General features: G+C 36.6%; 1 protein-coding gene and 2 long non-coding RNA genes across 5 annotated transcripts; 2 read left to right on the top strand and 1 right to left on the bottom strand.

Annotated features, from left to right (window-relative positions):
- Nucleotides 1–24,953: 24,953 nt before the first annotated feature.
- LOC114261433 (uncharacterized) lies at nucleotides 24,954–58,121 on the top strand. 3 transcript variants are annotated; one of them, XM_028201711.2, is made up of 15 exons: nucleotides 24,954–25,190; nucleotides 26,025–26,688; nucleotides 26,781–27,093; nucleotides 33,007–33,153; nucleotides 33,244–33,332; nucleotides 33,475–33,567; nucleotides 34,091–34,217; nucleotides 53,371–53,435; nucleotides 53,563–53,737; nucleotides 54,121–54,315; nucleotides 54,424–54,471; nucleotides 56,269–56,415; nucleotides 56,517–56,599; nucleotides 56,939–57,054; nucleotides 57,646–58,121. In XM_028201711.2, the coding sequence occupies exons 2-15, from the start codon at nucleotides 26,090–26,092 to the stop codon at nucleotides 57,762–57,764; spliced, it is 2,316 nt and encodes a 771-aa protein (XP_028057512.2). In that variant the 5' UTR covers nucleotides 24,954–25,190; nucleotides 26,025–26,089; the 3' UTR covers nucleotides 57,765–58,121. The 3 variants fall into 3 exon arrangements, 2 of the variants coding, with proteins under 2 accessions (XP_028057512.2, XP_082734404.1); XR_014335523.1 differs by having other exon boundaries at nucleotides 25,009–25,190; nucleotides 56,269–56,410; XM_082878278.1 differs by having other exon boundaries at nucleotides 25,029–25,190; nucleotides 25,645–26,688.
- Nucleotides 43,348–46,702, top strand: LOC145795173 (uncharacterized). Its single transcript, XR_014335525.1, has 2 exons — nucleotides 43,348–43,532; nucleotides 43,575–46,702. It is a non-coding gene; the product is annotated as an uncharacterized LOC145795173 (long non-coding RNA).
- A 2,309-nt stretch (nucleotides 58,122–60,430) lies between the features above and the next one.
- On the bottom strand, nucleotides 60,431–61,745 carry LOC114261448 (uncharacterized). Its single transcript, XR_003628948.2, has 2 exons — nucleotides 61,575–61,745; nucleotides 60,431–60,646 (listed from the first exon to the last, which is right to left on the bottom strand). It is a non-coding gene; the product is annotated as an uncharacterized LOC114261448 (long non-coding RNA).
- Between the last annotated feature and the right edge of the window lie 10,344 nt (nucleotides 61,746–72,089).

The raw sequence follows: 72,089 nt of genomic DNA, 5'->3' as shown, positions 1-72,089 counted from the left end.
CCTCCATTTGCAAATGATCAATCTTGCCAAGGGCATCATGCAGGCGGCGGCCTAGGTCCGCGATCCTGCCAACCGTCTGCAAAACAAGTTGGGATCGTCAGATACCTTAATGAAAACAAATTCAAGAGAATTTGAGATGGTCACTTACCAAGAGTGCCGACTGCCCAGATAGGGCTACAACCATAACATTCGGCACGGCGCGAAAGGCTGCGTTGTCAGCTGGCAAGGAAATTGAAGCTGCCAGGCTCAACGCCACGGCTGGATCCTCAATGGCTGAAGCGTCAGAAGAGATCGGCGCATCTTTGATCTTTGGCCAAACAATAAAAGAAGTAACCACGTCCGACTCTTCTAAACGAGGCCGTTTGGAAGAAGGGCTAATCTCCGACCCAGACTCTCCCTCGGCACTATGCTTTTTGCTCCGCTCCTCCGGAATTAGCCGTTCGTCAATGACCTGTTGTTCAACCTCTTTCCCCGCTTCGGCCGCAGCAACCTGAGCCGTCTCTTCAATAACGGGTACAAAAGTTTTAATCAAGGTGGGCTCAGAATGGGCGGCCTCGGCCTTCTTTCGAGCAGCCATTCGCTCGGTATTTTTCATTCGCGCCATCTGCGTAAGGTTTTCCCCAGCCATACCTTCCAAAAAATTGCCTGGTAGGTCTCCCAAATTTGCAAAAATATCTCTAGAAGAAAACTCTGCCCGACCCGAAATGGACGGTGAAGGCTGGTTAAGTCCGGCAGCCTCGAACGCCAAGCGTATCGCCTCGTCGACCTCTTCAGCCTCCTCAGCGACCTCTCTGATTGGTTCGGCAACTACCTCTACCACCGGCTCCGTGTCTTTCCCCGAATCCGAATCTTCGAGACCAATTTGCCTAAGGCTCTTGAAGTTGGGAAAGAGAAGAGCCGAAAGGTGTTGATCGTCGGATGGAATTAGAATGCAGTCCGCAGCCGAGAATGTAGTATAAGTAGGTTCGTATCGAAGGAATATGTGAGCGGCTCTCCCTTGCTTTTGTACGTTTGGACAACGGAAGTATCTGAGTGCAGACTTAATTTCCTCAAGGACTGCATCGTCGGTTGAGGGAAGAATCTTCTTCAATCTGTTACCTGCAAAGAACAAGGGGTGATTAAAGGAAGAAAGTCGAATAAAAGGAAGATCAACAAACACGAGGCGTTACATGGCAACCTAGATCAACCTTCCGTCTAGGAATAGGGTCTAGGCGGTCTTCGCCTTCACTGAACTCCCAATTACCTCGGACATTGACTATTACGTCGTCAACTCTCTTACCAGAACTGGCAAGCATAGTTATCAAGTGATGGTCAGTGTCCTTGGCCCTGAGAAAGTATCGCCCCAGCCGACCGGAAGATTTGGCCAAAGCGTAGCAGTGCCGAATCGCCGGAATGCCAAGGTTGATCCTAAGGCATCGGTTCAACTCTATCACCCCTATGATGATTTGAAAGAAATTTACGTTGGGTTGAGAAGGAATCAGACTCTAACAGCGAAGGACGGCCCTAAGCAATGGATGTAAGGGAAAACGGACTCCGCCCTCCGTTATGGATAAGAGAGGGAAGACGATCGAATTTTGATCCTCCGTCTCCATATCAAGAGTACTGTCCGTTACAAGAGATAAGTGGACATCGTCGGGAATGGAAAAGTGTCACCGAAATCCGAAAATACGATCCTCAGAAAGGAGGTCTTTCAAGTGTTTAGCCATTTTCGCGAGGATTCAAGGTTCCACCGAAACTGAAATGACAAATAGAAAATAGGATTGCAAAGAAGAGAGAAGAAGACTTACAAGGAGTAAACGGGGCAAGGATAGACGGAGAAGAATTGTAGAAAATGCGAGTCAGTGAAGAGATACCCACTGGCGGTCGAAGAGTCTCAAATACTTGACGAATTATGCATTCGAAAAGACTGAAGTTTCAAATCGTAATAAATGCAAGGGATGCACGAATGAGGCGGGAAAGTGTAATGATGACCGAAAAGGTGTGCGCATTCTGACATCTATATTGGGGTATGCGAAGCCGTCTGACCTATTTTGACTTTTCAAATTCAAAACCAAACATGCCGATTAACTACCGTCAATGGGGAGTTCGGGGGGCAATTGTGGGAGCCGAATAATGGCCAAGTCAAAAGGCGCGCATTATAGAAGGCTGATATTAATCGGCTGTATCCTGCGAGAATAGGGGGCCGAATATAATATATGGGCCAAATAAGAGAAAGGACAATGATTAAAAAGTAGTCCCTGGCCCCGAGGCCCAAAAGAAACAGGTATAAATACAGGAATAACAGATTTAGTATGGGGGTAACAATCGCTTTTTGCTTAACTTAGAAGACAAGCTATTTTGAGTACAAGAACTGACTTGTCCGTCGGAGTGCTAATTCCGGCACCTCTGACCGGGGTGTTTATGTTTTTTCAGGTGACTAGCTGAGGATCACTAGCGTCTCCCAGGATCTGAAGAGTATTTCCAAAACCACTTCTCCATGGCGAAGAAGAAGGATGGGTTATTGCGGTTGTGTATTGATTACCACAAGTTGAATAGAGTTACAGTTAAGAACAAGTATCCTCTACTCAGAATAGATGATTTGTTTGACCAACTTAGAGGGTCTCGTTGCTTCTCAAAAATAGACTTGAGGTTGGGGTACCATCAGTTGAGAGTCCGGGAGGAGAACATTCAGAAGACGGCCTTTTGTACTCGTTATGGCCACTATGAATTCCTTGTAATGCCTTTTGAGTTGACCAATGCACCGGCTTCCTTTATGGATTTGATGAACAGAATTTTTCGGGAATACTTGGACCATTTTGTGGTCGTCTTTGTGGACGACATCTTGATTTATTCAACCTCGGAAGAGGAACACGAGACTCACTTGCGGGTAGTGCTGGGTTTACTTAGTGAGCACAAATTGTATGCCAAATTTGAAAAATGCGAGTTTTGGTTAACGGAGGTGAAGTTTTTGGGGCATGTAGTGTCTAGAGATGGAGTGACTGTGGACTCCTCAAAGATAGATGGCGTACAGGATTGGGAACAACCCAAGAATGTTTTTGAAATCTGGAGTTTCTTGGGATTAGCGGGGTATAATCGACGTTTTGTAAGGGACTTCTCTAGACTAGCTGCACCTTTGACTAGGTTGACTAGAAAATGTATCAAATTTTTGTGGAGTGAGACTTGTGAAAAGTCATTCCAAGTGCTCAAGACTAGATTGACTGCTGCACCGGTTGTGATAATTTCGGAAAGGGGTTTGAATTACACTGTCTATGGTGATGCATCCGGGGATGGACTTGGTTGTGACCTGATGCAAGAGAGAAAAGTTATGGCCTATGGATCACGACAATTGAAAACTCACGAGAAGAATTACCCCACCCATGATTTAGAATTAGTGGCGGTGATTTTTGCCTTGAAAATTTGGAGGCATTACTTGTATGGTGAGAAGTTTGAGGTTTTCTCCGATCATAAGAGTCTAAAGTATTTGTTTTCTCAAAAAGACTTGAATTGACGACAACGAAGGTGAATGGAATTTATGGACGATTATGACTTTGAGTTACACTATCATCTAAGGAAAGCCAATGTGGTGGCTGATGCTTTGAGTCGAAAATCTGTAAGTACTTTGTCAAGAGTGGCCATTCGAGAATGGGATATGCTAGATGTTATTGGCAAGCTTGATTTACACTTGGGTGAGTCCGGAGAGAGTGCTACCTTGTTTACTTTGAATGCTCAACTTACCTTGGTTAGCAAGGTCATAGAGGCACAACGAGGAGACCGCGATGTGGAATCAATTCGTGTTAAGATTTCCAATGGGAAGGAAGAGAAAGGTTTGAACGTTCACTCGGATCTGAATGTATGTTACCTAGACCATTTGTTTGTACCAGAATCTTGTAGAGATGAAGTACTTCGGGAGTTCCATCAGTCACGCCTTGCGGTACACCCGGGAGGCACTAAAATGTATCATGATCTTAGTTGTCAGTTTTGGTGGAGGGGTATGAAATGAGATGTCGCTTTATTTGTGTTAGGTTTTATTTCTTGGCAATCCCGTTTGACAAAACTCCTTTCAGTTGTATTTATTTTCGCACATTTATTTCGGTGAGGCTATGAGTGTTTAGATGCGAATCCAACCCGAATTGTGCCATTCAGAGAAGTTTGTGATGCAAATATTTTCAAGATTGCCACTTCGCTGATTATTACGGGAGTCGAGCTGCCCGGTCAGCTCGCGGCCCGAAGCAAAATGCAAAAATGCATTCAAAGTTGCCTGTCCGAGCATGTTATATTTTTCCAGTTTTTCCAGTTTTGGCCTTCCCGCTCGAGCCGGGAAAGGGACGCTCGAGCGGGGATTGGAAGCTCTCAGCATCTCTGCAGTCACCTACAAAAGTACTGGATAGTGTGATTTGCCGCTCGAGCGGCAAAACCGACGCTCGAGCGTGGAGCCTGTATGAAATCACAGAATTTGAAGTCTCCGCTCGAGCGGGGAAAAGGGCGCTCGAGCGGACCGCGCGATCCCAGATTTCCAGATTTGATTAAGGAGTTGGTTTTCTTCTGAAACTAGGATTGCTTTGGTTTTCTATAAATAGTTGGTTTTCTCCCAACACTAGAAAGACTTCTCCAGATCTTATTTTTGGATCTTAAGGTTTATATCTGGAGAGATTTTGTTAGTTTTTTTGATGTTTTTATTGAGTATTCAACTCATGGTTTAAAAAGAGTACATCAAAGGTTTGGTTTGTTATACACAAAAGAGAGAAAGTTGTTCTTCGGTGGATTCTGAAGAATTCGAGCCTGAAGCTTTGGTGGAATCCAGAGTGGCTCATCAGAAAGACAATTCCGTGGTGAAGATGGGGTTGGAAAAGGCACATAAAGGTTGGTTCAATTAGGCGTTGTGGATTCGCTAGGTAATTGAGAGTATACCTGTGTAATTCCTTTAATTCTTCTTAGTGGATTGTCTTGTGGCTGTTGCCCGTGGTTTTTTGATCACAGTTGGAGGTGTCTAATTGTGGTTTTTTCCACGTTAAATCGTTGTGTCTCTTTGTCTTGATTGTTTGATTGTTTGATTGGGATTGTTTTATTCTGCTTAAAATTGATACATAATCACAAATCAACATCTAGGGGATTTCTAGATTTTTCAATTTGTATTGAAGTGCCTTACTTGTTAACAAGTGAAGGCCGAACACCAAAGACTAGCGGGTTTGTTACAACCCTTACCGATAGCCAAGTGGAAATGGAAGCGTGTTACCATGGATTTTGTAGTTGGGCTTCCTAGAACACAACGAGGCAATGATGCCATGTGGGTGATTGTTGATAAGTTGACTAAGTCTACTCATTTCATTCTGATGTGCACTAGCGACTCAGTTGAACGCTTGGTAGAGTTGTACATTAGAGAGATAGTTCGACTTCATGGAGTCCCTATGACTATTGTGTCGGATAGGGATTCTCGTTTTACTTTCTGGTTATGGCAAAGCCTTCAAGAGGCATTGGGAACTAAGTTGACTCTTAGCACTGCTTATCATCCTCAAACCGATGGACAGTCGAAATGTACCATTCAGATTTTGGAGGACATGCTCAGAGCTTGTGTCCTTGATTTTAAGGGGCCTTGGGAAAAACACTTACCATTGATTGAGTTTGCTTACAACAATAGTTACCAAGCTAGTATTGGGACGGCACCATTTGAGGCCTTGTATGAGCGACCTTGTAGATCATCGGTTTGTTAGGCCGAAGTGGGTGATGCACCGTTACTGGGTTCGAAAATTGTTAGAGAGACAACCAAGAAAGTTGTTCTCATTCGGAAGAGGTTAGCTACGGCCCAAAGCCGACAAAAGAGTTATGCCGATAAGAGAAGACGGCCTTTATCTTTTCAAGTTGGTGACCATGTGTTTCTAAAAATCTCACCAAGGCGGGGTTTGATGAGATTTGGTAAGAGTGGTAAATTATCTCCAAGGTTCATTGGGCCTTTTGAGACCTTAAAGCGAATTGGGGAAGTAGCATACCGGTTAGCTTTACCGCCACAACTTTTGGGAGTTCACAACGTATTTCATGTATCTATGCTTAGGAAGTATGAACTCGGCCCTTCTCATGTTCTTGTTTGGGTTGACTTGGAGGTAGATAAGGATATCTCTTACGAAGAATGACCGGTTCAAATATTAGATACCCAGGAGCAAGTGCTACGGGGCAAAACTATACCGTTGGTAAAGGTGTTGTGGAGACACCATGGGGTTGAAGAGGCGACGTGGGAACGGGAGGCGGAAGTCCGTTTCAAATATCTGGATTTGTTTGAAAATGCTTAAGTTACTTTTCTTTGTAATATTCCCTAGTGTTGAGGGAAACGTATTTAAAGTTGTTAACCACATGTTGATATGTGCGTTGTTGTTTTAAGCATAAGGTTGTTCAGAGTTGCCATTACTTTTTAGGAAATTTCATGTTTATGCATATTTGGGAGGTTTTTGTTAATGAGATAACCATGGTGGAAATGGTGAAATTTGGTTGAGAGTTAGTATTGTGATTTGAAAATGAAATAGCGTGGCTTTGATCATTAGAAACCCCTTTGTTTGGGTAGTTTGATTTGAAATTTTGGGGACGAAATTCTTTAAAGGAGGAAGGTTATAGCGATCCCGGTTTCGATCCTTCTTTCATGTTTTGCCACTTCAACTGGGCCGGTCAGGGATTGAGCGGCCCAGTTAGCTCGCGGGGGTCCGGGGGCAGCGCCCCTTTGGCGGGTCTGAGGGCAGCACCCTGGTGGGGTCGAACGGCCGTTTATGCGCTCGAGTGGAGAATGTTTGGTTCCAGAAGTTTGACCTATCTACAAAAGTACTGGGAAGATGTATTCGATGCTCGAGTGGGGCTTTTCACGCTCGAGCGGACCATGTTATATCAATTCGTGAATCTGATATTTCATATCACTTTTGTATATCTCTCTCTCTAAAAACATTTCCTCTCCCTTCTCTCTACTTTTTCCTACGCCAAATTGGATCAAAACCTTGATTTCTCAATATCCATTAGAGTTCTGCCATAAGTTCTTCATCAAAGTTGGTTAACTTCTCGAGGGTTTCGTTGTGTGCGGTGAAGGTCGAGTTTTGACACCATTGATTTTGGGGGTTTCATCGCATTTCTTCTTCAAAACTTGAGGTAGGGATTTTCTTAGAGTTATGTATATATTTTTGCAAGATCTAGATAATTTTCGAAATCATCCTTCGATAGCCTTGAAAATTGATTGTTAATTGAAGAAGTTGAGCGATTTTGAAAGTGGGTTTGTCTCTTGTTCTTTTAAAATGATCTTATGAGTTTTGATCTTTGTTGACTGAAGAAAAGATGAATTTGGAAAGTTTTCTTTCAAAAGATTTGAGTTGTATAGTTTTTGTGAGAAAACCTAAAATTTGGAGATTTTTTTAAAAGAGACTGAAAATCCATGAATGATATTGTTATATTTATTTTGTGTATCAAAATAAATGGATGTTTGGAAAATTTCTTATTTATATTTATATAAATGATGAATTTCAGGGAATATGAGAATTGTTGTTCATTTTGAAAATTATTGTTCAAAACGTTGAAATAGTCTTGAAATGACTAATTGTTGAAGATACTTGAGAAGAGAAAATTGTGTTATTCCTTGAATAATGAATTGGAATAAAAGTATTTATATTCATCTTGTGTTATTGGCATATCAATTCATTTGATTACATTAAACTTTGAAAGTTGATTTGAAAACTTGCATTGAGAAAAGAATGTTGAGAAACAAGTTTCCATGAATTGGTTTTAGGTAAAATACGGTGGTAAGTCATGACAAGTAGTGTAGATAAAATTGAATAGGTATCGAGCCTTCCAGTTAATACTAGTAAAAATGACAGATTATATGTGTCGAGCCTTCCAGTCAATGCTGGTAAAAATGACAAATTGGTAGTACTTGCATAGTCTACTTGCAGACACCAACCTAGGGATTACCAAAGTCGTATTTACCGCTCTTGAAATGAATTGTTAAGTTTTGAAGAATTGAAATTGCACGACATCATTGAGCATGACGGTTTTCAAAAATGAAGATGTGATTTTCTTTCAAAAGGACATAGCATGGGATGTGCATTTCATCTCTTGAGATTTGTATAAAATGTATATATTTTGTTAAGGATTTCCTACTGGGCTTTATGCTCACCCTATGGGATTTTTGTGCAGGAAAAGATATGGTGATGCCGCCTAACTGGAGGTAAGGAAATGTGTGTTGAGAGTAAGAGACTTTAATTTTGCTGTGACTCTGTGTGTAAGCCAAGGGCTGTATGTGTGTGGGTTTGAATAACCGTTTTGTGTAACCAGGCTCAAGTCCTGAAAACTTGTAAACCCCTTGGGGCTATTTATTTGTTTATTTACTTGTTATTGGATTGATGTATTGTTACATGAAGAACTATTATATCATGTAATGTAAGTTTGGAGATTTATATTCAGTTTTTCTTGAAAGAGTCATGATTGTTGTATTATCATTTGGGCTAGAAATTTGGCGCGTTACAGATATAAACTTGGCATTGCATGGTTTTGGAAAGAGATATAAAATATTTTGACATGAGCATTGTATATGCATCAATCTTATAACTCTGTTGAGATTTATACACTATGTTAGAGTATCTTTATTGGGCTTTGGCTTATCCTATGTGGAAAATCATTTTCAAGTGCTGATGACATGCCTCTGTCAAGGCCGTAGCTTGGGAGGACTTGGAGCCGAGAGCTTCTTGTTTTGTTTTTTCTTGTATTTATTTTGTACAAACCTAGGATTTTACTTGTATTGAGTTTCAAACTCACTTTTGTTGTAACCAAGCATCGACTTGGAAAGTTGTAGCCATTAAGGCATTCATTGAATCATATGAATGAAAGGATATTATGTTCGGAAATGTGTTGTTATTCAATAATTGTCTTGAGATAAATGATGGTTATTATTTATGTGACAACCCCCACCACTGTTTACTGATAATACCACTGATTAGTGCTAATCTATGATTAAGCATGTTAAGTGACTGATTGACTGAAACTCTGACTAATTGATTGAGTGTATTAGTTTAAATGCATTTCTATCTGTTTGTCATTGAATTATCTGTTCATGTTTTATGTTTCGAACCATAAATTGAAGGCCTTATCGGCGGCCTAATCCGGAATTGATTAGTGTTTTATGTTAATTAGAATTAATGTGATTTTATGGTATGTTTAGTTGAAATTTGATTTGGTATGATTAAATTAGATTAAATAAGCTAAATCACATTAGTTGCTTTAATTACCCTTTTGCCATTAGTGGGCCACTATCTACGACATTGTCTTGAAGCCTTTGATGCATCATTCTTGTTGATGCCTAGAGTCAAAACCGACTAGAGAGAAAGAGAGATAGGAGAAAATAGAGTTCTTCAAGATTTGCTTGGAAAATTAGAAGAATCGAAGAGAGGATTGCATATTTGAGCTTCTACATCTTGAATTGAGACCTAAGGTAGGAGAATCATCTTCTTGAATTTGTATTTAAGTTGTGTCTTGCATGATTCATGGAAATTTGGAGATTAATGTCAAGAATTGGTTTAAAATGTTAAATTAAGAGCTAGACCATGCATGCATGTACATATTCTTGCATTTTGAGATTGTTCTTCATGAATTTCCACATGCATGTCCATATCTTGACTATAGTTCATGAATTCATCATGTTTTTGAAAGTTTTGACTCATTTGATTATGTATTGGAAGCTTTGAATTCAATTGAATACATGCATGTTATGTTTGAGCTTGTTCTTGAAGTTTATTTAAAAATCGTGTTCAATTGAATTACCTTTGGGCTTTGATTTTGCAAATTGATCTTCAAAACATGTTATACTATGAATTTTACAGTGTTTTCCAGAAAATTAGCCCAAAAGGATCGGATTTGATGTTTTAAAAGCTGAGTTTGAGCTTGGAGGTTCAATCTGGAAATTCCAGATTTTGGACCCACGCTCGAGCGTACCCTCTGAGTTGTGCACTTCCGCTTGAGCGAGTAAAGTCGCGCACGAGCGTGAAATGCGTGTATCCAGTACTTTTCTTGTGTTTGCAGTCCGCTCGAGCGAGAGAGTTCACGCTCGAGCGAGGACCTGTGTCTCACGCTCAAGCGTGGATCGAGCGCCCATCGAGCGTGATTTTTGTGCATCCAGTACTTTTACTGTAGTTTACAGTCTGCTCGAGCGAAGGAAGTCACGCTCGAGCGGAGATCCTTAGTCTGCATGTTCGCTCGAGTGTGGAAAGCCACGCTCGAGTGAGACCCCTGTTTTCTGAAAATTTTGAAAAGTATTTTAAAGTACATCTTTGCATCCTCTTTCTATCCTAGGCATTCCTAGGCTATGTTTAAGGCATCTTAATGAGGATATTGATGTAGAACCACACCGAGTCAAGTTAGGGACTAAGTCATGGATTCCCAAGTGTGTAACTTAGTGTGTGTTCATTCTGTAACTGTAGGGTTGACATCCGAGGACGCTCTAGCCTATCTGTAGCCCAGTGCTCTGTGAGTAACAATGTTGTAAAGATATATTCAATCATGAATATTTTCTGAATGATCAACTGTACTGCTTTCTGAAATGATATTTCTTACTGAATGAATGCTTGTCCTATTTGCGAACTGTATTCGTGGCGTCCATAGCAATTTACTGTTACTGTACTGTACTGCTACTGTCACAGAGATCTCTGCCGGTTCCCATGTTTGGAACCACTACTGTTTACTGATATGATGGCCATCAATTGACTGTTCGATCTATTAAGACCTACTATACTGTTTGCTATTGGATGTAGCACTTATGACTGATATGATCGAATAACTAATATACTGTTCAAATGACTGTTTTAAATACTGAAAGGACATTCATTCCTAACCTCTTTAGGCATATGTTATTCACTGGGCTTTAGCTTACTGTTTATATATATATATATATGTAGGTGTCCAAGCACCGGATCGAAGTTAGGAGCGTTGGGTTAAACTCCCTTTTTGTCAAGCCAACCAACGTGCCTCACTGCGAGGTTCCAAGTGCTGCCAAGCTAAGGCTGCTTTGGGGTGTTTTAGATTCTCCCTTTCTGTTTTTGTTTTGTATAGACTGTGTGAGACTTGTACTGTACTGTTATGGTAGGGATTTGGTCCCTAACCTGAATGCCTGTATATGATGTATATATATACTGTTATGGTTTGAATGTGAATATGTTATGAAAGTCTTTTTGCATATAGACTGTCACAGCTCATTAGACATCTTTCATTTACTGTTTTGGCTTCCGCCAATCCCTGTACTCTGTATTACTATCTTTACTATTAAGCAGGCCTTCGGTAATCACGGATTACTGGCTGGTTACGGTGCTAAACCCATAGGGGTGGGTTTGGGTCATGACAATTTCGGGGGGTTACAACCTTAGTTCAAAAATATTTTTAAAAAGTTTAGAATGGATTCTTATAAACCCATGGAATCACCCATTTATAAGGGAATGAAATTTTCTAAGAAAATGACTCCAAAAATTGAAAAAGAATTTGAAGAAATGAAATCTAAACCGTATGCTTAAGTTGTTGGTTGCCATGTTGTGCACTAGACCGAATCTTAGTTATGTTGTTGGTTTGATTAGTAGATTACAAAGTAATCCATATTTACTACATTTGTTGGCTATGAAACACTTCTAATGCACATTAAATCTTTCTTTAACGTATCAAACTGATAATATAGATGTTAATGGCAATTGTGATGTAGATTTTGTTGGTGACATTGATGATAGAAAATCAACAACGGGTTATGTTTTCATTTTTTGTGGTGGTGCTATTTCATGGTATAGTAAAAAACAAGGTTGTATAACTAAAAGTACTATGGAAGTTGAATATATTGCTTACAGTATAATTATTTCTGAGCCTGTATAGGTAAAATGGCTTCTAAATGATTAAAAGATTGCCTATATAAATGATAGGTCTATTCACATTTTTTGTGATAATGAGGTTGTGATAAAAACCATTAAAAATAGGAAAATTGGGCCAAGAGGTAAATACATTGAGCTACATTATCACTACACAAATGATGTGATTAAAAAAAACATGTTATTATTGATTATATTTGTAGGCAAAGATATGATTACAGACCCATTGGTAAAGCCAATTGAAATTGAAGATTCTAAGCGACTAATTGGAACTCAAGTAGTGGAAAACCTAATCTAAGTGGATAACTACTACTTGGAGTTTGTTGCTTATTTGATTGTAGAGAGTTGAGGAAAAACTGGTGAGCATTTATATAATAACGTTGAATTAATTAAAGAGATAAAGTATGGAAGCAGTATATATATGACTCTCTATCTTGTATAAATCACCATGAAAGTTATACTTAATATTGAAAGAGCCTTTTGTGTTGTAATACCTAACTCTTCTACATTCATAATTAATAGAGCTTTTTAAACTTTGTCAGAGGCAAACTTGTTGGGAAAATATGGTTTTATGGTGACTTTAATATGAAATTAAAGTGCACCGGTTGATGTGAGATCAAATGGGTCTAGATTCTTTATAATAAGATCTTTACACTACAAAAAGAATGACCAAAAACCATTAAGAATTGAATGAGAAATTGTATTATAAAGTTGGCCTCATGAATGAGGTATTGGGAATGGTGTGTAACCATCTATCCCATATTGATTGTAAAGGAAAGCATTGATGAGTATTTAAATTCCAAGTTTTTTATAAGGGCGTGAACCTTTTGGGGCATCCAAATTTTTTGAAAGAATGGGGTCATGAATACTTCAAGAATGGGCTTAGACCAAAACTATGTTCCAAGTTGGTTATGCAAAAAATGCCACGCGCGCTCCCAGATCAGACTAGGCTGGGTCTGGGTTATGGATCTTGGATCTTAGGCTTGAGGCTTGAAGGAATAGGTTAGGTTTAGGCTGGGCCAGATTGGTGGCCCATCAATCTATTTTTTTTTTTTTTTTTTTTTTGGGACTGGGCCAGATTATTGTGGCTACTGATATGCACATTTGTATATATAAAGTGTATAACTTACACACTTATTTCCCATTACTTTTGGTGTATTTGGTTTTTTAGTTTTGCAGAATTGAAGTTTGCATTTGCTGCTAGAAGACTCCTCTCTCTCTTATGTGCATAAAAGGAGACCATCCTCTTTCGTTGGAGTACATAATTTTTTGCTCTCAAATTGTATAGTCAGTCTGCTCCTATCATATTCTTCCTGTGTGAGAGAGTGCTGCCATTGTCAGTTCGCCAAAATTAAACAGAAGGTGCTTCTAACTTAGTTGGTTCTAACCATCGTATCTTGGGAGACAAATGCCGACATACCTCTAGTACCTACGGTGAGGCGGTGAATCTATTTTAAAGAGACTGTGGTATCACACAAGCTTTGGTTTGCTTTCTTGTCTTATTTCAATATTTTATTTTGTTATATATTTATGTTCATCAAGTTGTAATCTTTAGTATGATTTAGTTTCATGATTTCTTATTCTGTAATTTAAATTTAATTAAATATGAATATGTTTATTTTTATTTAAATACACATTTTGGACAACAATCTTAAAACAGATTATATGTTTCTCCTAAAATTAGATAAATAGATTCATATGAAATTTGTAATAAATTAATTTTGTATATTGTAGTAGTTCATTGCTTCTGTTAATAAGTTTTATTGATTAAAAAAAAAAATTGCATGCTACTGTTTTGTTTTTCCGAAGCATCGAAATACCTGTAGGATACTCTTTCACCTACATAGAATTCATGATTAGAAATTCAATTGAAAAATACATTTCTCATGTGTTAGTATTATATGCAATGTTATTTTCTAATTTTCCAATTTAATAAGAATGATTTTTATTTCTAGATCTCTAGCATAATTTGTATGCTTATTTATTTCTAGTATAATCTTATTATATGAGCATGAATTCTAAGTTTCCTACCATGATTTGCTTACTTTTTAGTCTATAGCTTTTCTATAATAGCATGCTCATGATTTATAATTTTCTAGTATAATCAACATGCTTATTATTTTATAGTTTCTAGTTTAAATTGTATGTTATTGCTTCTAGTTTCTAGAATTATTTGCATGATGTTATTTCTAGATTTTTAGTTTAATTTGCATGTTAATTGCTTCTAGTTTTCTAGAATTATTTACATGTTAATTACCACTAGTTTTTTAGGATTATTGCATGTTCATTGCCCATCAATTTTAATTTAATTATTCGTTTTTTTTTTCCTAAACTTGTCTAGCATTTTAATTCTCTAGTTGATTGTGCAATTAAATTGATTTCTAGAAACGGAAAAAAAAAATATATATATATAGTTTATTGCATTGCATGGAATTTTACAGTTTCTTTAGATTATTTGTTTTGTATTATGTTGTGTTTTTCTGCTAACTTTCTTTACATGTATACCTATGCGAAAGGGAATGAAAAAATAAGTACAAAACCAAACAAATAGAATTTGGGACTGTAAAATCAAAAATTTGGACTACTAACTTTTTTATTAAACAGAAATACTTAAGCGTGGAAATGAGTTTTTTGGAATAAAAGAATCCTTATTTGGATTGGCTAATTTTTCTTATAGTTGAAACAATCTTTTGCTTGTGTTCTAGTAGTGGTTGGATTACCTAATATTTTGAAGCAAGTTTGTTTGCTTGTAATTTTTTGGTAGCATTTATATTTGCTTGTAAAGTTTTGGTAGCAATTTTGATTGCTTGTAATTTGGGTAGCAATTTTTAATTGCTTTTAAGTTTATTTGGAACTTGGTTTGTTTAACCTAGTTTAACCCCTAGAAAACTTAATTCTAAATTTGTTTTCCATGGACAATGAGTCAACATGCTCTTGAAAATTTTGTCTAAGGTTAGCTAGTTTTAAGTGGGACTGGTGTGACCTCTCCAGTCTTCCAAAAAACTTTCCTGACCATGTTTGATTTTGAAGTTAGTAGTGAGACTAATTTTGAATTAAATTTCAGACTTTGAGATTTTCTAGTACTAAGTTTAGTTTCTAGAAAAATAGAATAGTGAAATTCTGTTGTATTTTTCAAAAATGACAATTGTGATTGATGTTGCTGCTGCAGCAGTAGCAATTGTTGGTGGGGATTAGAACCCCGGGTTAATTGTCTTGACAACCCCTGCTGTGACCCCTGTAGTCAATCTTGTTGCTACTCATACGGTTCTGGGGAGACCGTTCAACCATCATGAGCACCCCAAAGAAATTTGTCGGTATGAATGTCAAGAGGTGGCAGCAAAAGATGCTGTTTTACCTGACAACTCTTAGCCTTGCGAGGTTTTTGAGTGAGGATCCACCAACCAAGAAAGAGAATGAACAAGACAAGCAGAAGCTCATGGCTCTAGATGTTTGGAAGCAGTCAGACTTCCTTTGCCGGAATTATGTTTTGAACGGCTTGGTAGATACACTATTCAATGTGTTTTATGCCAAGAAATTGGCGAAGAAGTTGTGTGATGCTTTGGACAAGAAATACAAAATCAAGGATGCTAAGGTAAAAAAATTTGTTGCTGGCCGATTTTTGGATTTCAAAATGGTGGACTCTAAAATCGTCATTAGCCAAGTCCATGATTTCTAAGTAATTCTGCATAAGATTCATGCAGAGGGAATGTTGCTAAGTGAATCATTTTAGGCAGGTGCTTTGAATGAGAAGTTGTCTAATGGCTGGAAAGACTTCAAGAACTATTTGAAGCATAAGCGAAATGAGATGACAGTCGAAGAGCTCATTGTCAGGCTCCCGATTGAGGAAGATAATAGGAAGAAAGGGAGTAGTACCTCCACTGTGAAAGCAAATATGGTTGAGCATGACCAATCCTTGGGGGTCAAGAGGAAGCCACCTACAAGCAAAAGCTTGAAGTTGGGGGCTAGAGGTGGTGTCTCCAAAAAGCTAGTCTACAAGTCGCAAGAACCTACTTATAGGTTCAATGAAAACTGTTTCAATTATGGAAGTGATGGGCACAGGGCAGTTGATTGTCGTAAGAAGAAGAAGCCTTACAAGAACCCTCCACAAAACAAAAGTGAGGCTCACATGACTAAAATGAAGGATCTATCCCAAGATACATATGGCATGCAAATGTCTGCTATTGTCTCTGAAATGAACATGGTGGGGTCCAATCCGAAGGAATAGTGAGTGGACACTAGGGCCATTCGCCATATCTGTGCTAAAAAGAAGATATTCACAACTTTCGAACTGGTTTCAAATAGTGAGAAGTTGTGCATGGGGAATTTTGTAACCCCAACTGTTGAAGGGAGAGGCAAGGCAGTCCTAAAGATGACTTTAGGAAAAGAGTTGACTCTGAACGATGTCCTATTTGTACCAGACATTCGTAAGAACCTTGTCTCGGGACTCTCCTAAGCAAGCATGGCTTCTGCATGGTTTTTGAATCCGACGTGTTAACCAAAAGCGCAGGCTATGTAGGTAAAGGGTATATGTTGGGTGATATGTTCAAATTCAATGTAATGACTATTATCTCAAAGAGTTATGAGAAAACTTTTTTTTCTGCTTATATGTTTGAGTCTCCTGAATTATGACATGGTAGACTTAAATTTAGAGAGAGAACCTCGAACCACGATCATAATCAATTATATGTTCTTCAAGTTCTTTGTTCTAGACTTCTTGACTTATATATTAGAGGGAGAACCTCGAACTTTTCATGAAGCTGTGACTTCACTTGAAAGTCCTTTGTGAAAAGAAGCGATTAAAAGTGAAATTGACTCCATCTTAAAAACCACACCTAGGAGTTAGTTGATCTACCCCTAGGCAGTAAGGCCTTGGAGAGTAAGTGGATCTTTAGAAGAAAGATGAAAGCAGATGGGTCAATTGATAAGTATAAAGCTAGGCTAGTTATCAAAGGATACATGCAATGAAAAGGCCTGAATTATTTTGATATGTATTCACCTGTGACTAGGATTACATCCATTCGCATGGTGATTGAGATAACAGCTTTACGTGGTTTCTAGATATATCAGATTGATGTAAAGACAACTTTCTTAAAATGGAGATTTAAATGAAGAAATCTATATAGAGTAACCCGAGGGATTTTCAACTCCAGGGCAAGGTAAGAAAGTTTGTAAGCTTTTCAAATCATTGTATGATTTGAAGCAAGCTCTTGAGCAATGTCATGAGAAGTTTGACAACATTATGTTGTCAAATGGGTTTAAAATCAATGAGTGTGGCAAATGTGTATACGTTAAAGACACTAACAAATGTTATGTTGATGACATACTCGTTGTTGGTAGTAATGATGAGATGATTAAAACTATCAAGAGATTGTTAAATTCTAAGTTTGACATAAAAGATATGGGTTTTGTAGATGTGATTTTGGGTATTAAGATTAGCAGAACTTCTGGTGGTATTGTACTTTCTCAATCTCACTATGTTGAAAAAATACTTGAGAAATTTGGTAAATCAGTACGAGTGTGTCAAGGACACCAGTAAACTTGAGTCTATATTTGATCAAGAATAATGGTGAGAGTGTCTCTCAGCTAGAATATTCTTGGGTCATTGGGAGTTTGATGTATCTGATGAGTTGTACTAGGCCAAATATAACCTACTTTATTAGCATGCTTAGTAGATACATGAGGAATCCTCATGCTACTCATTGAAAGGGCATTATGCAAGTGTTGGGTTACCTACGCTACACTAGGGATTATGGGTTGCATTATACCAGATACCAGTGGTACTAGAAGGGTATAGTGACGCAAATTGGACATTTGATATAAAGGACACAAAATCTACTAGTGGTTATGTGTTTACTCTCGGAAGGGCAGCCGTGTCTTGGAAATCTTCCAAGCAGCCGTGTATATCGAAATCAATGATGGAATCTGAGTTTATTGCTTCGGATAAAGCAACAGAAGAAGCTGAATGGCTATGCTAATTCGTTGAAGATATTCCATGTTGGCCAAAACTTATGCCCGCTATCTGTATTCATTGTGATAGCCAATCGGCGATTGGATGGGCACAGAGTAATATGTATAATGGAAAGTCTAGACATATCCATCGTGGACATAATTTCATACAACAACTACTCTCTAATAGAGTTGTCTCTCTAAATTATGTAAAGTCTAAGGACAACATTACGAATCTGCTAACCAAAAGGTTAACTAGAAAGTTAGTAGAAATGTCGTAAAGAGGATTGAGGTTAGACCTTTAGTAAATGTTACCGGAACAGAATACCCAACCTAGCTGATTAGAGATCCCAAGATCTGGTTCAAAGGGACAACCTAACTGCATGTAACGGGTGAGTCACTGAAGAAGTAAATCCTCTTGCCCATTCCTTTATACAGTGATACCCTATTGGGGTAGAATGTTAAGCTAATGCTTTTAATGACCTAAGTGATGTGAATAGTCAACAATGGTATAGTGAGATACCTTATATAGGTCGCCTATGTGAGTGCGAAGTGGGGCCGCTTCTTTAAGAATTGACAAGGCCGAATTCTTTAAGAACACTCACTAAACCAAGTAAGTGTTCCGAGGTCAAACTGGACACACCAGTGAGAACAAGAACACTGGTTGGAGTAACTCCTCTGTGAGGTCTATTGTCTCAGTTTACACAAATAGTAGAACAGTTCAAGACATCATATTCATTGATCGGCCAGTGAATTCGATAGGCTTTCACTACGAAAGGTTCAAGGCCAACAACTATCTTTACTGATGCAAGGTTAGTCTATGTGCGCTCTTTCTCAGAGTTTTTGTTGTTAAAAGTTGTATGTTTTTCTTTATTCGGTCAATTTTTATTCATGTGGTGGATTGATGGAAAAATATAGTTTTATGGTGGCTTTAATATGAAATTAAAGTGGGTACCAACCATCGGTTGATGTGGGATCAAATGGGTCAAGATTCTTTGTAATAAGATCTTTACACCACAAAAAGAATGACAAAAAATCATTGAGAATTGAATGAGAAATTGGCTTCATAAATGAGGTATTGAGAATGGTGTGTAATCACATATCTTACATTGATTGTAAAAGAAAGTATTGATAGGTATTCGGTCAATTTTTATTCATGTGGTGGATTGATGGAAAAATATAGTTTTATGGTGGCTTTAATATGAAATTAAAGTGGGTACCAACCATCGGTTGATGTGGGATCAAATGGGTCAAGATTCTTTGTAATAAGATCTTTACACCACAAAAAGAATGACAAAAAATCATTGAGAATTGAATGAGAAATTGGCTTCATAAATGAGGTATTGAGAATGGTGTGTAATCACATATCCTACATTGATTGTAAAAGAAAGTATTGATAGGTATTTAAATCCAAAATTTTGATAAGGGCATGAGCTCTTTGGGACATCCAAATTTTCCAAAGAAATGAGTTATGGATACTTCAACGATAGGCTTGGGCCAAAACTATGGTCTAAGTTGGTTATGCAAAAAATACCACGCGTGCATTGCTCGGCCACCCGGACTAAGCCGGGCTGGGGTTGTGGTTGGGTCCATGGTTCATGATCCATGGGTCGTAGATTCTGGATCTTGGATCTTGGGACTTGAGTTTGAGGCTTGAGGCTTGCTGGAATGTGTTAGGTTTAGGCTGGGCCAAATTTGTGACCCATCAATCTAATCTTTTTTTTTAGACTAGGTCAGATTATTATGGCTGCTGATATGCACACATATGTATATAAAGTGTGTAACTTACACACTTATTTCCCATTAGTTTTGGTGCATTTCGTTCTTCAGTTTTGCAGATTGAAGTATGCATTTGTTGCTGGAAGACTCATCATTTCTTCCCCATTGTGTATAAAGGAGACATCCTCTTTGTTTGGAGTACGAAATTTTTTGCCTCAAATTATATAGTGTCACAACCCAAACCCTATGGAGTGGGGTTGTTGCATATAGTCAGTTTGCTCCTATCATATTCTTCTTGTGAGAGAGAGTGCTGCCATTATCAGTTCGCCGGAGCTAAAAAGAAGGTGCTTCTGACTTAGTGGGTTCTAACCGTTGTATCTTGGGAGACAGCTGCCGGCATACCTCTAGCACCCACGGTGAGGCGGCAAATCTGTTTTAAGGAAACTGTGGTATCATACAGGTTTCGGTTGATTTCTTGTCTTATTTCAGTATTTTATTTTGTTGTATATTTATATTCATCAAGTTGTAATCTCTAGTATGATTTAGTTTAATGATTTCTTGTTATGTAATTTAAATTTAATTAAATATGAATTTGCTTATTTTTATTTAAATACACATTTTGGACAACAAAACTTTCAATTTATTGTTTTTTCTGTATTTATTTTTCTCTTCATTAACATTGTGACAAGTATCAATTTTATTGTTACAAATGTAGTTTAACATTTCTCGCATGAAATCCCAAGTTGTCTATGTCACATCTATGTTCCTATTTTTTGCTATTTGAGAACTCTGGAAGAAACACAATGATAGGAAATTCAAAAATGAAATATCCCAATGCTCATACTGAACTAAACTAGCGTCTGAAGCCTATGATAGTTTTAAAAATTTGAGAAAATTGGGTTGAGAATATGAGTCCTAAAGATATGACAATGTATTGCAATTTATAATAATATAGATTTAAGGGTCAAGTTGGTAATTTTTTTTACATCTCCCCTCGGGGAGCCCAGGTATCAAAAAGCTTCTATCTCCACACACCAAACCCTTGAAGTACACATCTCTTCTCAAGACATACACTTAATGATTTAGGAATATCAAGTTTTGCTCAATACACATAATTTCTTGTAAAAAATACCCCTAACTTCTCCAGTGGCCCTCCTCAATCTTACCCCACCTTCTCCCACTTCCTCCTTTTGCACCGCCACTCTTAACTAGCCTTGTTTGACACCCTCTCCTACAACCTTCACACTTGCAACACACCACCCCAACCCTCCTTACACTCCGACATCAACGATTGTGATAAAGAGACATTCACACACACACACACACACACACACATACACACACACACATAGAGAGAGAGAGAGATAGAGAGAGAGAGCAACTTGAGTTTCGAGATAGAGAGAGATCGAGGCAACTAGGGTTTCGTAGAGAAAGGGGTTGCGACAATGGTTTTGGCACGAGGAAGAGTGGTGGTCGCGAAGATGCCCAAGAGGGGCTATGGGTTGAGTTTTTAGTGGTGGGGAGCTCGTGCCAATAGGGATTTCACAGTGGAGGGTTACAACAAAGGTGATTTGTGGCAGTGGTGATGAAGGTGGCTAATGTTGGGGTTAAGAAGTGAGGCTTTTGGTAGAGAAGATAAGAACATTTTGGTAATTTTATAGGAGGATAAAATTGTAATAAAAAATTATATCATTAAGTGTGTGAACAAAAAGAAAATGAGACAGTAAAAATGGAACCTCCCCAAGTATCATATACACCCCAAAAATAAAGAGCCTTAAATATTAGAAGAAATAGCCATCAATAATATATGTGGGAATATTACCCTCCAACATGGCTGTTTTCTGTTTTGGTGACGGATTCATCATATATTTGATTATTTGCTTGCCTATCAATATTATCATTCTAGCATTTTGATGACAAAAAAGAAAAAAAAAGAAGCAATTTTTACAAAAATTGGTAGTTTTTTTTTGTTAAATTACTTTTCAACGTCTACAATTTGATTGAAATTTTTAGTTTCTATTGTTTTAAGTTGAACAATTTGTTCATTAAAGGTGGAGGTTAAAATTAACAATTCAAAGAAAAGAAAAAAAAAATTTGGATGGAGGACAAAATTGAAATTGAATTTAAAGTGTAGAGACTAAATTATTTAAATTAAAACAATTAGAACTAAAATAAATTTTAAATCAAACAATAGGAATAAAAAGTAGGGAGAATAATAAATTAGTGTAGATTTTGAATTTTTTTTTCCCCTTCAGATTAATGATAAACATTACAAACTTTAATTATAAAGAGTGCAAAATTTTTCATGTATATGTAATTATTTTTTAATATATAATTAATTTGTAATTTTTCTTAGAAAGTATAGCTTATCATAATTTTTTTTATTGATTCCCGAAACAAAAAATGAGTTGCCACTGCTCACACCACAAACAATCATCCTTCAGTCATACCAATTCAACGACATCAAACTGACAAAGGCACCTAGGCCACAACACTAGACAATCACTTCTGATTAGGGTGGACAAACATTGGAGGGGTTGTTTGGGATGTTTTAAATAAGTGTATTTTTTGATTTTTTAGATTAAAAAGTTGAGGAAAAAATAAATGATTGTTTGGGTTAGTTTTTCGACTTTTTATGGAAAAATATGTATTAAAAAATTGTATAAATTAGTGTGTAGGGAAAAATTAAGATTGAGAGTTGTGCAGCCATAATTTTTTACTTTTGATGAATAGTGATAACTTTTTAATTTTTTAAATAATTTTTTAACTTTTTAACTTTTTGATCATATGCCAAACTTGACCTTAGATAGATTAAGTAAGAATAAAATATGTAATTTTAATCCCGATTTAGTTAGACCTGATATCAGGTTTAACCTGGCTATCCCAAGTCGAATTCCAAAAAAAATTTACTCAGATCTATCCACTTATCCAAAAAATATGAGCTATTAATTTTAATTTTTTTTGGTCTTAAAATGCTATCAAATTTATTTAGACACTTTTAATAATATTTAAATTAAAAATAATAATAAAATTCAACTGTCAAATAAATATAAACTTAAAATACTCCCTCCGTCCCAAAATATTAGTCCCTTATTCCATTTTTCATTGTCCCAAAATATTAGTCCCTCTTCAAAAATCAAGTACAAAAATAATGTAAATTTCCTATTTTGCCCTTCTTTTAAATTAATAAACAATATAAAAAGTACAATTATGACATTGATATTCCCAAAAAATGTACTATCAAAAGGGTAATTTTGGAAAATCAACTTTTTTCAAATGCAATAATTATACTACCAAAAAAGGTTGGATTCCCCAAAAGGGACCATTATTTTGGGACGGAGGGAGTAAGTGTTTTAATTTAAACTCTACAAAGAAATATATTTATATATGTATTTTTTTTAATTCTTTATTATTTGTTTAGCTTATTTTATGATTAAATAATATAAAATTAATATTTTATAAGCATACGAGTCAATTTTTATTCTAAACTTTAGTCTAAACATTAGTTGGTTTGGTATGTGGGTTGGCTTTTTGACTTTTTAACTATTTTAGCTAGGGACTAAAAAATCTTATTTGGAAAAGATTTTTTGACTTTTTTGACTTTTGTAAGAGAAAAAATAAAATAATTATGGGTTTGATGTGATATTTTGTCTTATTGGGTTAAAAAGCCAATTTTATCTGTTTGTAACTAAAATAATCAAAAAACCTGACATATCAAATGAAAGCTCAATAAACTTAAACTTTCAATCTAATCTAGTTCTACAAACTAAATATTTTTTTTAAAGAGATTTTATTGCTTATGTTGGTTAGAAATTAGTTAAACTTTCAATCTAATCTAGTTCTACAAACTAAATATTTTTTTTAAAGAGATTTTATTGCTTATGTTGGTTAGAAATTAGTTAAACTTTCAATCTAATCTAGTTCTACAAACTAAATATTTTTTTTAAAGAGATTTTATTGCTTATGTTGGTTAGAAATTAGTTGTCGGCGTGGTTTGTAAGTTTTGTTTATGTAGTCTTTGCTTAGTTCGTGTATTTTCTCTCTCCTTCCCTATGTGGAGGACGTCTTGTCATTATTCTTCTTTTTGATTAATCAATAAAATTTTATTATTGATAAAAAAAACATTTTTTTTTAAAAAAAATCTTAAAAATATAGGCTGGGCTGCGCTGAGCGGGTTGGGGACCTTGACCATGGCCACCGTACTTCCGATGCTCCTCTCCGTTTGGATCATGGGGGAGGTGAGAAAAGAAAAGAAAATAAATAATTATGATTTCTCATCATTATGTTTAGATGAATAAAAGAGAAGAGAATGTGATTACCTTTGTTGTTTGGATAGAGTAAGTAATAGCAAGGAAAAGAAAATATTTTATTTCATTTTACTAAAATAATTTTCCATATTAATGAGCTATATTTTTTCACATGAGTAGTTTTGATATTTTAAATAAGTTTTAGTATAAATTATGTAAATGGTCCCTGTAATTTATATGATATGTCAATTTGATCCCTATTGTTTTAATTTGCTTAATTTTGCCCTTAATTTAACGGATCATGTTATATTGGTCCAATAAATATCGGCTGTTAAGTTTGGTGGACATAAAGTTGTCACGTGCTCAAACGATATGTCAATTTGATCATTATAATTTACACGATGTGTCAATTTAATCTCTATTATTTTAATTTGCTCAATTTTGACAGGGACTGAATTGAAACATCGTGTAAACTACAAAGATCAAATTGACACATCGTTTGAGTTTCCGTCCACAAAATCTAACAACTATTATTTATTGGACCAATATGACACAATTTGTTAAATTAAGGGACAAATTCGAACAAATTAAAACAACAAAGGCTAAATTGATACATTGTATAAATTATATAGACCATTTACATAATTTATGCTAAATTTTATTAAACTCATTTATTTTCTCACAAAATTCACTACTATTAATAAGAAACAAAACACAAATTTAATGAGAATTCATTTCTCACCATTTCTCATAATTTTAAAAAATGATAGAGGTTCTAAAAGTTTTACCAAAATTTTTATCAAATATCTTACATGTGTGTGGAATCTACATGGAACTCACGTGGTATGAGTCTCACATCCATATGAGATATTTAAGGTCTCTAGCATTACTCCATAATTTTTCACCATTTTTTTAGGGTAAATTACAAATACACCCCTAGAGGTTTGCTTAAAGTATAAATTGTCTCCTGTGATTTGAAAAATTACAAATACCTCATTGTTAGTATTTTTTATTTAGCAAAATTAATTAAAAAAATAAAATTCATAATTGCTCTCTTATATAATAATAAAATTACCTAAATTATTAATTAAAATATATTTCTAACATTATTAAAAATTTTATTTAACTTAATAATTTATTAATAAAAAAACTATTTATTATAAAATTAAAAACCTAAAAAAGGTGAAATGTAATTTTTAAAACAACAATAGCAATTCGCATTTCGCATTTCGCATTTTAATCAAAACTCAGACTGTATTTATAATATACCCTTTCTTTTATTTCCAAACAGTGTGTAAAATCTCAGCACTCTTTTTTATCGCGTAGACCGAGCGACCCTAAAACCTCTCATTCTCCCTTCCTCTTTCCGTTTTGGCATTTTGGCGATTGATTGATTGTTTTAAGTTGGTTAGTCCGACCATTGCCCCTGAGGTTCGCACAAACTGTGAGTGTGTTTACATTTTTTTTGAATTTCGTTAGTTCGAAGCAGTTTGGTTCTTTGTGGGATTAGAGTCGGTTTTCTTGGAGCACAAGCTTTTTTTTTAATCAATTCATCTTGTCAATGAGCAATCAAATCGTTATACGATTCATCATTTGCATGTTTATGAGTTGAGTGCAGACATATCAGATACCAGTGGCTTGAATTGCGAGACTTAGGTTCATAAATTGATTCTGGCAATTTCTTCTTCATTTTATTATTATTATTTTTTGCCTTTGCTGCAATCTTGATGAACTTGATTTCAGTTACATAATTAATTGTTTGTGCGAATTTTTAACTTTTCATTTTTGTTTGTGTTTGTGTGTTTTTAATTTTTAATTTTTTTTTTTAAAAATTTTTAGTTTGATTTTCTAAGTTGTTTAATTAATCATTGGAATAAGTTTTGTATGGGTGGAGCCAGGACTCCTCTACTGGGGGCTAGATGGAAGTTAAGTGGCAGATTTTGCTGGACAGATGATGGGTTGGGCCAAGTTTTAATATATTAAACAATTATTCACCTGGTTATTTTGTTTATGCATTTCTCTCTTCAAATTTTAATATCTTTTGGAGTGCAGATCGATCGCAAAGATGCAGTTCAGTTTGAGAAACATAATAATATATTTTTTGTTAGTTTTGTTGTACTGTGTTGTTATAGGCCAGATAATTGTTTTTGTTCTTGAATGTGCTATTGATTATGAAATATAAAAGTACCCTTGCTGGGTTGTAGTTTTGTTTGGTGGTAATTTTTTCTGGTTTAATCTCATTTGTCATGGATTAATTTTACCATGGTTTACTGACTAGTGTAAGCAAGTGGGTTCTTGTGAAATGCTACTGCGATTCTCTTTTGAAGAGACGAGGAATTGATAATGGCTTCTAGAGCAATCGTGAGGAGGAGGAGGCTTTTATCTGACTACTTGAATGTCTCTGTTTGCTCGGTTCAAAGTTTTCAAAATCTGGGTAATGGGCAATCTAGAAAGTGTATGGATGCTAGTGGTTTGAGCCCTGGTGCAAATAATTCTTCTCAAGGTTTTAATGGCATGAAGGATGGGGGTGCAATTTTAGCAGTGAATGACGATTTACTAAACTTGTCAGCATTGGGGCTCTTCAGGCGTAGATGCTATGGGATTACTGCATCTGGTTGTGCGATTGGAAGGTCACAATTTATTTCCTCAATGAGGGATAGGTTGATGCCACAATCCAGTCGCTATTCTTCTACATTTGCAGCGCATCAACCTGATTTGGGTAGTGATGATGAAAATAATGAAGATTTGGTTGCTAAAAAGAGAAAGGAAGCATCTCCCGAGGAATGTGATCAAGCTGTTGAAGGTCTTAGTACTGCAAAGGCCAAAGCTAAAGCCAAAGGATTGCAAGAATCTCAGAAGGGTTCTAAATCTGTTTTACAAAGAGTATGGGCAACAATTTTAGGGATTGGTCCAGCTTTGAGAGCTGTAGCTTCAATGAGCAGGTTAGAATTTTTTTCTGTTGTTTATTTGTTTATTACCGATCCAACATGGTTTTAGAGCCAATACTTTGTTGATATGCTTTTCTTTCTTTTAGGGAAGACTGGGCAAAGAAACTAACTCATTGGAAAGATGAAATTGTATCAACACTGCAACACTACTGGTTGGGTTTTAAGCTACTGTGGGCTGATGTGAGGATCAGTTCAAGATTGCTGTTAAAACTTGCTAGTGGAAAGACTCTCTCAAGGAGGCAGAGGCAACAGCTAACCCGAACCACAGCTGATATTTTTAGGCTAGTTCCTTTTGCAGTCTTCATCATTGTCCCATTCATGGAATTCTTGCTGCCAGTTTTCTTGAAGTTATTCCCCAATATGTTGCCATCAACCTTTCAAGATAAGATGAAAGAGCAGGTACTGATTCTGATACGGTCTGAAATCTTTTGTATTTTTATGCTAAATGAATTGCATGATATAGTTCCCATCTTTGTTCTCTTGTTGGTTCTTGTTGGTTATGATTCATGAACTATTTTAGTGTTGATGCTAAGTCATCATATGGTGTGTTTCCATCCCTTATGCATGAAGGTCTATCAAGACTTATATTCTTGGAATCTTAAATAGGGATGTAGCACACATTATGAAAACTTGCACTTCTGGCAATGGTCCTATCCTATTATAGACCTTGCTGATATTGGTGGAACAAAAATCTTTGTTATTGGAGTGCAATATTTTCTTTATTCTCTTCCCTTAACCACAATACAATTATTTTAGGTCTAGTTTTGGTAAAGATCATTACTCATGTTAAGGATTCTTTGCATGCTTATGTGCATACATGTGCTTAAACACATACCTGCAAAAGGTGTTTTTCAAATTAGGAACCAGATAGCTGGAAAGAATTCTGCAACCTTTGGTTGCTCGAGGACCAGAAATAAAGTTGTCAGCTTGATCAAATTTTTTGCGATGTTGATGACATTAAATTTATAAACATTTTTTAATTGCTTTTGAAAGTTTAGAAATTAGTTTGTTTTTATTTATCAAAAAAAATAGTTTGTTTTTAAATTGAGCTTCCTATTCTAGTTAGTCATTAATGCCCAAAACCTAGAGGGTCTTTTTAATCTTCTAGGCATAAAAAATGAATACGAGTGATTTTGTGTTTTAGTTGAGCTGTTTGATCTCTCTCAAACAAGAAGAATCTCACCTTTTGATTTAGGCTTTAGTTGAATCTTAACATAAAACAGGTGGTTTTTATTAATCTTCTTCCGTTCAATTGTATTTGATATAAAAAGTTAACAGCCCTTTTAGAATGCCTAACAAAAAAAGTTTCTTTGCAAGTAGGTTATTATTCACATTATGTTGTTACTATTATTAGTTGACAAAGGAGTTTAATATTTAAAATATTAATAATAATACTGAAGTAATTACTCAATTTATCAACCAAAAAAAAAAAAAAAAAAAAACTGAAGTAATTACTCTACTGGGGCTACGTGGAGATAAAGTAGGGGTGGATATGGGCCCAGCTTAGGCAGGGTTTGAATTATATGCTAAGGCATGGTATGTTGTCCCAAATTAGTTCTGGCCCAATGTCAGACCTAAGCTCATTAACCCAAGTACTACCATAAGGTTTAAGTTGTACCTGAGCTTTGTTTTGTCAGCCCATAGTAAAATTCAAATAAATAATTTACGTTAAAATTCTTAAGTTACCATTGTGCCTTATGCTCAAGTCTTTATTTATAATGTGGGGTTAAAGGGTTCAATTCTTGCAATGATCTCAACATATTTAGGTGCTTAATGATCTGGTCTGTCTATATAAAATAATATACATGGATTAATGAAGTGTTTGGTCTTGGTTTTAACTTTAGGGAGACTTATGTGTAGGTTCTAATAGGTGGACTTATTGTCCAATAGGTCTTGTGAGAATTAATGGCGTTTTTCATCCAACACTATTAAAAAACGTCACTAATTGTTAATTTTCAGTTACAGTTTGAAAATTTTATCATAAAAAATGTCAATAATTATAAGTTTTAGCAATCGTTTAAAAAAATCGTCACAAAAAAAGTCGTTAATTTTCAATTTTCAGCGATAGTTTGAAAAATTCATCACAGAAAAACTTCACTAATTGTAAGTTTTAGTAACAATCTATGAAGCACGTGTGCGGGTATGGATACGATATGGATATGCCGATATGGCAAATTCTTAAAAAAGTAAGGTATAGGTACGGCTAGGGTATGCCAAATTTTTAATTTTTTTTTTTATTTTAAAATTTATAACTAAACATCCAACATACAAATCAAAGTTTCAATATCAAAATTAAAAAGAGAACAACTTGTCTAAAAAGTTATACAATTTTTTCTTTTTCTTTTTTGATTGTCTAAAACAGGATGTAAAAGACAGCAAAACCATGACTCATGGGTAAAGGGTGTTGGACATAAATTACTTCATATTTTTAAAATTGAAGGAAGAATAATAAAGGCTGCAATAAATTCTAGCAGCTACAAAAAAAAAAAAAATCACCTCGTTATACCGGTGCCGTACCCACGACATACCCAAATATATTTGTCATACCCGGCATGTATTCGGCGTACCCGGCACGTGTACCGCTGTACCGGTACATGTACCCGCACTCGGTAAATACCCGGTACTCGTGTGACACCATTTTTGGAGTACCTGCGCTTCATAGGTGACAATTTATAAAAGCTGTGACAAAAAAAAGTCACTAATTATCAATTTTAGCGACATATGCAAAAAATGTCACAAAAAATTATTTGTAGCGATGATTTTACTAAGATTTATTTTCATTAGGACTTGCAACTATTAAGATCTATTGATAGTTTACCCTTAACTTTAAGCGCTTATTGCATGCTCGGCCTGAGAAAAAAATTCATGCCTTAAAACTTGGCCCAACTTGAATCTACGTGCCTAAACAAAAGTTCCAATCCCTATACTAATTGGGTGCGTTTGATTGGGCTAAGCCATAGGGATGGATCCAGAATTCTAACCATGGAGCATATGCAACCCCTAAGCCTAATTGAGAAAATTCGCTGATAACGTTTAAAGTAGAATATCAAGTTCTACCAACACAAAGAAGTAAACAATGTCACCATTAAGTAGACATCCCATGTCAACGTACTTAGGAACAAAACTATGATCATATGATTGAGCATATTCTTTCACCCCTTACAAAATTCAGTAACTATTTTTATATGCATCTATCTACTATCGTTAGGCATCTGAAGTTGTGCTCGATAATCCTTCATGGAATAAAATAACATCTATGATGGACTTGTCATCAAAATCTCGAGCAATGATTTTATTAATATATGTGATCAAGTAACTAGCAAGAAAATCATCTTCCATCCCATTGAGTAGTTTAGTCTTAATAAGTTTCATAGTTAAAAATGCACCTTCCAATGTAGTAGTTGAAATAGGTAAAGCTAATACAAGATGAATCAATTTATCAATAAGAGGATAACTCATCGACTTTCCTATTTTTACCAACACTTTGGCACAACTTAGAAATTGTAAATTTTTTTTTTGATTGGCAAAAGTCAGTTGTCAGTTGTTAGATTAGTACCTATGGGAGTTAACCTTCCCACCCTATGCAAAGCACCAAGTGCTTGCCCCCTTAATTCAACTCCCCCTAGGGAGAGTTCAACCCATGACCTCTCCCTAGGGACTAAGCCCTTGGGAAAGTCATGGTGGCCAACTAAGCTAGAAATTGTTGATAATTTTTAAAACTCGGAAAGTATGGAAACATCAAGCTTATAGTTTTCAAACTGGTATTTCAAATACAAATTTTCTTGCTTGGTGAAATCATTGGGATAAAATTTATTTGTGAACTTGCAAATATCCTTAATTTGAATGATCTGTAACCATCTGTAGTACTCAAAGCTGAGCTAAGAGCCAGTAATTCCATCCCACCTTCCTTAAACATGTTCGATTCTTCCATGTTAAAATCAATTGTAACCATAAAAATATCAACCCAAAAAAGATGTATCAACTTGCTTGGATTTGACTGTGGGAACTTCAAAAGGATGTTATTTGGGAGGAATTGAAGTTTCAACATTATGGGTGAAAGATTCCTTGGTTGTACAACCTTTAATATTTTGAAAACCACTTTTTTATTTTTTATTTTATTTTAAGAAAGAAATCAATTGATTTATTCATCATGATTAACCTAACTTTCAATTCAATGAAAACCTAAAAGAAATTAAATAATAAACACAGTTAAGTCTAGGTGGAAAATAATGTTGACAACTAATTAACATAGCATAGTTTTAACATAAATGTTTCTCTTGCTACGCTAATTCAAATTTGCGTATATGAACACATTCACACATTTACAAACTTTACACGATCTTACAAAGTTATTTATACAAGGCAGAGAATTATGAATTAGATATAACAAACATTCAATTCATATACTGTAGAATCTTTTAGCATATCTCCTATTGCAACAACAAAACTAATGGACTTGTAATGAAATGAGCTCAACAATACTCAATTCGTAGCACAAAATGGAGCAAAACTGAATAAGAGGAGAACCCGAGTTTGATAGAAGCATATTATTGAAATTGTGTTTGTCAAAGCATCTTCTGTGGGGGGTGGCGAACCCCTATAATTTCCAGATTATCTTACTAATGGGTTTTTATTCTAATTTTTTGGGGGTTCAGTTGCTCCCCATGCCTCCCTCAGGATCCTTCGTTATTGGGTGGACCATTGAATGGCCACCACTAAGACAAAGTATCATACATTCCTACTTGTTAGGAGGTATGAAAGAAATAAGCAAACCTTTGTGACTAGCTAATCAAAATGACAAGAATATGAATGACCTTTTCCTGCACCTAAGTGTATGTGTCCTAGTTTTCCTAGTTGGATGGTATTTGGTGATCACAATGGAAGTTGAAGGTTGTGGATTCAATACTTACTCGATGACAAAAAATGGAGTAAAAAACATGTGCGCCTCCAATGATAAGGATTGACTTCTTTCTTGTATTTTGGAGGTTCATTTATTTATTTATTTATTTTAATCTTATTTGATGCTGTTGTTCAAGTGAAAAAGCTAGGATTGATAGGAAATGGGCTAGAACCTTGCTGTCTGTTTCACTGCAGCCCCTAGTGAAAATTGCTCACACTTCTTGTAAAAAGAGGGTTATATCAAGTGGAACTAGATTACTATAGTAACTTTGTTTGGCTAGATCTTGTGACTTTCTAAGCACGCATAGAAGAATCGTTAAATTTTGTAGCTCTGTCAGCAAAATCTTACAAAGGCACGATCTGATTAACAGTTCAATTTGTGATGCATGCATAAACTGACATGAATCTATGGGTGAATTTATTTTGGGATAGAATCGATGGTGAATAGTATGATTTTTGTTGACTTTTTACGATTCATTCAATTATTAAAACTATCGTGTCTAATAGAATTTGACCCTTTCTAATATTTCTCTCTTTTTTTATTTTTTTTTTCCTTTAATGAAAATGACATAATAATATAACTTCTAACTTCTAAGAGTGTTTAGTATGAAAATAATCAATACACATGCATTATTTGTTATTATTTTGTGATCAAAAGGTTTTTAATAGGATTCAATTAGATCCAGTTAGATCCAGTATAATCTTAACTTCTTCTTTTTTTTTTCTTTTTTTTTTTTATCATTTTATTTTATTTATTTATTTATTTTTCTAAAAAAATGTCATAATACATCTTCTAAGGATGTTTGAGGCTAATTTAAATTTCACCAATGATATTTTTGACTCTTCTTAATGGTATGTTTCATCATCTTAAGTTTGTAATTTGTGTTGCTTGTGGGATTTAGACTACTGCTTAGGCCTTCATTTGAGTAGTTTTGATGGTTGGAATTTGTGGTAAGCGTTTACACAAGGTATAACTTTTTCAGATCTCCCATTTTCTGATGCACTGCCTTTTTGAGTTCAAATTTATATATTGAATCTCATTTTATTGACTTGTTCTTGCACGTGTCATCTCCATCTATATGCATCACCTGTGATGGATGTATTCTATTTCTCCCTGTTTTTCCTGTGATTAATTGATTATATAGTTTCATTTATTATGAAAGTTGATCTTGAGCCTATGATCTGTCATTGAGGTCTGAAAGTGAGTGTTTTGCTGGCATGACAAGGTGACATCAACCAGTTTATAACCTTGCTTTGCAAAGTTCTTTATCCCTCTTCTTTTTAGTGGAATGTTTATATGTCCACTTGCATGTGCACTCACAAGTGCACACTTTCACATGTACTTTTGCATGCACACAAAATTGTTGCCCTTTAATCTGGATGTTTGACCCGTGTCAAATGCTCAACTTGTAGGAAGCATTAAAAAGGAGGCTAAAGGCAAGAATAGAATATGCGAAATTTCTTCAGGACACTGTTAAAGAAATGGCAAAGGAAGTCCAAAACTCACGAAGTGGAGAAACTAAGAAAACAGCTGAAGATCTGGATGAGTTTTTGAACAAGGTCATTTACGGCTTTAACTGCCAACCCCTTGTATACAATGTGCCCTCTTGATATTTGTTTTGATTTATATGACCTGATAAGTTTATGTAGGTTAGAAGAGGTGCCGGTGTCTCTAATGAGGAAATTTTGGGCTTTGCTAAATTGTTCAATGATGAACTTACACTGGATAATATTAGCAGGTTGAATTTTTGTTTCACTGCTTGTGTATTTTATGCATCCTTGAAGTTTAGTGGATATTAATATCAGCGCTATTATTTGCTTACTGACTGAGACTACATGACACCCCCCCTTTCTTGTTTTGGACTCTTTTGCTGCTTTCAGGCCTCGATTAGTGAATATGTGCAAGTATATGGGAATCAGTCCTTTTGGAACAGATGCTTATTTGCGATTTATGCTTCGAAAAAGACTGAAATGGTGAGATATATCTGTTCTATGTTATGTAGCTTATGTGTGTAAAAGGTCTTGGCGAGCGTTTGACAGTTAAGATTGGGGTGATGGATCCAGCTAGGTAAAGGCTAGAAGTCTGTTTTGATCTTGACTTGAACTTTTTTACCTGCTTGTACTCTAAACTTACTGACATACTTTAAACTCTTCACCTTGATGTGCAAACCTAGAATAACGAGCTACAACAAAGATTAGATAAGCAGAAATAAAACAGGAAGGGGGGGGGGGGGGGGGGACGGGTGTGCTAGTCAAGATGCATGGGCACAACTCTATCATGTAAACTAATTTATCCTATTGTAGTGTTATTAGTGCTTAAGTTTCTCTCTTTGACAATTATCAGATGATAAGTTTCTTTAGTATTTTTGTTAAGAATAGTTTCAGAAAGTACACAAACCTACATACAGATGGTTTGACCTTTTGTGGGTGGACACACCTGAGGTTTACTTAATTGAACATATTAATAAAATGCTAGGTATCCTATTTTTTTTGTTAGGATAAAGAATGATGATAGATTGATACACGCGGAAGGTGTGGAATCTCTTTCAGAAGCTGAACTTCGTGAAGATTGTAGAGAGCGAGGCATGCTTGGACTACTTTCAGTTGAAGAAATGAGGCAACAGGTTTTTTTCTTGGAACTTCACCAAAAAAAAAAAGAAAAAAGAAAAAAAGAAGAAAGACTAGAAACAAAAACAATGCTCATGTGGATCCACATGTGCATTGATCCACATGAGCATTGTTTTTGTTTTGTCCTGCCAATCAAATCTGAATAAAAGCAAAAACAATAAAAAGCATTTGAATTATGTTTACTATATAAATGATTAGTTGTAGATCGAGGAAAACATCCAAGCCCAATGTTTAATATAGACATTATAGATTGCATATTTTTTTATTGGGTTAAATTCATTTGGGCAAACTTCACTTTATCCTCTTGTGGTTTGGGCCATGTGCGGTTTACCCCCTAACGTTTGGAAATGACCACATAACCTCCACATGGTTTGTGGACTTAAACGCACACTAACTTCTATTAACATAATTTGTGCATTGACCTTTATACCGTCTTCTTAGTCCTTTCTATCCTCATCTTCATCACCAATTTCCAAACCCACCTCCTCTGTCTTCCTTTTTCGTTCTCTCTCTTCTCCTCCTTTTCTCATCTTCTTAGCACCTCCATTGCTTGCAGCCTTTCCCCATGATCAAACCACTCCCACTGCATAATCACTTTACCACCCAACGACCCCACCCCACCCCACCCTCTCTTATTTTTTTCTTCTTCTCCTTCTTCTAGAGTTGCTGCTGCTGCTTTGTGGGTCTGCCATCTGTAACCACTCTCTGTAACCACTCTCTTTCCACTCTCTCCTTTATTTTAGTAACCCACTCTTCGCAGCCACAGTAGTCTGCTCTTGCTGCGTATAATCACAAAAAAGGTATGGATTTGTGACTGTTTCCCCACATTCTTCGTTGGCTGCATGAAGTGAGAATCTGATTCTCCTTTATTTTAGTAACCCACTTTTCTCAGCCACAGTAGTCTGCTCTTGCTGCGTATAATCACAAAAAAGGTATGGATTTGTGACTGTTTCCCCACATTCTTCGTTGGCTGCATGAAGTGAGAATCTGATTCTTCATTTTCAATGGGCTTTAAAGATGGGTTTCGTGGGATTCATTTTCAATTGGGTTTCATGTTTTATGATTTTTTAGTTTCTGAGTTTGAACATAAATTCAAATTAGCCAAAATTTGAGTTTTATGCTCCATGTTAGTCCAAGACAAGGTGTTTGAAAAAAAGTCCCGTGGATTTGAAGGAGATAACTTAAATGTTTATTTTACGGTTATTTTTTAAAGTTATTATTATTATTGTTTTTCACTGGGCTGTATCCAACGTGATTTGTTACTGTATATCTATACATATAAGAACCGCTTAATTGCTTGAGGTTCGTTTTTTCTTTCCGATTTTGTCCTTTCATTTTGAATAATTGACTAATGGTGGCCTATATGTTGAGTGAAGATTTTTTCGTAATTACGCAAACATTATTGGTCAATGATGCAATAGGTTTTTTCGTAATTACGCAAACATTCTTGGTCAATTATGAAACATAAATCTTTTATTTTTTTAACAAATTACAAATACACCCATAAGGTTTGTTTAAAATATGAAATGGTCCTGTAATACTAGAAATTACAACTATCGTTTGTTATAAATTTTAATTTAACACAATATTCAGAAGGGGGGGGGGGACTATTCTCCTATGCAATAATTAATTATCAAAATTGTTTATTGAAAAATATTGCTCATATCATTAAAAACTATTAATTGACTTAATGATATAATTGTTAACAAAATGGTTAACTAAAAAATGGTCAATGCTTGAGTTTTGTTTAAAAACTGTTAATTTTTTTATATTTATTTTTTTATTTTTTATAAATTCAGAAGAAATGTTAAAGATTTCTAAATTCACCCAAAATGATATGGTAATAGAATTGGAGTCTACATCATTGGGTGTATAACAAATCAAAAAATGTTACATATCATACCCACGTAATTCTATCATATAGCTAATGATTTATCTTATTCAATTTTATAGAACAATATTTTAAAACTTATCAAAATACAAAACTTAAATATACTGTAACACGGGCCTTTTTAAACTAGTATGTATATATATTAAAGTTATTTTTTTGGTAGTTAGAAGAGGAAGAAGAATGGCATGCTTTTGTAAATTTAAAGATGTGTAAGGGGTATTTTGGAAAATATAGCTTACTCTCTTCGTGGGAATGTGAACCTCATAGCAAGTGAACTTGGATGGAAAAGTGGACGGTGCACTTTGGTTCACAAACCGCATGGGAGTTATGTGGTCATTTCCAAACCTTAGTGGGTAAACCATACATGACCCAAATCACAGGGGTAAAGTGAAGTTTGCCCAATTCATTTTACCCCCTTGTGGTTTGGGATTAGAGCACTTTATCTCCATATGGTTCAAATATAGCAAGAAATCTCCCATGTAGTTTTGAACTAAAGTGCTATCGTTAGTTTTTCCATCCAAATTAACAGAATGTGTATTATACACACCATTTTTGAGAATAGGTTTTGTTTTCTGAAAAATTAAATGAAATTAATGCGATAAAAGGACAATTACCTTCATTTTTTCCAAACCTAAAATTAGATTAATATGTTAATTAAATTATAATTAAGAATTTATCTGAAATATAAAATATAATTAAGAATTTATTTAAAATATAATTAAATAAAATATAAAATAAACAATAGTTAAGAATTGATCTAAAATGTAATTAAGTTAAAATTAGATTAAAAAGTTAGTAATTACAATAAATAGTTAAATATTTAGGATTAATTGTGATCTAAAATATAATTAAATTAAAATTAGAATAAAAATTTAAGAATTACAATAAATAATTAAGAATTTATAATTAATTGTGATTTAATTAAATTTATACTAGACATTACAAATTATGTGTATGAGAGATAAGAGAGAAAGAAATAACAAAAAATTATAGGGTTTGAGGGTATTATAGTCATTTCACATCTATAGTTAACGGTGTTAATGATTACATTTTAGTCTAAAACCATGTGGGAGGCGTATGGCTATTTTTAAAAGACAAGGGAGTAAAGTGTTATCTTAGTTGCAGGAATCGTGGAACCAGGTGGCGATTCTGAGTAAGAATCGCGATTCCGCGCTTCCTAGAAAGAAACGCGTAAGAATCGCGTTTCTGTGAAGAGAGAAACGCGATCCAGTCCAAGATGGGATCGTAAGGGGGAGAGAGAGAGAGAGAGAGAGAGAGAGAAACCTGAACTCGCTGTTGCCTTCTCCTTCGACATCGATGCCGACCTTTGACATCGCTTGGACCTTCGATATCGACCTTCGACATCGCCTGGACCTTCGATCTGCTCTCGCCTCGCGATCTGCTCGCGCTCGCGATCGCTCTCGCCTTCGATCTTCTCGACATCGCCTTCGCCATCGCCCTTCTTCTACTTCGATCTGCTTCTTCTTCACCCTTCTTCTTCTTCGATTTGTTTACGAACAAATTATATTATTTATTCTTATATAACAATAATAGTATAGATAATAAATATAATAAATATAATAAATAATATAATTTGTTATATAAGAATAAATCTAATTAAATCAAATATAATAAAAAATATCAAATCAAATCTATAAAATAAATATCGAATTTTTAACTTTTATTTACTTTAACATATTTTATTATTCTTTATTTGTTATATTTTTTAATTATAATATACATCAATTAAAAATAAAAATAATTATATAAATAAATTAAAAATATTATCAATAAAAATAATACCAAGATAAAAATAATAAATATATTTAAAAATAACTATTTAACTCGCCTTTATATAATAAACATATTTTAAAAATAACTATTAAAAAATATATATATATATTACCGCTCCCCAAGGCGCTCCCAACCTAAGAAACTTCTATCGGCTCACGCTTCCCTGCTCCCACTCCCGCCCCCGCTCCCGCTCCCGCTCCCGCTTCGTGCAACTAAGAGTGTTATCAAGCCATACACAGGTAAAAAAATTTTTACCCTTTTTTATTTGTAGATAAAATGAAGGGAAGCTGTTTGAGATGGTAGACATAGAAATTGTCGACCAGTTAATGCACCTAAGGATGTGTGGTTTGATCCATGTGGAAGGTGGTCAAAGAAATAAGAAAAGACTAAGGAGAACATGCAATGAAGTGATATGAAATGACATGGTTAATTTAAACTTTAACTGAATATATGACTTTGAATAGATTCAATTGGATGAAATGATTCCGTATAACTGGCCAAGTAATTGAGATAAAAGCTTTGTTCAATTGAGTTGTATCAATGGCTTTGTTAATGTTTGTGACCTATTGTTGTATAAGTAGCTTGTGAAGTACATTTGTACCACCCTATCTAGTTATGGAATACTAACTTCTTAGAGGAAGGTTTCATGTCTCCTATCCCATTGGGACGTACATGTGTCTTCATGTCTATTTTTTTATATTAATTTCTTAAGCTAGAGACACTATGATACATGTGTCCGTCTTGGGGACACTTCATGGGCATGATGGGATATTATTAATAATTTTGAGACGTTTTAAGTGGGGTCAAAACTCAAAACTCGTGTTACCAAAATATGCTAATAAACTAAGGGAAATGCTACCATGTGCGCCCCAAAAATGGTGCATATGGTATGCGCCTTGTAACTTTTTACTATAAAATGTATAATTTTTTACTCATCACAAAAATTATCTTTTACCACAAAAAAAAAAAAAAATGACTTTGCCATTCATAACTTTAGGGGTGCTCACCATAATTTTGCCATTCATTACTCTCACCACAATTATCTTAACTTCCATAAAAATAATTTGTAACTTTCACTACAAAAATTTGTAACTTTTCTTACGATGTGCACCTGTAAAAAATAATGTATAGAGAAAGAGAGAGAATAAATTGTATGTATTATTATTGATTGATATATTGATGTCTATTACAATGATTCATGATTCCTATATATAGAAGAGGGTGAGTGTGTAGTAGGTAAGGAGTAGGTGAAGTGGAGGTGGTAGTGGTGTAGTGGGTTAGGTTTAGTGGAGTAGGTGAGGTGGTAGTGGTGTAGTGGGTTAGGTTTAGTGGAGTAGGTGAGGTGGTAGTGGTGTAGTGGGTTAGGTTTAGTGGAGTAGGTTTAAGTGGGTGAAGTAGGTGGAGAGCAGGTGGATTTTAACAGCCCCCGCAAACTCAAGGGGGATAGGAACTAACCAACTTGAGTTTGGAGAGAGTAACAAAACAAGAAAATACATAAAAATAAAAGAGGATAAGAGACACTGTATGGTCGTGTCAGACCATTGGTGAAGACACTGGATGGTGGTGTCATAACGTTGTTGAGGACACTGTATGGGGGTGTCATAACCATGTAGAGGACACTGTATGGTGGTGTCATAACGGTGTAGAGGACACTGGATGGCGGTGTCAGACCGATGTAGAAGACAGTTTATGGGGTCATGTCGGACCGTTGTAGCAGACAATGTTGTGACAGTTGTGGTGACAGTTTACGGAGTCTTGCTGGACCCTTGTAGAAACTAACCGGAATCAATGTCGGGACAGTTTACAGAGTCTTGTCGGACCCATGAAGGAGCTAACCGGAATCAATGTCGGGACAGTTTACAGAGTCTTGTCGGACCCATAAAGGAGCTAACCGGAATTAATGTCGGGACAGTTTACAGAGTCTTGTCGGACCCATAAAGGAGCTAACCGGAATCAATGTCGAGACAGTTTACAGAGTCTTGTCGGACCCATAAAAAGTAGCACCCTCAAAAGGTGTGCCAAATCTTTCAAAAAGGCGTGCCATCAAAAGGCGTGCCCAATCCATAAAAAGGCGTGCCATCAAAAGGCGTGCCCAATCCATAAAAAGACGTGCCATCAAAAGGCGAGCCCAAGTCATAAAAAGATGTGCCGGACATGATGGCGAGGCACGTGAGTGCCTGGACTGGCGCGCCCGTTTGTCGTCTGGTGTCAAGTGGCGCGCGATACGCGTGGCTGCCTCGCTATTTAACCAAGGTTGATGCTGAGGTTGAGGCAGACAAAAAAACTTCTGAAAATCCTCTGAAAACAACTCTTCCTTTGCTGAGAAAGAAACTCTGTAATACTCTGTAACCAACCCGTCTCTGAAACACTCAGCAACATGGCCTCTTCTTCCCGTCCAGCTACCCAGAACATGGCCTCCTCTTCCCGTGGTCTGCTCACGCTCTTTCCAGAACTGAACGAGTCCACAAGAGAAATAACTGGTGCGGTAGCCAGTGAACCTCAACCAAACACCTCTGGTTTTGCTCCGTTGAACTTTCCGATGCGGTCGGTGGAGCAAAAAATGGCGGTGCAGTCGGATGTGGAGGCCAATCAGTATACCTTGAAGTCATGTGTGGAAACCATGACTGCGGTTACAAATTTGTCGAACCGGCTGCAGAGTAGGACAAATGAGGTGCAGCAGTTAAACGCCCAACTGGCTCTACTCCAACGCATGTATAAGGATGCGCGAGCAGAGATAAGTGTGCTAAAGGCGGAAAATAAGGAGCTGAAGCGGAAGGCCAGTTTTATGTTCCGATTTGGAGGGCCGCCATATGCTGCAGTGGAGGAGCAGGGAGTAGTGATCATGCCCAGTGGAGTGGGAAACACGGAGGCAACACCGGCAAGGGCCGCCCAAGACGGTGGCAAGAAGAAAAGACCGGCGGAATAGGCGAGAAGAAAAATCCCACTGTTCCGATTTGTGTTGGTTGTGTTTTGGTTTGTTTTGTGTTTTTTTAATTTTAGTTTTTTTTTTTTTTTTTTTTTTTTTTTTTTTTTTTTATGGTGTAAAATGCTGATCGGGGTTGATCCCCGGCATGAAGAAATGACAAGTTTGTAAAATGTTGTTTTTTTTGTTTTTTTTTTTTTGTTTTTTTTTTGTTTTTTTTTTTTTTTTGTTTTTGTTTTGGGAGTGTTTTGTTGAAAAAATAAAAAATAAAATGAAAGAAAACAAGGGAGAAAGAAAATAGATAAAAAATATTTATAGATGGATTATATGAAAAACATCAGTGCGATTGTTTCAAAATAAAGTGGGGTATTTAAAAAAGAGGAAAAGTGACTTGGAAAAAATAAATAAAAATAAGTGATTTTTGAAATCAAATGGAGGAGAGAGAGGGACAAACCCATGTGATAAAGTGGAGAGAGAGTCGGTGAGTGGGGTGCAAAAGGTGAAGGAGAAATGATGGATTGAAAATGGTTTGGGTTAAAAGTGGACACTGTTAGTGGGGAACATGAGTGCATTGATTATTTGATATAATAATAATAATAATAAAAATAAAAAGTTAGAACAGTTGGAGAGAATGAGTGGAGTATGGTAAGGGTTTCATCCAAAGCCAAAATTCCTGCAGTGAATCACTTCGCAAATCCTAGCATGAGCTTTTTCTCTTTCCAGGCTTATTCATGAATTTCCTGGTGATTTCAAGAGCCTCTGGTGGCATTGTGGCAGAGAACACCCCAACCTGGATTTTGGGTGGCAGCAACTGAGAACACCCCAACCTGGATTTTGGGTGGCAGCAACTGGAAAATATCATAGATCTGATTTTTAAAAACCTCGTGACAGCATTTCATCAGCTTCATCCAAGACAAACATTTTGATGTAAACAGGGCGAAGTGATTGTCTCCGCAACATGTCAAACACACGACCAGGAGTACCAATAACAACATGAACCCCACTGGAGAGAATGCGCTGATCTTCGCGCACACTAGTCCCTCCAACACAAGCATGAACCTTCACACTTTGCTGGGCAAGTTCAAGAGTGGGTGGAAGAACCAAAGCTTGGCACTCAACCAAGCTATAATCTAGCTGCTGCAGAATTCCAGAGCAGAATGTTGCAGTGTTTCCAGTTCCAGACTGTCTCGTCATATGAGGTGAAGAATTCTTCTCCATCAGCCTCACACATGACTACAGTTGCACAAATCTTTGTTGATTTTATCAGCGGAATAGGTTGAGGTCCGGCGGGCGGCTAAGGTGAGGTTGCCGCCCGTCGGGGAAGCGAAAATACTAGGTTTTAAACCAGCTCTGATACCATGTAAAAAATAATGTATAGAGAAAGAGAGAGAATAAATTGTATGTATTATTATTGATTGATATATTGATGTCTATTACAATGATTCATGATTCCTATATATAGAAGAGGGTGAGTGTGTAGTAGGTAAGGAGTAGGTGAAGTGGAGGTGGTAGTGGTGTAGTGGGTTAGGTTTAGTGGAGTAGGTGAGGTGGTAGTGGTGTAGTGGGTTAGGTTTAGTGGAGTAGGTTTAAGTGGGTGAAGTAGGTGGAGAGTAGGTGGATTTTAACAGCACCTTTTTAGGGGTGCATGATGTGGTCGTTTACACCAAAGTATTCTATTTATAACCAAGTAATAACTACAACTACTACTCCGAAGTGTAGCGGTTAAGATTAGGTGTTGATCCTCAGGGACTAATCGAGTTGTGTTGATTCAAAAATAATAATTAAAGTAATTTAAAGAGTTTGATTTTGAAATTAACAAAACTGAAATTAACAAAACATAAAATAAATAAAATAAAATAAGAAATATCTCAGGATTTTGAATCCACAACTACCCTTATAATCAGGGGTTACTGTATCTAGTCTTTAGAAAGTCATTAATTTGGATATTGTGATGTAAGTTGATCAGAAATACATTGTCAAAAGGATTTGTATATTAAAATCAGAAAGATATGAATCATCTTCGCTTAGGACGAACCGTCACCACTAAACTAAATTACTGTTAATGCATGACCCATTTTATTAGGTATGACTCGCCGTCTAACAATTTTAATATACAGCAATGAAAACATTTGTATAACATGATTTGAATAAAACATTTATTGCACAAAAAGATCTGAAAGTTATGCAATTTATCCAAATCAAATCAGAACTAAAAATACTAAATACAATAAAACCCCAATTACTTGGTCAGTGTTTCATCTTAACCCTAAGATAAGGAAGTTAGTTCCTCATACCCATATAACTACCACACTCTAATATGTACAAACTGAACTCTCCCACTTTCCCTTTCTTTCTGTTTTTCTTTCTTTTCTCCTTCACCCTTTAGAGCCTTGGCTGAAGCCCCCTCGCTGGCCTCTCCTTGCCTGCCTCTTCCTTCCCCTTCTTCTTCTTTTATAGAAGAAATATCTGGAGAAGAAAACAAATATAGTAATATAAATAATATAATAATATAATATAATATATTGTAAAATTTGATGTATAGAGAAATAGAGAGAATGAATTATGTATTATTGATTGATATAATGTTCTATATATTACAATGATTCATGATTCCTATATATAGAAGAGGGTGAGTGTGTAGTAGGTAAGGAGTAGGTGAAGTGGAGGTGGTAGTGGTGTAGTGGGTTAGGTTTAGTGGAGTAGGTGAGGTGGTAGTGGTGTAGTGGGTTAGGTTTAGTGGAGTAGGTTTAAGTGGGTGAAGTAGGTGATAGGTTTTAACAGCCCCCCGCAAACTCAAGGGGGATAGGAACTAGCCAACTTGAGTTTGGAGAGAGTAACAAAACAAGAAAATACATAAAAATAAAAGAGGATAAGAGACACTGTATGGTCGTGTCAGACCATTGGTGAAGACACTGGATGGTGGTGTCATAACGTTGTAGAGGACACTGTATGGGGGTGTCATAATCATGTAGAGGACACTGTATGGTGGTGTCATAACGGTGTAGAGGACACTGGATGGCGGTGTCAGACCGATGTAGAAGACAGTTTATGGGGTCATGTCGGACCGTTGTAGCAGACACTGTGTGGTCGTGTCAGACCGATGTAGAAGACAGTTTATGGGGTCATGTCGGACCGATGTAGAAGACAGTTTACGGGGTCATGTCGGACCGTTGTAACAGACACTGTTGTGACAGTTGTTGTGACAGTTTACGGAGTCTTGCTGGACCCTTGTAGAAACTAACCGGAATCAATGTCGGGACAGTTTACAGAGTCTTGTCGGACCCTTGTAGAAACTAACCGGAATCAATGTCGGGACAGTTTACAGAGTCTTGTCGGACCCTTGTAGAAACTAACCGGAATCTATGTCGGGACAGTTTACAGAGTCTTGTCGGACCCATAAAGGAGCTAACCGGAATCAATGTCGGGACAGTTTACAAAGTCTTGTCGGACCCATAAAGGAGCTAACCGGAATCAATGTCGGGACAGTTTACAGAGTCTTGTCGGACCCTTAAAAAGTCGCACCCTCAAAAGGTGTGCCCAATCTTTCAAAAAGGCGTGCCATCAAAAGGCGTGCCCAATCCATAAAAAGGCGTGCCATCAAAAGGCGTGCCCAATCCATAAAAAGACGTGCCATCAAAAGTTGCGCCCTCAAAAGGCGCGCCCACTTCATCAAAAGTCGTGCCCGACAGAAAGCGTCGAGCCATCAAAAGGTGAGCCGGAGACGCGGCGAGGCACGTGAGCGACAGAGTGGCGTGTCGGCCGCGTCGTCAGTGTCGATATAAACCAATGCGGAGGCTGTGCTTGAGGCAGAAGCGAAGACAAAAAAACTTGGGAAAAAACTTCTGAAAAACTCTTCATTTTCTGAGAGAGATATTCGTTTTTCTGAGAGATTGCCTCTAAGAGCTGCAAATCTTGAAACACTCCCCTTCCAAACATTATCAGTCTGAAATTGCTATTTCGCTGAAACACTCAGCAACCTAAAAAACATGGCCTCTTCTTCCCGTTCAGCTACCCAGAATATGGCCTCTTCATCCCGTGGTCTACTCACTCTCTTTCCCGACCTCAACGAGTCAACAAGAGAGATAACTGGTGCGGAGGCCCGTGAACCTCAACCAAACACCTCTGGGTTTGCTCCGTTGAACTTTCCGATGCGGTCGGTGGAGCAAAGAATGGCAGTGCAGTCGGATGTGGAGGCCAATCAGTATACATTGAAGTCATGTGTGGAAACCATGACTGCGGTTACAAATTTGTCGAACCGGCTGCAGAGTAGGACAAATGAGGTGCAGCAGTTAAACGCCCAACTGGCTCTGCTCCAACGCATGTATAAGGATGCGCGAGCAGAGTTAAGTGTGCTAAAGGCGGAAAATAAGGAGCTGAAGCGGAAGGCCACCGTGATGTTCCGATTTGGAGGTCCGCCATATGCTGCAGTAGAGGAGTATGGTGGAGTGATCGTGCCCAGTGGAGTGGGAAACACGGAGGCAACACCGTCAAGGGCCGCCCAGGACGGAGGCAAGAAGAAAAGACCGGCGGCAGAGTAGAGAAGAAAAATCCCACCTGTGAATGTGGGTGTTTGTTTGTTTGTTTGTTTGTTTGTTTGTTTTTTTTTTTTTTTTTTTTTTTTTTTTTTTTTTTTGTATGTGGAAACATGGTGATCGGGGTGAGCCCTGACATGAATAAAATGAGTTTGGTGTGTAGATCTTCCTGCGTCTTTTTTTGTTTTTGTTTTTGTTTTTTTTTTTTTTTTTTTGTTTTTTTGTTTTTTTTTTTTAAAAGAAAAGAAAATTGAAGAGAAGTGTGTGAATGTGAAAGTAATAAAAAATTAAAAAAGAAATGGGAGATTTAAAGTTGTGGGCGGGTGTGTTGGTTGCTTTTCAAAAGATGGAGTAAAAAAGTTGAGTGGGGAACATGAGTGTGTGGAAAGAATGAAAAAGAAAAAGGATGGGTTGGATTTGTACAAAATAATAATAAAATAAATGAGTGGAGAAGGTTGGAAAAGGGAAGAGAAAAAGAAAGAAAGGCAAAGTATTGGTTTGTTTTGGATTCCAAGTAACAATGGAGAGAAACACTCTGGTGAGGAAGCCTCACACATCCACTGCGTGCTCACGGCTTTGAAGAGACCCACTTTCTAGAACTTCGACCACTGCAAGCACTCCACCTTCTTCAGATGTCAATGCTGTTCTGCCCTCATCAAAACCCACTAAAGATTCCATAAGTGTGGAAGGTCCAGCCAGTACATCTCCACTTGTAGATACCATTACAGGGTCAACGACTAAAGCTCTAACTGGGAACTGCTTGAGACAGTGATGAAGAACCTTGACTATGCCAATGGAAGGAAGCATGCCTGTTTTCACAATATCAACATTCATGTCAAACAGCACGGACTTTAATTGCTCTGCAACAAAATCCTCGGGCACAATGTTCACACCCTGAACTCCAATGGTGTTCTGAGCAGTGACAGCTGTGATCACAGTGGAACAGTACACTCCACGGGCTGCACAAGCCTTGAGAGGGTTATGATTTGTATAGGGAAATGAAATCCGGCGGGCGGTCAAGGCAAGGTTGCCGCCCGCCGGAAGGCGAAGAACACCAAGAGCTTAACCTATAGCTCTGATACCATGTAAAATTTGATGTATAGAGAAATAGAGAGAATGAATTATGTATTATTGATTGATATAATGTTCTATATATTACAATGATTCATGATTCCTATATATAGAAGAGGGTGAGTGTGTAGTAGGTAAGGAGTAGGTGAAGTGGAGGTGGTAGTGGTGTAGTGGGTTAGGTTTAGTGGAGTAGGTGAGGTGGTAGTGGTGTAGTGGGTTAGGTTTAGTGGAGTAGGTTTAAGTGGGTGAAGTAGGTGATAGGTTTTAACATATATATATATAAATTATTTGAGTGCGGGTGGATGAGGCGCACAAGGTTGCCGACACCCCCACTTATTTTTATTTTATAACATATATAATATAATATATAAAATATCTAAAATGTATTATTTACACTAATTTATGTACAAACAATTAAAATATGTACAAACACACAAAATCACACAAAATTATAAAATAATACAAATTAATGGACTAATAAAATGTATTTAGTGGGCCAAATGTGTAACATTTAGGCTCCGATCAGTGCACATTGTACCAATTCCCATAAAGGAAACCAAACTAAACTAAACTTTGAATCCCAATCAAGTGGGGTCATCTATGTTAAAATTGATATATAAAGAGAAATAGAGAATTGTATTATTGATTGATCTATATATTATTGTGTATATTACAAATGGTGGGTGGCTCATTATATAGGAGAGGGTGAGTGTAGTAGGTGAGGAGTAGGTGAGGAGTAGGTGGTGGTAGGTGATGGTAAATTGGTGGTAGGTGATGGTAAATTTTAACAGCCCCCCGCAAACTCAAGGAGGATAGAAACTAACCAACTTGAGTTTGGAGAGAGTAACAAAACAAGAAAATACATAAAAATAAAAGAGGATAAGAGGCACTGTATGGTCGTGTCAGACCATTGGTGAAGACACTGGATGGTGGTGTCATAACGTTGTAGAAGACAGTTTATGGGGTCATGTCGGACCGTTGTAGCAGACACTGTGTGGTCGTGTCAGACCGATGTAGAAGACAGTTTATGGGGTCATGTCGGACCGATGTAGAAGACAGTTTACGGGGTCATGTCGGACCGTTGTAACAGACACTGTTGTGACAGTTGTTGTGACAGTTTACGGAGTCTTGCTGGACCCTTGTAGAAACTAACCGGAATCAATGTCGGGACAGTTTACAGAGTCTTGTCGGACCCATAAAGGAGCTAACTGGAATCAATGTCGGGACAGTTTACAGAGTCTTGTCGGACCCATAAAGGAGCTAACCGGAATCAATGTCGGGACAGTTTACAGAGTCTTGTCGGACCCCTAAAAAGTCGCACCCTCAAAAGGTGTGCCCAATCTTTCAAAAGGCGTGCCATCAAAAAGCGTGCCCAATCCATAAAAAGGCGTGCCATCAAAAGGCGTGCCCAATCCATAAAAAGACATGCCATCAAAAGGCGTGCCAAGTTGTCGGCGAGCGCCGAGCGGCTCATGATGCGCATGTCTGCCTCTTCGTCAAGGTCTTTATAAATCGAAGCGGAGGCTGAGGCTGAGGCAGGAAACCCGCTAAAAAACTCTGAAAAAACTCTTCGTGTTGCTGAGAGAGATAGTTCCTTTTGCTGAGAGAGTGGCTCTAAGAGCTGCAAATCTTGAAACACTCTGTAATACTCGGTTGCCCAGAAAATGGCCTCTTCGTCCCGTAGTCTGCTCACTCTCTTTCCAGACCTCAACGAGTCAACAAGAGAGAGAACTGGTGCGGTGGCCAGTGAACCTCAACCAAACACCTCTGTGTTTGCTCCGTTGAACTTTCCGATGCGGTCGGTGGAGCAAAAAATGGCGGTGCAAACTGATATTGAGGCCAATCAGTATACTCTGAAGTCATGTGTGGAAACCATGACTGCGGTCACAAACTTGTCGCACCGGCTGCAGAGCAGGACAAATGAGGTGCAACAGTTAAACTCTCAGCTGGCTCTGCTCCAACGCATGTATAAGGATGCGCGAGCAGAGATAAGTGTGCTAAAGGCGAAAAATAAGGAGCTGAAGCGGAAGGCCACCGTGATGTTCCGATTCGGAGGTCTGCCATATGCTGCAGTGGAGGAGCAGGGGGGAGGCAACTTGCTTGGTGGCCTAGGAAGCACGGAGGCCGGACTGGCACGGGACACCCAAGATAAAAGTAAGAAGAAGAGACCCGTAGCAGAGTAGAGAAGAAAAATCCCACTGTGGGTGTGGTTGTTTTGTTGGTGTGTGTGTTTTTTTTTTTTTTTTTTTTTTTTTGATGTAAAATGGTAAACGGGGTGAGCCCCGACATGAATAAAAGGAGATTGGTGTGCAAGGCGTCTTCGTCTGTTTTTTTTTTTTGATATTCAAATCAGTAGAGAATAGGAAAATAAAAAGAAACGAAAAGAGGAAAGTGGAGTGGGGAACATGAGTGTAATGAAAAAGAAAAAAGTATAGGTTGGAGAATCTGAGCAGAGTGGGTCACATGGGTGAGTGGTGGTAAAGGAAGTAAAAGAAAAAAATAAAGAAATGGAGTGGGTGATAAAAAAAGAAAAGCTGGGTGTGGTGGTGATTTCTGTGTGCGTGTGTCTATGGAGAGAGAGACCCAGCTAGAGAGAGATGAGAGTGAGCCGTGTGTGTATGTGCTGGATAGGGTGTGTGAATGGCTTCAAAATGCAACCCGAGAGGGAGAGAGAGGTCTGTGGCAAATGTCATAGATGGCCTCATTGTCCAGAAACACAGCAACGTTTGGGTTGAGAGGACACTGTTATAGGGCTCCACAACCGAAAGACGTTCCAAAAGAAGTGATCCAAGAAGTGGAAGTAGATGAGCGTTTTGTCGTCATCAATATAGGCGGTGACGATGATGGAGTCTCGATCTACCACATCTCAGATCCAGATCCAGAGCTACCACAAATCTCTCTCTTTCTCTCTCTCAACTGTGTTGTGCAGCTCAGAGAAGAACAATGGTGAAGGGTCGCCAAGGAGAACGTATCAGACTCTAGTCAAGGGCCGATAAATGCGATGGAGACGACGATAAATTAAACGGAGAGCCGGTGGTGGGCCTCGGAGGAGAGAATCGAACCGGCGACGAAGAGGAACAGCGAATTCTCTTAGATACGGGCGGAGACGATGGGAGGTCTTCGAAGATGGATGATCTCTTCCCGCACACTATGGCAGACATGTTGTGTGCTCAGTGTTCTGATCCTACTCTCTGAGCAATCGATCCGATTCCTCTCCCCCCTGTATCGTTCATGCAGCGATTAATCAATCACAATTCCAATTCTCCCCAAAAATCAATTCCGCACTGTTTCTTGATCGAATCGGTGACCAAATGTATCAAAAAGAGGGCTTTTTTTTTTGGAATTTCTAAGATTGAAGACTCGATTTCAATGCCGAGTCGCTATACAGATAGAGACTGCGAATGATTGTATACTTGCAGAGAGATTGGCGGGGCGGCAAAGTTCTGAAAAAAGATGACCTTTGGATATGGAAAATAAAAATATGGCTGAAGTACCAGACAATGAGGGGACTTCAAGAGAAGTACCAGAAGAACAATATTTTGAAGCAACACATGCTGGTGATGTGAAAGAGGATAAAGGAAGTTCCGATACAATCGAATCAGAACATGGGTCCATGAGGAAGAAAGGGGTTACTTTTGAAGTAGATGGGGCATCAATTCATGATGCCGAATCCGCCAAGTTAAGTAGCTTGACCTCATTATCGGCTCGAGGCACACGAGACCTTCAAGAGGTTGCTGCTGAAATCAGGGATGAATTTGCGACGGCTTCGAGGTTTGGCAAGGAGGTTGTGTAGACAATTCCAGCGGGCAGCAAAGGCAAAGGTGCCGGCCGGCTGCCCGCCGGTGAGAAAAAAATACAGGTTTAAATCTTATAGCTCTGATACCATGTTAAAATTGATATATAAAGAGAAATAGAGAATTGTATTATTGATTGATCTATATATTATTGTGTATATTACAAATGGTGGGTGGCTCATTATATAGGAGAGGGTGAGTGTAGTAGGTGAGGAGTAGGTGAGGAGTAGGTGGTGGTAGGTGATGGTAAATTGGTGGTAGGTGATGGTAAATTTTAACAATCTATATAAATCTTTTCTCACTATTTCACTCTGTAAATATGCTTGGTTAAAGTAAATAAATTCATATTTTTTTACTATCGCATTCTATGTCAATTTAGGCCATGTTTGATTGTCTAGAGATAAAGTGGGAGATCTAATATTACTTGGAGTTTACAGTAGCATATGTAATGACATAAGATATCCCACCATTCATGCTTGTTGATTCAGGATATGAATCCATGTTTGCTTTACAAAAGAGATTGTAGGATATATACAAGTAATTTTTCGATTTTCCCTTATGGCATACATTGATGCCCATCTTACCCCTTTGCCTCATCAATGGTCTGCAACTCTTGAAATAGAGTTGTTACAAATCATGTGGAGATAATGGACAACCAAATATGCAAATTACATCTAATCCTTTGAAATATATATACATTAATTCCAACTTGTTTAAAAACAAAAAAAAAAAATTAACCACCACACAAAATCATTTTAAGTAAGTATTTTATTGTCATTGTTTATCTAAAAATAGAAAATAAAATAATTTTTGTTTTAACAGAAATCTGATTGTTTTCTTTTTCTTTTTTTTTTTATTTTTTTATTTTTTTTTAATGACCTTGAACATAAACTAAAATCAGATTTTTGTTTTCCAGATTTTTTTATTTTAACATAACCTTCAATATAAACGTAAAATTTGATTTTACAAAAATATTATTTTTATTTGTTTTAGAAAATCTGATTGTTTTCCATCTATTTCAAATAAAGAATATACAAAACAACAAAGACCTAAAAAAAAAAAAAAAACAACTCTGAACACAAAAGGGTTAATCAGTTTAGTTTAGCTACAAGAAAATCAGTGGAAGGATGCTCCAGATCAAGAACATACATGGAAAACTCTAAAATAAAAAAATAAAAGAATCATCGGAACGTGTTTTTTTGTTGTTGGGGACAAAAATAGGGAACTAGATAGTTGTAGATCTGGACTATTGCATTACCTTTGTTCTTCACTCTCTCTGGATGATATTTCTTCTCAAATGGCGGATAGGATTTGTTGGTTTGCTCTGATATATATAATAGAGGAAGGGGTATATGATATGTCTTTTCTATTCTATACCATCTCATTTGAGATTATATAACTGGGAGAGGTTGTAGTATTGTATATCCATTTGTATATCATATCTGGTTTAAAAAAATTTGCAAACAAGTGATAAATGGGGCCACAAGATAATATCTCCAATCCTACCATTTATCTCCCGCCATTGAACAAGGCCTTAGGTCTTTTCCTTCCCTTAACATTTCCATTTATGGATCATATAAATCTTCCTTACTGTTACGTCTTCTTTTCTTTGTTATATATGACTAAACTATCTTGACTTGTTCTCTCAACTTACTTTCAATTAGTACTATCATAACCATTTCACGAATATATTCATTTATAATTGGAAAACTCTATTCATACAAAAAAAATCACATTTTAACGAAAAATCACATTCATGAAATTTCCATAACAAAAAATCACATTCAGTTCACGTAACGTAGATAGTAACAAGAATCACATTTTTACTTCAAGAAAAGCGAAAGAGTCATCCTTTAAAAGAAAAGACTTGCATAGGTTTTAATAGGTCTGGAGGAGGGGAGGATGAGGTTAGATGGCCTGTTTCCAGAACCAGGAGGCTTGAGAAGGTCAAACCTGTCATAGGGCACCGATTATGCATCAGATCTTGTTTCCTTGGAAAGGGATTTGGAGAGTGAAAGTCGCTTCACGGTTGCTTTGTTTAGGTGAGGAGGCATCAGCCACAGCACAGAGGGTTCCCCTTGAAACATTATTAACTGACCGGTCAAGTTGTTCCAATGCCATGTGGGTTGCACCTTTCAGGACTCCATACGAAACAGAAAAGTGTTTTCTTCAACCCATGGAATAAATAAATAAAACTCATAATAACCGATAGATTCTTATTATAGTATATACCTCTTCATTTACACAAAGGCAACTAATAGAACAATTGAACATACAAACACAGGCAGACTGACACATTTATAAGCCAAAAATAGAACCATGATTCATTTTTAAAGTCTCATCTAACGAATCTATAATGTTTGGAAAATGAATCTGAACAAATGTCATTTACATTGTTAGATTATGTGTACTGGCCAGATGCTTTATTATAGCAGTGATTTGTATGACTGTAACAAGGAAACCTGAGTTGGGCACTTTGGGCAGTGTAATCACCCAATTTCCAATGGCTGCATGCTACATGTGGTAAGTGTTGGGGGCATGTGGGAAGTGTCACCTAACTGTCCAAACTATGAAATCTGCTCTCAGATTGTGGACACATTCCAGAAATGTTTAACAGATTTGTAGGTGCGTCCAAAAGGTGCCAGTGTTCAACATGGTTAGACAGCTTCTCTATAGAAGTAATTGTACTTCTTAGATACATGGAGTAAAATTGGGTATTTTTTTATGGTTTTGTGCAAAGAACAAATTGTTAGGTTTGTTATTTAGTTGGATACATGGAGGGGAAAATAATATAGGCGGCAAATTCTATATACATCTGGTATAAATTGGTCCCGCTCCCCGGAGGGCCGAGGCACTGGTGTAATAGAATTTATCTTTTCTTACTGGAAAATCAACTCAAGCCAACATTTAGATAGAAAGAATAACTCAAGATAGCTTTTACCACTGTTTTTTGTTGTTGATAAGTAGACCACAGTTACTAGAGATCAGCAACATGAATGTCTCACACCTTCCACCCCCCACCCCCCACCCCCCACCATGCACACGCCACATTTTTCATTTTGCTGTTCAGCCTCATTTACAGCTTTTGATAACTTGGCATATATGGTACAGAAGTTTAATGTAAATGTATGCTTCTTTCTGTAGCTCCGTGATTGGTTGGATTTATCTCTCAATCACGCTGTACCATCTTCACTTCTGATCCTCTCCAGGTATTTTAAAGGCTCAATTATTTTTCTTCACTGTTTCTAAAATTCGAAATTGGAAGCCTCAACATTTTGTGTTAATCTTTGTTTTGGATTACAACTGACTTGTTATTTGGTTTAATACTACACACAGAGCATTCACTGTTTCTGGAAAGTTGAGGCCAGAGGAAGCTGTTCGAGCTACATTGTCGTCACTTCCAGACGAGGTTGTAGATACTGTTGGTGTCACAGCCTTGCCATCTGAAGATTCTGTTTCGGAGAGGAGGAGGAAATTGGAGTTCCTTGAAATGCAGGAAGAACTCATCAAGGTCAATAATCTCATGGTTTATATTATTGCCAAATTAATGGCTCTTTGACTTTCAACTAATCACACTTTTTAAGAGCAATATGACATGACAATTCTAGTATTGTGTGAGCTAGTCTTGATGTGTTTAATTTGGTTCTTGTCATGGAAACTTGAACCCTAAAACAGAAAATGATAAAGAAAATGTTCAATACATTCAATACCTTGGATAGACTGAGGATTTGGTAGGAAAAGAGGTTAATGCGTTGAGCTCAAGGTGCATGTCTTCACTCAGAAGGCTTGATCTGAAGCCTCATGGGAAATCTTGTGCTCCTCAATGCAGTTTTGAGCTTCACATTGAGTACGTCACTTCATTTACTTCAATGGTTCTAACTTAACTGATTGCAGGAGGAGGAAGAGAAAGAGGAAGAGGAGCAAGCCAAGATTAAGGAATCTGTTGTGGATCAAGAGGATGTTGCTTTGAAAGAGATGACTATTCCAACGGTCAGAGAAGCACAAGAACAAGCTAGAGCAAGAACTCTGGAAAAACAAGAGCAGCTTTGTGAACTCAGTCGTGCTTTGGCTGTTCTAGCTTCTGCTTCTGTATGCACTAAATGTTTAATTTATTACATTGTTGAGCTGAGAATATATATATTTTAAATTTTCTTTGTCTGCGCTATTATTGATTTCCTTGTGCTGCTAACCATGCAGTCTGTCAGTAGAGAGCGGGAAGAGTTCCTGAGGCTAGTAAATAAGGAGGTACATCTGAATCATGGACATAATTAATTACTCCTTTACAGAGTTTATTTTTTATCAGTATCTTTGCCATATATTGGCTTGATACTTGCATGCCTTTTGCGGACAGATTCTCTATGATATCAACCCTCCTGTCTCACCACAGAAAATAAAAAAATAAAAAATAAAAAGAGGAAAAAGAAAACAAAAATGGCATGCATGATATAACATGTAATGTATCGGTACAAATTTTATTTTATTTTTCTTAATATGTGCAGAATTCTTGGTTAATGTTTTTCTTGTACATATGGAGAACAGAACATCCTTATCTTCTGTCAATTGATGCTTTCGTATCTCACATGTGGTTTCTTGTGTAGTTCAGACTTGCTGATGGCATTGACTAGTTATTGTTTGCACTGTGTCTAACCAGACTTCACTTTTATTGCAATGCTGCTTTACAATTATGGCCTTTTAGAAGGTGTGTTCGGACTTTGTTATGAGAGTAAGGGATGTTTGGACTACTCATTCTGGTTGCCTGGATTTCCTTAAGAAAAAACATGTTCAAAAAATGAGTATTACTGAAATGAGAATGTTGTGATGAATCTGTGGTGTTACATAACCAAACCAAACCGAACCAAGACTTAAGTCCCGTCAAATGGGATCAGTTACATGAATCTTTATTCTCCACTCAACTTTATCAAAGACCATTTAGTTAGTTAAATTAAGGAGATTCATATCTCTATTTACTATACTAGTCCACACCAATTTAGGTCTGCCCCTTCCCTCAACACTTCCATGTATTGTCACTGTATTGCATCTCTTCATTACTGGATCTGTTGGTCTCCGTTGTATATAGCCGAACCATTTCAATCTGTTCTCTCTCAGCTTATCTTCTATCATTGCTACTGCTACCCATTCACGAATAGACTCATTTCTAACTTTGTCTTTTCTAATCTTGTTTCACATTCATCTTAGCATCATCATCTCAGTAATACTCATCTTATTTACATGTTTTTTAGTTATCCAATATTCCGTCTCATACAACATCGTTGGTCTAATAGCAGTTCTATAAAACTTTTCTTTTAGTCTGGTGGGTATTCGTTTATTGCATAGTATCTTAGACGCACTCCTCCACTTAAGCCATCCCGCTTTAAGTTTATGGACCACATCTGCTTCAATCTCCCTAGCCGTTGCGATAATCGATCCTAACGAAAATGTTCACTCTTAGGTAGTTATTGGTTCTCAATCTTCACTTCTCCTCTGTTTACATTGTTACTGTTACTAAAATTACATGAATAAACGAATCCATTAAAATGGTGAGAAGTGGCAATAATTGATGACAAGATAAAGGTAAACATAAACTGCTCGAGATGGTATGACCATGTGCATCATAGACCAATTAACGCACATGTAAGGAGTGATTTGATCCATGTGGAGAGTGATAAAAGAAATAGAGGTTATGGGAAGGAAATGACTATCTTAAACTTAGGTTACTTAACTGAGACTGCAAATAAAACCATATGGAGGAAATTGATCAATGTAACCTAACCTAATAAATGGGACAGCCTTTTGTTGAGTTTGGGTTATTTTGACTTTCTGAACGGTTGTCATTTTAAAATATTTGTTTTTCATTTTTTTTTTTGTGCACGTGTGTGTGCACGATACTTGTATGCTATTAATAGGGTCACTGTGGACATTCTACATAGCAAATGTCAAATGATGCTTTGTTCTATTATCAGTATTATTATTACTTTTTTTGTTGCAACTCATATGGCATCCTTCTGATAATCTACTCATGTTAGATAGCTCTGATATTTTCAGATAGAACTCTACAATAGCATGGTAGAGAAGGAGGGTACAGATGGTGAAGAAGATGCCATGAAGGCGTATAGAGCTGCACACGAGGAAAGCGACCAGGCTTCGGACATGGCCGTACATAATGAAATTTCATCAGCACTCATAGGTAGGGTAAGTCTCCATTTTCTTTCCAGATTTTTGTTTTCCTTTTTCTTCCTCACACCTTCAGCATTTGACAACTTTCTGTTTTGTCATTTGCCATAATCAATCAGGTTGATGCTATGCTTCAAAACCTTGAAAAGGAAATTGATGATGTGGATGCTAAAATTGGTGATCGTTGGCGGCTACTTGACAGGTGTGATTGTTTATGCATTATGCTTCATATTTTATTGTTCTTTTCTATTTTTGTGGGAGGACCTATGGATATCAAGTCAGTTACTGAATTCTTACTTTCTTTGGGATGTTCAAAGTTATATATATATATACCCATATGGGTCTGCAAACCTGGATATGATATCTTTCAATCAGGCTGAACTAATCCTGATATACCATCCTGTTTTTCTGCCACTTGACATTTCATTTTCAGCAGTTGCCATATAGGTTTGTTGGCTTTGGAGACCATCCTCAATATTTAGAAAATGTTTGACATTCATGTTGTGTACACAGATATATAAAAATTTTTGTATGCATGCAGAGATTATGATGGGAAAGTAACTCCTGAGGAGGTGGCATCTGCAGCTATGTATTTGAAGGATACTTTAGGCAAGGAGGGGGTCCAAGAACTCATAAGCAACCTTTCCAAAGATAGAGGTTGGTGATTCAAAGATGTTTTCATGATCCATTATTCTCATGTGCATCTTCATCTTTTTAGTGATTTATAAAATGTATTGGAATTCAATTTGCATAGAAGTTTTATTTATTTATTTAGTAGTACTTCTTGTTCAACTATTGAAATGCCTTCTCTTGAAGGCCAACAGGAACCAAAATATTTGGCTGTTAGAAAGCTTTGAGGAATATGTGTTCATCGCCCTGTTAGCACCCAAAACCATTACTGGGCCTGATAGAGTTCCCATTGTTTGGTGGGAAGGGAAGGGGTAGGCCACTCTGTTCGAATCAGGTTCAACAAATGGAACCTCTCTCTCCCTCTAACATATGTTTTTGCCTTCAAATACTACTTTTGTGCTAAGACATAGATAATGCCGTGAAGTGGTTACTTCTTTCCCTCCTTTCCTTGTTAAACAAAATGTGGGGCGAAGGCAACTTCCTCTCCTTCGGAATTTTTTTCCAATTTTTTGTATCTTGTACCAAAGCCTGCATTGTTCTGCAAACAAAATATAAGTTGTTGAAATATTTATCTTTTATTTTCTATGATCATGATTTGAGTGAACTTTATTGCTGCAGATGGGAAGATTCTTGTTGAAGACATTGTGAAATTGGGCAGTCGGGCAGAAGATGCCGGCGAAGGTGAAGGTGAAGGTGAAGGTGAAGGCGAAGGTGAAGCTGAAGCTGGGGGGAAATAGAGGATAGTAACACTCCAGTTTTTCCTTTCATTTGATAGCTTGATAGCACATTTTTGTAGGGAGTTCTGGGTGAAGCGAACAGTGTCATTTATGCTGTCTGGGTTCTTTAGAATGGATCGGGAGGCAATATGTCTGCTTCTTGCTACAGCTGTCAATATTTTGTAGGCGTTGGCAATTGTTACCCAGGTGATCTTTTCAAGTGATATACAGAAGAAATGTTTATAGTTCGGCTGTCTAATCATAAGGATGTCTTTGTTAATGCTATAAAAGTTGTGTTGTTAGACGGACAAAGACCTTACATACACTAAGGTACGTAGTTGTCTTCTTGGTTATATGCTTTATACTTGGCATGATACACATGATTGTCCAATGTTGATTATACCTAGATGGGTGAGAATGTGTGTTGTTCCTTTAATTATGCCGAAGTAGTTCAAAGTTCATACAGCAGGCTTTTTTTTGTTTTTGTTTTTGTTTTTGAAATTAAAACATTGCATTTTGGTAGTTAACATCATAATATCTTTTTGGAGTGATTTAAATAAGTATATTTTATGATTTTTTACGAAAAGATGTGCATTGTGATGTGATCCAAATAAGATAAAAATATGTGCTAAAGTAGTGTATCCCCAAACAACTAACATTAAGGAGAAACTAGAAGGCTGATATTCGAATTCTTGATATCTGTGAATAACTTGGACATTTTACTGGTTTCTGGTTTCATAGCTCAGCTGCTCTGTTTTTTGGGGCATGAGTTTTATGCAATAGGGTTGAGAGATCAATAGAGGAAGAGTTTTAGTGGTCTTAAAATTGATAAATTGTTATGTGACTTTATGGAATGAGTGTCCATCTTTTATCTGTTCTAGCTAGCCGTATATCACTTCTAAACTTCTTGTGTTAGCTTTAGATAGTATTTGGTTTAATGAAATAAAAGTGCACTCGAATGAAATAATTATTTCTTAGCTTTCTTAGAGCATCCACACCAATCTCTTCAAATTTTTAGTCAAATTAAACCTATTTCATTATTTTAGCTACTCACCTTTTAACACCTATTACATTAAACTCTTTATTCTAACCTATTCTTATTAAATATTATTTTCTTGTTGTGTTTGTTAGTTTTTTTTTTTTTTTTTAAATTTATTTATTTATTAAATTGATAAGTTATCAGTCAAATAATTTTTTTTAAAAATAAATAAATAAATAAAATTGCCGTTGATTGGTTGACCGTCCTGTCAGACTTCCGGGCGAACATTCGGTAACACACAAATAGCGATGAACAGTGCCTCGCTTGTTGTAACGAGTTACTGTAGCGATCGTAAATTTTGATGAGCTATAAGCGAGTTTGATGGAGTTGATTTTTTAAAAAGTTTAGCTAAAAAGTGATTTTGAAGAGTTTGATGTAGATGCTCTTACAATGGTTATTGATGTTATTTGCGATGTATTTTTTTAGGCTATGTTTGATTGGAGGATTTGATGAGAGAAATAGTAAGAGAAAGGGAAATTCAAAAAAAAAAAAAAAAAAGGAAAAAGAATTGATAGGATTTGAATTTCAAGTTATGTTTGGTTGAGTTGAAAAATGAAAGAAGAAAAGAGTGATTTCGGAAAGAAAAAAAATTGGGTTTGCATTTCTCTCACTTTCTTTTTTCATGTGTTTTCTATTATAATAAAATAAAAAGTAAGATTGCATTTCTTTTTACCTTGTTATTTCTCTCATCATATCTTCCCACCAAATACAATCTTAGTAACCTAAACATGAGAATGAACATTGTTGATCTTTTTTTTTTTTGCTTTTTTTTTCTTTTTCTTTTTTGAGACAATGACTTTTGTCTTTATTTATCTAATTATTATTTTTGGCTAAAATATATTTTTAAGCAAATTATTTATCTAAATTGAGCTGCCGCATACAAGCTTTGTTATAAAATCCACAATGTTATTTTTGCAGCTTCCATCTCGATTTATTACTTTTGCTCTTTTTGCCAATTCCTTCCTTCCACCTGATGAATGTTGTGTTGAAGCTGATTCCCACTGCCCACCCATTACCTCAACTTCTTCACAACTCTTTGTAAGAGTTTCTTATGCAACAAATAGACAAATTTTACTACTATTTTTCTTCTACAATGAATAGTTGTACAGATAGAAGTTAATGAGAGTCCTTTACTAGTAAATTTTGAAAAAAAAGATTATTTTGCCATCACTTGTCGAAAATCGACGAATTATCTTAAAATGACTATCAAATCTTCATTTTTAATCAGATTCAAGAAACTTTTATATCGTTAAAAAATTCTTTGAAAATTATATGAACTTAAATTGACAAAGTTTGAAAACTCAACGCTTTTCACATAATGTCGCATGGAAGAGAGACCCTTCGTCGGGACCAAAAGGGGAGGGAATTTGGGTTTGAAAGGAATTGAATCCTGGGGTCCATAGAGGCCGAAATTGGCCTTAGAAAGGTAGGTTAAGGCGTTTGGCTTGGCTAAAGCCCGTCCAGTGCATCCGGTTTGTCATGCCCCAAATTTTACAATATCTGAAATTTAGGAAATATTATTAGAATTTGTAATAGAAGGCAAGAATATAAAATAATAACCGAAAATTCACCTTCCATATATATATATATATATCATCATTCAATATATGAGGTTTTATTATTATATATCTTATATTCATCATTTACGTGGCATGAATATATAGTATGTAAAGTTAAATGGATCAACATTCATTACAAAAGAGATTTACGTTGGGCTTACAACAAAGTAAAAAGGAAATTATCTCTTACAAAAGAAATGGCACTCGACCAACAAAATAAAAGCCCTAGGCCACAATCAATAGAGCTCTTCTAGCTCACATCTAAGTTCCCACGCCAACTCAAGGTTGTGGCTCAATAGCATTACCTGGAAAGATTCAACAATGAGGAATAAATATATAGTTTAGTAGAAAAATATTTATTTCCAATAATATATCGTTACAAATGTATATGATCATGGTGCTATATAATAAGCTTATATTCATTCAAATTCATCGTTTGTTCACAATTATCAATATTTCAAAATCGGATAACTTAATATAAAGTCTGATAAATGTTTAAAATCAACAATTTGCCCACTTTAGTTTGAGGTGAATCCCTAAATCAATGTATTTTCCAACGGTCTCTCAAAGAATCACCTAAACACCCCCAATTTATTAGTTGCTAGCCGGAAAGAAATTGATGCTTTATCCACATTGATTTCTGGACTTTCACTATGGACACTCTCATCAACTTAATCTCATTTCTATATATAACCTAGAGTCATCGTTATTATTCAATTCAAATCATTTGAATTTTTTATAAACCAAATGCAGCTAATGTATTCTCAATCATCAACACATTTTCAACACACCACCATTCAACAATGGGCTTTCCAAATTCAATTAGCCAACAATCAATTTATCAAATTGAGTAAATCACCCTAGGTTGGTGATTTCTACAATAATGTAATTCTCCACCAATTGCCATCCATTCAAAATCTCTAGAATATTCAAAGAGCCAAAATTGTCCAATTCCAAGTATAGAGACAATATCAACAAAAACAATGTAATTTCTCAAATTAAAGTTTTACAAAAATTGGAACTTTGGCAAATTAAAGCATCCTTTATGTTATAAGATATTTAGAAATACGTTTTTAGAGAAAAATGTAGAGAAACAACCAATATCACTCAAACTCTAAGTCTCTACAATACATATGCTTTCAAAATCTCTACAAATTTCTCATGGGAGTGTCAAGAAAATACAACATATCCAACTAGAGGTTCATATTATATTCAGATAAAATAAATCCGTACCTCAAGAAATGGATGGGAGAAGTCTTGAATCTCTAAAATCTTCAAATTGAAAATCGGGACAACATTAATACTTGAGTTGAAGATCAACTCTCAGTCTAGCTAACTTAAATCTTGAGATATGGTGGTTTATTGATAAGAGAGAGAGAGAGAGATGATATATATATATATATAGACAAAAAAAGAGAAAGAGTAAAAGAGAAATGAATGAAGAGAGCAAAAAAGTCTATAGAAAAGGAAAAGAAGGGCAAACAAAATATGAGGCTGAGAGGCTGCCACATTGCTTTCTATAATGCCCTACCTTTTTATTTCACGGATATCATTACCAATTCGATAATTATAATACAATTTCAGGTTGCCCGTAGGTTTACATCATTACATATAAAAGGAAGGCTTCAACCCTTTTAGTAGGTCTCCCAACAAATAAAATGCGTCGTGGTCACCAGATAAAGAAGATCCTCAATCTTGAACCACTTCACAACATTTACCTGAAAAAAGATTAGCAATGTGGGATGAATACAAAGTCTAGTAGGTCTCCCAAAAATGCTTTAAATCATATTATAGAAATAATGTAACGGTTTATAACTGAAGTAAACTTGCAAGAGTACTTTTCCCAAAAATTATCCAATTTATTCAACAATACAGACGGTTCACATTTTCTACTCATTTCCCATTTCAAAAATATCACATAACAATCATTTTGTTTTTGGAAAACATGTTCACTAAAATCCAATTTCTTCACATCATTTACAAACTCAATACATAACCTATGTCCATCTCCAACAAGTTCATCATATTCCCTGGCCTTACGCCCAAAGGTAAAGAGATTCTTTCAACAACTAATTTGATACTCCCACATGCACACATAAACATCTAACAACTACCTACTCAACATATAACACAACTCAGCCTTCTCAAATCATAACCATCATAATGCATGACAATAATGATAAACAACACTCTTCAACTTGCCTTAAGAACGGTAAGCCAAAGATACACCTTTTCATAACGAAATGCCAATTTACCAGTCACCTGCTGGAAGGTAATGGTACATCTGCCAAGTTCTCCAAGAGCTAGCTGGAAGGTACTAGTACCTCTCATTTTAAGCGCAATCAATTCTCTAGGCGCTAGCTGGAAGGTAATGATACCTCTCATTCTCAGCGCAATATACATTACCAATCATCAGATGTTAAAAGCACAAATAACATAAGCGTAATACATTCACATAAATCTATGCAACATAACAGTGTCATTTTTCACCAATGACCAATGTAATGCCCCCAAAATAATACCAATAACCTAATTCACACGAGAAGTAGATACAATAGAATTAATATATTTTCATTCATTAGAGTTTGAATTACAAAAGGTGTTACATGCGCTATACATTCATAAATGTTCATCCTAAAACTATAGCATGTAATACTAGATAATGACAATAAGGTAAATGCCCTACGGACTTACATCTTTCCAAGACTTGCTTGGTTACAACAAAAAAGGAGTCATAAGCTCTGTACATTTAATAGCCCTTGGCTTAGATAACCATGTAAACACAAAAGAAGAGCCTTCAGCCCCTCAGTCCTCCCAAGCTACGTCCTTGAAGGAGGCATGTCACCAGTACCTGAAAACGGTTTCCCAAGTAGGGTGAGCCAAAGCCCAGTAGAAACAGCCTATCACAATATATGAGATTTAACGAAGCTATAAGTGCATCATACATATACAATGTCAGGGGTAAAACATTTACGTCTTATATAATCATAAATGAACCAAGTCCATATCCCATTTTATTTATTTTTCATTTATTTCAACACATGAGCCAATTTTACCTATTTTCCATTAACCCTAATGAGATTACATCTCATTGGTTAGCAATCTCACAAATGACATAAAACACTTCTACTACCATTTTACGGATATTTCGTTTGCGAGATCAGCACCCATGTATAGTTTTCGATTCGCCATTTTACGTATATTTCATCCGCGGGATCGGCACCCATGTATAGTTTTGGGACTTTCACTCAAGACACTCCGGCCAACTTAATTATATTGAAGTCCATCCCCTTTCTCCTCTTAAACAATTATACATATGCAATGTATTTAAACACATAATCACACATGGAGTACATCCATTTTCTTCTCCCAAATAAACATACATATACAATGTATTTACATATCCACATGTTCAATGACAACCATCAAGTGATTAGTTTTAATTTACCTAATCCACATGCAATTTCCATAACAATCAAAGCTATCCTCCACCGATAGCCCAATACAGATATTTCTAAACAGATATGCAATCTTATGACAGATAATGTATTCAAAACTTCCAAGGGATGAAACATATCATCTATTCAATTTCACCATCTATCCATAGTTGTCCAATTCCATATTTACAACATCAATTCCATTTATTTGTACAAAATAAACATAATACCCATTGTAGGACAAACCTCTAATTTTTCCCAAATCTCATCCAAATACCAAAATCAACTATTTTGACACCACAATACTTCATTTTCAAACCCCATATTCATTTATTTCATTTCTATCAAAAACCCCTCTTTTACATCTCACCCAAGCCCTAGGTTTGTGTTCAAAATACCTCCAAACCCATCATCGTTACACAACCAGAAATGACTAAGTTAAAAATCGTAACAAGGTGTAGAAAGATCCCTGCCTCAAGAGAGAAGACGAGTTAAGCAAGAGAGAAGCCTCAAAGAAGACGAAACCCAAATCCAATCAGGTAGAAATGTAGATCTTGAGATGCTCCAACTTTTTCTCAAAGGTACAAGGGTGTAGAGATCAAAGGATTAAGGTCAATATGTAGAGAGAGAGTGTATTTTAGAGAGAGACTGTCCAAATATAGGTTTTTGGAAAGTTTTAGAGAGAGAAAGAATCGAAAAAGTGATATAAAACATCACTTTCGCGATCTGATATACGCACAGTCCGCTCAAGCGGAAAAGTTGATGCTCGAGCATAAGACACAAAGTTTTGTTCCGCTCGAGCACAAAACTAGCCCGCTCGAGCATAGAATACGCACATCCAGCATTTATACAGACAACAGACAACCCGCTCGAGCCTCCACCCACTTGAGCGTAGGAAACACCGCTCGAGCCTCCATCCACTTGAGCGTAGGAAACACCGCTTGAGTGTAAAAAACACTCCTCCAGTACTTTTGTAGAAGTGCCAAGTACAGAGAGTTTGCAACTTCCGCTCGAGAGGCCTGCTCGAGCGGAGGACCAAAATTCTAGGCAATGAAGTTTGGGAAAAATAAGCAACTGACTTGTTCCAAACACAACCACAATAACCCAAAGGCCAATTTCAAGAGATACAAGGGAGGTAAGAGGTAAACAACAGTATGGTAACATTAAACCAAAGTCCGAAATACAACAATTGACGGGTTAAAAACCGAGATCACTATAACCAAGGACAAAACCTATAAACGTATGTACTTAATACACGTAATACAATAATGTAATTCTCATGAGACCTTAAGTCCAACAACAACAATAGTAAATAAAATGTTCGCGCTTCTTCTATGTTTAGGTTTTTTTTCTCCTAGGCCAACATGAGGCGCCCCTAAGCTTTCTAGCTCACTAGTAGGTGACGAGGGGATTTCTTAAAAGGGGGTAATTTCATCTACCGATGCATTCGTTCGGATACATTCTTCCTCCTTCACCATTTCAACCCACCCTTACTAAAAAAATGAATTTGCCTATTCCTAGTAATGAATTGAGCGACAACGAGGAGGTCCGGTTCCATAGTGATTTACAAAGTGTTATGATTTCTTTTTCTTTTCAAAAATCAATTCCCTTATTTTCCAAGTTACCATATTGCAATCTTTGTCCAAAATTCATTCTCTTTATCTCACAAAACTAAATCCATGGATATCAAAGCCATAACCCAACTTGACTTAACATGATTAATCCAAAACAATTCTAGTATCATGGTTAATTCTCCTTTTTAATTATTAACACATTTACACAATCCATATTAAACAAAACACAACCATTATTCAACTTTATCCCTTTTAATTCACTAAGTCAATAATATTAGATTAGGATTTTTTCTCTCTCTCAACATAAACATGTTAAGCTACTCCCCACATAAATGGACGTATACAGAGCAAATACAGAGCAGATAATGGTTATGCTTAACCAGTTCTATAAGGAAACCTCTAGTACCAGGTAACAGATAACAGATATCACATGATGCTAAGGATACCATGAATAGATTTTAGAAAGTTGGACATTCATTCATTTAATCATAGAATAGTGTTGCAGAAAACAGATCATATCGTATCATTAAAAAAATAGTTAAAGTTGAACATAGCTTTACAGAGTTATTACTCACAAATAGCTCCAATAGCAAAACAGACAGAGCAGATAGATCAGACAGTCTGTGGCGCGTGACCTATATAAACACATAACGGATACACATTGAAACACATGCTCAGAAAATACTTAACTCATTTGTTTTCTAACTTATTGTGTTTCTAATCCTTATCCTTATTATTATGTCTTAATTAAGGCTTATGAATGCTTAGGATGCAATGAGGATGCTAAAATATAAGTTGAAACATTTAGTCGAATCTTCAAAAATAGGGTAGTTCGCTCGAGCGCAACTTTGGTTGCTCGAGTGGACCCTTTGGTCTGCAAAACTTTTGAGAGGTCTCAATTTACGCTTGAGCGCAACTTTGGTCGCTCGAGTGGACCCTTTGGTCTGCAAAACTTTTGAGAGGTCTCAATTTACGCTCGAACGCAACTTCTGGTTGCTTTAGCCAAGGTTCAAAAATAAGAGTGTTCACTCGAGTGCAAGTTCTGTCGCTCGAGCGAAGGCTCATGTCTGCAAAAGTATTAGGAGCTTGCATTATTTGCTCGAGCGCAGATTCCATTGCTCGAGCAAAAAGTGTAAATTTTAGAATTTCCAAATTTGCTTCCCAAGTTCCAAACTCAAATTCAAAGCTTCAAAACACATCATTTGGGCCCAAAACTTGAGAAAACATATCTAAACTTGTATAACATCATGGATTGAAAGCCATTTCACAAAATCAAGGCCCAAAAGCGAGTGAATTATTCAAAACAAATCTTGAAACTTGTATATACACAACATGCATGCAATCTTTCGAACTCAAATCTTTCAAATCATGATCAAATGAGATATTTAGCAGAAAAACATGTTGAATTCTCAAAACAATGTCAAAATAAGAGCATGCATGTGAGAATTCTTCGGAAACACTTCAAAATTGAATGAGATATGCATGCATGTATGATATGATCTTCTTTTCTACTTCTTTAGCTTAATTCTTGCATCTCTTAGCTCAATTCTCTTAGACTCATGCATTAACCAACTCAATTACAAAACTAAAGGCTTGAATGCTTACCTTAAGTGTTCAATTGTGTTCTAGATGACTAGTTCTTAGAGTCTCCAAGCTAAGTCTCCCAAAATTTCTCTCAATTCTGTATAATTCCCTTCCTTAAGCTTGAATTCACTCTGTTTCTAGGCTTCTCCCTCTTCCTCACGTTTTGTCTCCACAAGATGAGAAATAAGAGTGTTTAGAATGGTCTTAAGTCAACAATTTGCCTTATATAGGCTTGATTAGGATTAGACTAATTAAGTGTGATTAATTCTAATTAATTTATTCTAATTATCTGATTCCGAATCAGGTTTCAATTAAACCTACCATAAAATTGTAAAATTTATAAATAACACTTTTTAACCTAGGCAATTTCGTGATCGAATGCCGATTAGGCCTTCAATTTGCATACCGAAACAGAAATATGGACTGATATTCCTACGTCATATAGATATAAACACAAATAACACAATGCACATGTACTTAACTCAGAATTTCTTCTTAATTACTTATTAGGCATTCTTAATCATGGTTTATTAGATAATCATAGGTCAGGGTTGTTACATAGAAAGTTAGTAGAAATAGATGAAAACCAAGCTAGAAAGCTTAGAACCCTAAAAAATGGGGGAAGAGAAGAAAATGTGAGAGATGAAGGCTGGAAAAGTTATATTTTCGGTGTACAGGGGGTTTAAATACACTAACCATCGCGGGAGCGGTCTAAAGTTCGCGGACGCGGTCTAAAGTTCGCGGACGCGGTCTTCCACTTACGCTGGTCGCGGGCACGACCATGACTACCGCGGGTGTGACCGCGCTTGTTACGGCCTCTCACCGTGGCCCATCGTGGACAACGCACTCATCCTAGGGAAAAAACCTGAAAGCCACTTTTAATCGCTGCCTGGTCACGGCCCTTCGCGAGCTCGACTTTCAAACTAGCGGGTACGGCCAACTCAATACAGGAAGCTCTAGGTTGTTGGCAACAGCCCACCCACGACACTACAAGAGTCCAAACCTCCTAGAACATACATAGTTAACCGGAATAACTGTAATGACCCCAAAATGCGTATAAGAAATCATCTGTATTTAACTATGGAAGAGGTGTTTTAATTTAATTATATCTTTTGGAATTGAAGCATTATCTGTTGAGTTACGGATTTAAAATTGAAATTACCGACCTATATGAGTTCAGAAATCAAAATTGAGTACTTGGATATGTTAACGGGAATTTTTCAAACTATTTGGGAAAATTAATTGGAAATCTAATTTGTCTGATTCGTTAATGCACGTTTAGGTGGTTAACTTTATACTGCAAATTGAAGGCCTTAGAGGCATCAGAAATCGGAACAGAGGACATATTTATGATAAGCATAATTTTTAGAGTCATCTGGGAAGTTTAATTGAAAATTGATTTTGTGCGATTCGTAAGGGCACGTTTGGTTTCCCCTTTATGGTGAACTTATGTGTGTATTATATATGCATAGATATATGAGTTGTTGAACTCATCACTTTGGGTCAAAAATAGCTAAGGGAGAGAAAGAGTGAACCATGAGAGAGAGAAGGAGAGCCAACTCAACACCCATGGGGGATTTGAAGATTATTGAAGAAAATAGAAGAGAGAGGGAAGAGATCAACCAAGAAACTTGGGAAAATTGAAGAGCTTAAAGGGAAGAACAAGGATTTGGGGTAAGGTATGTGGCTCTAACTACTATCCTTGTAGAGAATCCATTTACTACATGAAATCAAGGTTTAATTTGGACGTTTGATATGTAAATGATTAAGTGTGTTGAATTAGGAATGGATTGGGTTGAATTCAAGGAATTAAACTATGCTTTCCTTAAATCTAAGTTATATTTACATGAATTGGGCATATATAATGGAAGGTTGGATATATAGAAAAGATGAGATTCTATTTGATGATGTTAGTTGATTATGTTTTGGAAGGAATTATACATGTTTTTGAGTAATTAGACTTGAAATCAAGCTTAAAAAATGGATAGATCAAGTGTTGGAGCAAAAACCATTTTCGGACTAATGTTTTTTGCCCAGACCGCACGAGCGGCCACAGGCACCGCACGAGCGGACATGAAGGAAAAAAAGGGGTTTTCATTTTGCTTTTGGGCGCTCGAGCGGCCGGGTTCTTCTGCCTGAGCGGAATTGGGCCGCACGAGCGGCCAAAGTGGGCGCACGAGCGGTCACCCTTGTTTCAGCATACACTAGCTAACTTTGAACAAGCATATCTATTGCATCCGGACTCCGTTTTGAGTGATTCTTGAGCCTAAAATCAAGCCCCAGAAGTCTAGTTTCCAATGGTGGTGGTCTCACTCCCAAATTTTAAGTACAGAAAAAGTTATGCCCAAATTAGTGACGACTATTCACTTTCTATTTACTGATTTGTACCGTTTCTTCGTCTGAACCTTTCTCCTATCGATTCCTCCTATCTTATGAGGCATGGATTATAATCTGTGGAGGACTAATGAGTCTAGAACCGCCATAGCTATTGAGCGTGGAATAAAAAGAGATTGGTTTTATTCTCATAATCTGTTATGTGCATTGTGTTTGTAGGTCAAGATGAGGACATCGTTCCACCGCTATCAGAGACCTACCGTTGTGAGTAATAGTACGGTTGTTACTAACGTCTTATCCTTGTAAGTGATTACACTAACAGTTATGTCAGCTGGAAATCAATGTGAATGTTGAAAGATTTACATACGTCGGTATGACTTTGTAATCATTTTGTTCTGTCAATAATGAACATTAACTCTCTGTTATCTATAAATGAACTATGTCGTCTTTTAAGAATAAAGGGAACTTATGTTCATCTTAGAATGATGAAATTTGGGTGCATTTAAGATCATTCTGGGTTGCCACTAATGAGTCAAGATTATTCTGTTATATGACACATGAACTTGAGATCGTTCAGATCCTATGACATAAATGCAAAGGTCTAATGTTATCATATAGCGCACGTTAGAATGTGAAGTGTTCTATCCTCATGAAATGCAATGGAATGGCATGTATGCCCTCTGTTAATGGTATATTCGCTCTTGATCCTCGTTAATGTTTATGTTCTGCTATTTACGAGACCACTATGCTGATAGTTAATATGCACGTTCTGTTATCTGCAAGTTAGTGGCATTAATTCATGATGAACAAGTGAAATGTGGGTACATTATGAAACTACAGTATTTATGTACCTTTGGAATCGCCCAATCTGTTAATGGTTGCTGTTAGCACTTTGTTAAATGTAACTTAATTATGCTAACTCATTTGAATGATAAAAAGAAACCGTGTGCCTCTGTATGACTATAAGACTAGTCTATTCTGATGATATCTGTGGTTATTCCGTTATGATGTTCATTTCGTTTATATTATGACATGATGAGACTTATTGATTTCTGGTATGGAAAAAAGTGCTGTACGGAACTAAGTGCTACACTTTGGTGGGAGCCACCTCTAGAATCCGTGCGAGCCACCTCTTGAGTCCATACATATATGAACTGGGCTTAAAGCCGTTCTGTTATTTCTGGGCCGATGGCTGTTCTGTTATTTCCGGGCTTAAAGCCGTTCTGTTATTTTTGGGCCGATGGCCATTCTGTTATTTCTGGGCCGATGGTCGTTCTGTTATTTCTAGGCCGATGGTTGTTCTGTTATTTCTGGGCTTAAAGCCATTCTATTATTTCTGGGTCTATGGCCGTTCTATATCTGTTAGGCTTATGGCCGTTTTGTATCTGTTAGGCCTATGGCTGTTCTGTACATTACTGAGCTTAAAGCTACTTTGTTAAGCAAATTGAACCCATGGCTGTTCTGAAAATAATTACAGAAAGAAGTTAATCATATATCTCTGCAGTTATATGCTCTATCATTCAAGTTAACCATTACATTATTTATATACTATTATTCACTGAGTTTTACTCACTCTGTATTTTGTCCATTTCTGTAGGTAAGCATCCTGGAGGCCAGTCCTAACCCATAAGGCTCGTCTCTCTTGTCAACCCCAGTGTGTCCAGGCACTTAGATGGAACCATACATTTTGCAAGGTTTTACTAGGTTTTTGGTTTATGCTTTAATTGTCTGTCTAAGGTCGAAGTGTATATAATCCTTTTACCTTTCAATATTCTTATTATGCGTCCATTTTTTAGGGTTGGGTCTGTATATGTATATGTACATAGCCGAATTCTCAGATGCACGTCACTGTATGTTTATCTGCCTTATGTTCTGTTTGTGATCCTAGCATAGTAGTGATAGCTCAATGGATGTCATGTATGTTATTATATGATATTAAATGCTTCCGTTCAGGCCCCATATGATATGTATATCAGATTTAGTGTCCGTTTCCGAATAAGACATGCCCAAACTTTTAGGGGCGGGTTTGGGGCGTGACAATAACCCTATGTCCCAACCAAAATAAAATGGGTCGGGTTTTTTTTGACCCGAGCCTCTACACTTTCTGTACAAGTTCATCACACATGTGGAACCCTCCAATTGCTTGTGTGGATTTTTGTAGTTTAAACGAGCATTGTTCCCCTCTTGGCTGCACTCGCGAAAGTCATATCCGCCCAAGTGGGATCTGCCGTTGCACGTGTGGTGATATCTTTCGCACATGCGAGCTTCAACCCCAAATGCCTGTTCTCGCTTGAACCAATCTACCTGTACGGGCCAATCTTGTCACATATGCAGTCCTATTTGCTCTAGTTCAACTCTTTCAATAATTGTTCTAAGTCCAAAGACCAAACTCTCATGTCCAAAATTTGAATGGTGAATGATTGAGACACTAAACATGGATTAACATTACACTAACAAGCTTGAATAAGACAAAACAACGTGACCTAACACACAAGGGTCCGAAATAATATAAGTGTACCCATATGAGAGGGTTCAAGTTAGCTGTAAGACCCAAGACACTACATAGTTCTTGGTAGAAACTAGCAAATCGGGAGTTCCAAACTATCTCTCATATTCATCATTAGACAGTGTTCCTAAGCGGAACTAAGCAGTATGGTAAAAAAAAATAGAGTGTTGTGGCCACAGGGCTTTTGGGGCTGTTATTTCCACAAGAGAGACCAAAGGTTTCTCGAAGGCAACCGGAGGTACAAGAGGGTTTTGTGTGTTTTAGGAGTCGTCACTTGATTATAGGTCCCGGGAAACCATATATATAAGCCTCC

This window comes from Camellia sinensis, chromosome 7, assembly GCF_055761805.1.
Source record: "Camellia sinensis isolate YWXY chromosome 7, ASM5576180v1, whole genome shotgun sequence".
NCBI lineage: Eukaryota > Viridiplantae > Streptophyta > Magnoliopsida > Ericales > Theaceae > Camellia > Camellia sinensis.
The sequence above is the reverse complement of the archived record's forward strand: the minus strand, read 5'-3'. Positions and strand labels throughout refer to the sequence as shown.

What these genes read in the sequence shown, in the direction of transcription:
- LOC114261433 (XM_028201711.2), top strand. Translation starts at nt 26,090, where the DNA reads ATGGCTTCTAGAGCAATCGTGAGGAGGAGGAGGCTTTTATCTGACTAC. An exon ending in AAGATAAGATGAAAGAGCAG is followed by an intron (nt 27,094 to 33,006) that starts GTACTGATTCTG and finishes CTCAACTTGTAG; the next exon opens with GAAGCATTAAAAAGGAGGCT. An exon ending in CAACCTTTCCAAAGATAGAG is followed by an intron (nt 57,055 to 57,645) that starts GTTGGTGATTCA and finishes TTATTGCTGCAG; the next exon opens with ATGGGAAGATTCTTGTTGAA.